The sequence below is a fragment of the Trachemys scripta genome, chromosome 2, assembly GCF_013100865.1.
Source record: "Trachemys scripta elegans isolate TJP31775 chromosome 2, CAS_Tse_1.0, whole genome shotgun sequence".
NCBI classification, from domain to species: domain Eukaryota; kingdom Metazoa; phylum Chordata; order Testudines; family Emydidae; genus Trachemys; species Trachemys scripta.
The window spans coordinates 199,346,764-199,402,168 of record NC_048299.1 but is presented as its reverse complement, the minus strand read 5'-3'; the positions used below and the strand labels follow the sequence as shown (position 1 = coordinate 199,402,168).

At 43.4% G+C, this 55,405-nt stretch overlaps 1 protein-coding gene across 1 annotated transcript; it reads right to left on the bottom strand.

Annotated features, from left to right (window-relative positions):
- Positions 1–2,001: 2,001 nt before the first annotated feature.
- On the bottom strand, positions 2,002–34,749 carry AKAIN1 (A-kinase anchor inhibitor 1; the record flags this gene model as incomplete). Its single annotated transcript, XM_034759436.1, is given in 2 exon segments — positions 2,002–2,686; positions 34,511–34,749. Coding segments are annotated over 2 exon segments (429 nt in total). The 5' UTR covers position 34,749.
- Positions 34,750–55,405: the final 20,656 nt, after the last annotated feature.

Here is a 55,405-nt window from a genome sequence, read left to right as displayed (position 1 = left end):
CTTGCATCTGAAGAAGTGAGGTTCTTACCCACGAAAGCTTATGCTCCCAATACTTCTGTTAGTCTCAAAGGTGCCACAGGACCCTCTGTTGCTTTTTACAGATTCAGACTAACACGGCTACCCCTCTGATACCTTATACTATTTAGATAACTATTGTTTTCAATGCTTCCTCCATGCCCCATCTGTAGTTTCAATCTAGTGTGATTAGGCCTGAATAGTTTCAATCTGAAAATTAAGCAGCTAGATCAAAGAATGAATTATTTTCCCTTTTCCCCAGAACTCAGACTTCTGTCATGACAATGGAATTGGTGAACATGACTTACCTGTGGAAAAGAGTGTTAAGAATAGCTAAGGCACTGAACTTAATGAAATGTGATCTAGAATTCAGAGAGGCCATATTGCCACTAAGCTAAGGAGGAACATGACACACACTGCACTTTAGTTTTGAAACTGCACTGAAGGTTTTTATGTATTTAAGCAAAGACTGTTTGGGTTAAAAAGACAATTTAGAAGCATCTTTGGGAAGGAAAAGGATAATCTGGGATGTTTTCTGTGAACTGAAAGAATATCCATGAAGGGATGATGGGTGTCTCCTTTCCTTTGCTCCCCAAGTGAGAATTTCAGTGGCTGAAAAGCATCCTCAGTCTCCAACTATGGAGTCACTCCAAACTAACATCATATTCTAAATTGACCTTTCCTGCCCGCCAGACTCAGAATTGGACCTTGCTCTTGATCTACTTTTCTAGACCTCCAGAGAAACTAGCAATATGCTGGTTATTTAGACAGGAGCCATCTCTCCGCTCAAGGTTGATACCTCCTATCAGCCATCTGTCATAGGACCATAAAAGACAACAACCCAACAGCTTCTTCCTTCTCTTAGTTTTTGTCTGTCCTTGATTTATTTAATGAATTTCACTAAAACTAAGAACTATGTGAGTAAACGGAGGATGTTTCATTGCAGTTCAGCTTTCCATCATTTAAGGGTTAAGAAAAACTGGTTTTATTATTTGGATTTGGACTGGGCCAGATCATTATCTGGTGTAAATCAGCATTGATCAATTGGAGCTAATAGAACAAAGCAGAACATTAGAGGATGGGTAGTTATTACAGAGTTAAACCTCAGCCCATGAGAAAGAACCCTGAAGTTTAGCACTGGCGGTAGTTTAGTACTAGCAATAGGATGCACCAAGTAATAGCCAATTAATCTATAAACCAAAAGAATACTCTGAGAAATGTCTCATTGAGAAGCAAATGCATTTAGGAAAGTTTGTCTCCCTCTTCAGACTCCTGATGCTGCATCTGCTTTCCCCTAGTGAAATATTTCTAGATGTGCTACAGCTTGTGCTCATTGTGGCCAGTATTACAGAAATTCATTTGAGGCAAAGGCAAGATCATTTCTTGCCTGGTGTACATGGATCTTCACTCCACTGGGATCAGAATGCAACCTACAATTCAACAGCTGAACATAAAGTGAAAAAGTTCACATTGAATTAGTTTGGCTTTCATGTAGACATCATGCACCTTCTATTATTAGCATTTAAGGGCATTTTTAAGTGTTACTTTAGTGTACATGTATATAATGTCAATCTATATTAAAACTGCAAATAGTTGAAGTAATTTTAGACCCAGCAATTGGGAAACAAATGTCTTCTATCCCAAAATTAATTCATAGTGTATTTTCAACCTCCTGAATTTTCATAAATTCAAAAGCTTTACATATTTTAGCTATTTGAATTCTATTAGTTATTATAAATCTAAGCATACATGAATTTGCAGAACTGGAGGAAGAATTAGGCAGCAGTATAATACCCTGGGTTCTTTTCTTTTATTATTGGCAAAATTAAAGGAATCTTTGAGGCTCACAAATGATTTTTGTGCAAAAGATTAGAAATGTACCGGACATTTACATCATCTGCAGCATAAGGAGTGAACTATATAGTCATAGATAATGTACTTTGTAAAGAGACTGTAAAAGAACGAAAAGAGATTTGTGCATGAAACTATTTTGTACATCCCACATTCTATCCAAATAAAACACAAACTCGTGTTTCAAGGAGCCTGAAAGCGCATCTCCTACACGCTACAATATATTGTTTCATTGACATAGCCAATCCCTAGTAAAATCTGTAACTCAGTGGAGATATCTGCCAATTGAACAAACACAAATGATGCACATAAGATTCATACAGAAGTGCACTAGCAATAAGCTTTTGCATATAAAACCATCCCTTAAGAAGAGATTGTGCTTGAAACTATTTTATAGCTATAGTATTTTTGTTCATTATGTTTAAGAGGCACTGCATAAATATGAAGTTAGTCACCTAATGCACTTAATATTTCTCAATTGAGGACTATTGCAGCTTTACTCTATGTCTAGGTGCTGATTATACTTTGGTTTGCTTTACGTAGTAACATTGCACTGGCAACACAGCTCATACTAAGAGGAAAGCTGGAGATACTGCCAACTGGAGGACCAAAACAAGTAGTTCACTCTTTTACTTCTTTTCATGCTTCTTGGTTAATTCCCCTCTTTCTAACTGCAGACTCACACTGCTGTTTACTCTCTTCTCCTTTTGTTGGCTCTCCTGAGAGACTTGCTGAACGGCCTGCAGGATGGCAGTTTGCACAATCTGTTTGCTGGCATTCTGCAGCGCAACTTCTTCTTGTTCATTTCCAGATTTCTCACCTACAAAAAAAAAGTTTGTAAAAAAGGAATTTAAGTATTTTTGCTATTTAAAACACATTAAATGTAATACAGAAAAATTCTGTTAGTAAATTGTAAAGGTAAAGATTAAATAAGACACATGCTATAACAGGAGGTGATCTAGAAAGGTGGATCTGTCTACAACATTATCAGAGTCAACACAGCCTTCGGCAAGAATGAAGAGGGATGGCTTGTTCCTGCATAAATCCACCACCTGAATGGAGGAGGGGGTGTGGGTCAGATAGAAGCGCTACTCAGATATGGAATGGCTACCTGTTTACTTGGTAGGTTGAGAGGAGAGAAGCCTTCCACCAACCCTCCTGGGCAACAATTTACTTGGGCTATGCTCTTGGATGAGGATATAAGACTTAGCATATCGGACACTTTCTCCTTTACTGCTATATAAAGAAAGACTATGCGTCTAACAGTTTGTTTACCTTTAATAATAATAAAAAAAAAGCATCAAACCCAAGTCCTGCTGACATCTGTGTCAAAATTTCCATTGGCTTCAGAATCTGAATGATTTTAAGTGTAAATTGATTAATCTGTAACACTCTACACCTGCAAATATATTTGCATAAAAAAGTTACTTACCTGTTCTGTAAGTGCTGCTCATGAGGGTGCAGATGTGTATTCCACTCAGGTGTGTTTGTGGCCAGTGCACCAAGAGTTGGAGACTTTTTTCCCCTGCAGCAGTACCTGTCACTGTCGGGACAGTGTATACACCCCAGGTCTCCGCGTGGCCCCTTCTGAGTCTATGTAAGGGTGCTGCTACCCTAATCCCCACTCCAGGGAACAGGGGATGGAGGGTGGGTCATGGAATACACATCTGCACCCACATCTAAAAAAGAACAACAGTTACAGAACGGGCAAGTAATTATTTTTTCTTCGAATGTTTGCAGATGTTCATTCCACTCAGGTGACTCCCCCCCAGGACATGCTTGGAGTCTAGTTAAACAATGACTATAATATTAATTTGCCAAAATTTTCATCTGGTCCTGATGCAGCTATGACAGCATAGTGATGCATGAATGTGTATAGTGAGGACCACATGGTAGTCCTACAAATGTCCAATATAGGAACAGCTCTTAGGAAATCAACTGATGAAGGTGGAGCCCCTGTAGAATGGGCTGAGAGTTTGGAGAAGGAGTGTCAGCTATCCAATATGCTGTCATGATCCAGGATCTATCTTGAAATCATCTGCATTGAGATTACTTGCCCTTTCATACAATCTGGAGAGGACACAAAAAGACAAAGTGATTGTCTGAAAGTTTTGGTCCTGTCCAATTAGAAGGCAAACACTCACCTAACATCTAAGATATTTGGAAATTCCTCATCATTATTAGAATGTGGCTTAGGAAAGAAAACCAGAAGTTCTAATGTCTGATTTAAATAAAAAATGGACATGAGTTTGGTTAAAAACTTTGGATGTGGCCTCAAGACTATCTTGTCCTTGAAAAATATTGTGTAAGCATGGCTCATTGTCAAAGCTTGCAGTTCAGATACTCATTTGGCTGATGTAATGGCTATGAGGGATATGGTCTTCTGTTTGGGCCAAAAGTAAGCAAATACTCAAAAGCAGGCTCCTAAGAGCTGCCAACACAAAGTTAAGGTCCCAGGTCAGCATCACATTCCTAATAGGTGGAAAAAGGCACATCACTCCCTTGTGAAATCTAGTCCTGGCAACCTGGAGAATACCAAGCCCCTGGGACAGGGGGATAGATAGCTAAGATTGCTGCAAGGTGAACTCTCAGGGAACTCATGGAAAGGGCTGAAGATTTCAAATTAAGATGGTACTCTAAGATGCTCTGGATCCTTGCCTCTGAAGGTTGTAGCTCATAACTAGGGGGCCATATGGAAGACCTTTTCTACTTAGCCATGTAAGTTGTCCTTGTTGACTGCTTTCTACTGTTAAGCAGGACCTCTTGAACTGCCAAGGAACATGACTTCTCCTCTTTGTCTAGTCACTCACAAGCCATGCAGTGAGGTGAAGGCTCTTGAGGTCTGGATGCAGTTTGTGATCGTACTGCTGTGGCACTAGGTCCTGGAGGAGAGGCCGAGGGTGAGGAAATTAAATGGAGAGACCGAAGTCTGAGAATCAGCATGGCCTGAGCCATGCCAAGTCTACGAGGATTAACCTGACTTGTTTCTTTGTGAATGACTGGAGGATCAGGGAAAAGCATACATTAGATCCAGTTTCCATACCAACAAGAAGGCGTCGGTGAGAAAGTCTGGACTGTGGCCCACTTGAGAACAAAATGGATGATTCTTCCTATTGTCTTTTGCAGTGAACAGATTGACTAAGGGAACACCCCATGTTCAGAAGATGGACTTCAGCATGCTGTTCTTGAGAGACTACTTGTAGTTGTGGAAGAATCATCTGTGGAGGAAATCAGCCAACTGATTCTGAATGTCAGGTAAATATGCCACTACAGGAGTGATGTCCTCTGTGTTGCAAAACTCCCAAAAGCTCATGTCTTCTTGACAAAGCTGAGTGGAGCAAGCCCTACCCCCTCTTATTCAGATAGTACAATGCAAAGGTATTGTTGGTCCAAGTTTGGCCCAACAAGCCCCCTAATATGAGAAAGGCAGACTCAAGATGCTCTGCGAATAACTCAGAGCCCAAGGACAATCTGATATGCAGATTGGACTCTTCCTCCAACCAAAGCACTTGAGTTTGTGAGCACCCCAGCCTATTAGAGAGGTATTGATTACAGTTGTCACATCTGAGGTTGGGTGAGAAAAGGGAATGCCTACACATGCATTGTCTGGGGTCATTCACCACTCCAGGGAACATATTAATGCAGGCGGGAGCTTTTTAAGCCAGAAGAACACATTATTTAAGCCAGAAGGCGGCACAGGAAGTAGTCTGAGCAACTAGGTAAATCCATGGCTGACTGCTATGTTGGATTCTCTCACTTCACTCCTGAGCCCTACCTTATTCCTGATTTCTGCCTTCCTGTCCTATTCCCCTGATTCCTGCCTTGTTCCAGATCCCTACTTCTCTGCCCTACCTATTGACTTTGGCTCTGACCCTTGGCTTGATTCCTGACTCCAGCTCTGACCCTTGGTTTGACCTCTGGCTCTGACTACACCTCTGATTCCTGGCTCCTGACTCTTGCAGCAATCATTAGGCCTGACCACCACTGGTCTGACCACCTACATCCCAGCCTATGACACCGACCTGTTCAGGTTGTGTCTGGGTGATAGACAGACTTCAACCATGAGGCTATGTGGCCAAGCAATCTCAGGCAAGTCCGAGCTGTGGTCAACAGATGAGATCTGAGGGACTTGCACAAGTCACGAATCATTTAAAATCTGTGAGGAAGAAAAGTAGTCAAATTCATAGAATTCAGTAGGGTCCCAATGAACTTGAGCCTCTGAGTTGGAATAAATATAGAGTTTTCCTTGTTCAGAAGGAGTCCTAGATGACTGAAAAAGCAGATGATTAACCTGATGTGGCCCCAAACCTGATCCTGTGAAGAACCTTGTACCAGCCAATCATCCAGGTAAGGGAAGATGTGCATACCATTCTTCCTTAAGAAGGCCGCCACTACCACCGAACATGTGGTGAATACACGAGAAACCGAAGACAGGCAAAATGGAATTACCATGTCCTGGCAATGGCGGTTCCCCCCACCCCTCACCAGAAAGCTGAGGAATTTCCAGTGATTGGGTAAGACCACCACAGAGAAAATATGTATTTCAAAGATCAAAAGCAGTAAACCAACTGTTGCTATCTAGCGAGGGGAGGATAAAAGCAAGGGTAAACATGTGGTATCTCAGTTGCTTGAGGAACTTGTTGAGAATCTTAAGGTCCAAAATAGGTCTCAGTCCTCTTTTGGACTTGGCAATAAGGAAATAATGGGAATAGAAGCCCTGTCCTTGAAACTGCAGGGAAACTTTCTCTATAGCCCTTACAGTGAGTGGAGACTGAACTTCTTGAAGGAGCACAGACTTGTGAAATTGGTCCCTGAAAGGGGATTGGGGAAGGGGGATGAATAAGAACTGGATCAAATATCCCAGTCCCTTAGTACTTAGGATCCACTTGTCCAAGATTATGGTCTCCGAAGTGAGGAAAATCTGTTCCAAATGGGTGGTTGGGGGCAGGGAGAAGGGATGGGTAGATCACTGGTGGTTGCATGGCTGGTCTTGAAGAATTCATGAAAAAAGTTGTTTCCCTACAGCAGGTTGAGGGCAATACAATTGGTTAGACTGGAACTGGATGTTCTCCTCTTCTGAGGCGTCTGTCTCTTCCTAGGAGAGCCATAATGCTTTGGGGGATAAAAGGGTTGCCTCTGATATCATTGAGAATATTATTGAGGAGGCTTATATTGGCGTTTCTTGGTGGCCAGGTGTAGGACACACACTGCCTCCCACCCCCAGAATGTGTGAGTCTTAAGAGTGCAACACCTCATTTGTGTTGTCTGAAAACAAATATTGACAGTCAAAATGGAAGTCCTCAATAGACTGCTGAATGTCCAGCACTATCCAGGATTTACATAACCTTTCTCATTATAATTGCAGAGGCCACAGCCCTGGAGGAAGCATCTGAAATGTCTAGGGCAGACTAGGGTGAAGTCTTTGCTATCATTAAGACGGCCCTGAACTCTTCCTTTGTATTGTCCAGCAATTTGTCCAGGAACTTTGACATCACCTGCTAATTAGAAAATCATGTTTCACCAGGAGGGCTTGCTGGTTTACTATTCTCATCTGGAGGGAGGCAGTAGTATAAATCTCTCCTCCTAATGCATCTAGTCTCTTACACTCTTTATTTGGGCCGGGGGAGAGGGGGGCAATTGCAATTTCCCCTGCAGCGATCTCTTATTAACAACTGTGACAACTAGGGAGTTCAATGCTGGGTGGAAGTAAAAACACAAGAACCCCTGAGAAGGGACATCATTGTCAGAGTTAGAGATGCTGATGTGAGTCACAAGGTTTTTTCCAGATGCAGAAAGGCATCATTAATCAGGAGAACTACCTTTCCCAGTGTAAATGCTTGGAGGATGTCCAATAACTTGTGGGTATTTTTCCTATATCAGTTCAGGTTCAATGCCCAGGGCTATAGCCATTCTCCTAAGTAAGTCTTGGTAGAATTTAAAATTCTCTGGGACTGGAGAAGAGGAAGTCAGTACCACTGAGTCATTCAGAGAGGGCAAAGCCAGAATTGTGGGGGCCAATGTTGCCTCTTGAGGCAAAGGTTGATCATCTGGCAAGGGCTCACCCACAAGAAGTGGTTCAGGAGGATGGGTATCCTTCTGTATCTGCATCAAAGGTGGCTCAGGAGATTGGTCTGCCTCACAACTGGACGGGAGGGGGAATCTATCCTTGGACAAGTGCTGAGGTCCTGACCTGAGGTAGACAGTCCACCCCATCCGTCCCCTGAAGGCCATTGTGGGAAGGGCTATAGCACAGTAGGCCAGTACATATTGGACCAGGATGGTCTGCCCTTCCTATAAGAGTGGCTGTGCTCTCGGTACCAATTTTTGTCCCCTACCTAATGCTTGGATGATTTGCCTGACCCCTTTCATTGAGACTGAGATGAATGAGAGCTGGACTCCAACTCAGAATTTGATGAGTCCTCAGAGTAGTTCATGGGCATTGGTGGAGCCCACCTCAGTGGGACCACTGGATATCCCAATTTGTGTATTGACCAATGAAGGGGAGGTACCATCAGTTACTGTAAGGGTGTCCTGGGATGGCTGTATGAATGGGTCCAGGACCAGGAAGGAGCATACTGCTGGTACTGATGAGCCTGATGGAGCTAGTCCCCACTCCAAAAAGCAACTAGGTACCAAGTAAGTAAGCAAATAGGTATCAAGGTCAGAAGTGTAGCAGGCACCGAGGACAGAGGGGGCAATTGTACCAGCCCCACAGGCACAAAGACCATAGATAGTGCCTGTTTCTTCATCGGTACTGGGGCCATAAGCATTTGTAAAGTGGGTCCCGAAGTCAAAGGATGTGATGGACATAGAATCACTATGGGTACCAGTGTAGAACTCACCTCTTGTGTAAACAGAGATGCAGGCACAGAGAGACACAGCAGATCTGCTGCTGCCATAAAGGATTGCAGGGCAAAAGGTTACTGAAAGGGATGGCACTGCCACAGTGTTCCTAGGTACCGAACTCAATGGCTGTCTCTCGGATGGTTCTGGAGTCAATATTATAGTACCAGGATCCTCCTGCCTCACTACTGGGGAGACACAAGTTGATGGCCCTGGGTACCTGGGTCTTGATGTCGCTTAGTGCCTGTTATGGATGAAAAGGATGATGAATTTCTCTTCAAGGTCTATTGACTCTGATCTATTTTATGGGTCCTCTTATGGGGAACCCCAGGAGAAGGTGAACGACCCCTTTCCCTTCTAGGGGTCTTCCAGAATTACCGCAGAGGTAGAGGATGCCTGAGGATTGCTGGCCAAATGATCTGACGAAGGCCCTGGTGCTGAGGCAGGCCTCATAGTTAGGGCCCTACCAAATTCACAGCTGAAAAATGTGTCACGGACCTGTGAAATCTGGTCTCCCACTGTGAAATCTGGTCTTTTGTGTGCTTTTACCCTATACCAGGGATCGGCAACCTTTGGCGGGCCGGGCCGGTTTGTTTATCTTCCACGTCGGCAGGTTCGGCCGATCACGGTTCCCACTGGCCGCGGTTCGCCGCTCCAGGCCAATGGGGGCTGCGGGAAGCAGCGCGAGACGAGGGATGTGTTCCCTCTAATTTTTCCCACACATGTGTGGAATGAATTTTGTTATGTGCACCAATATAGAAGTGATGTGTCACACATCACCTCCATATTGGTGCATATAAAAAAATTCACGTGGCGGGGGTGGGGCTGAGGGGTTCGGAGTGTGGTTGGGGGCTCAGGGCTGGGGCAGAGGGTTGGGTTGTGAAGGTTCTGGCTGGGGGTGAGGGCTCTGGGGTGGGGCCAGGGATGAGGGGCTCTGGGGCGGGGCAGAGGGTTGGGGTACAGGGGGTGAGGGCTCCGGCTGGGGGTGTGGGGTCTGGGGTGGGGCCAAGGATGAGAGGTTTAGGGTGCAGGATGGTGCTCCAGGGCTACAGTGGGGAGAGAGGACTCCCCTCCCCAGCTCTCGCTCCCCACAGCAGCACCTGGGCTGGGGGGGAAGAGGCGCCTCTCCCACTGTGTCAGCTCTGGGGCTGGGGCTGCGGGATAGGCGCCCCTCCCCTGGCCGTGGCAGGTCTGGGCTGGGTTCGAGCCAGGCGAGGGATGCCCTGGCTGCAGCAGGTCCATGGCTGAGTTGTGGCCAGGGGCCAGGCGCCACGGCCACAGCAGGTCCAGCCATGACTGCGTTTGGGCCACCCCTCCCCCAGCTGCGCAGCTTACAGGAACTTAGGTCATGGTATTGCCACCCTTACTTCTGCACTGACTTGGGAGCTGGGTGGCCAGAGAGCAGCGGCTGTTGGCTGGGCACCTGGCTCTGAAGGCAGCACTGCACCAGCAGTAGCACAGTAGTAAGGGTGGGAATACCATACCATGCCACTCTTATTTCTGTGCAGCTGCCTTCAGAGCAGGGTGGCCGAAGAGCGGTAGCTGCTGACTGAGGGCCCTGCCCTTATATGGCCTTGGGAAAGTCCATGGAGAGGAACAGGGTGTGCGCCATGCCCCGATGAGTAATGCTGTGGGGGGAAGTCTCTGGCTTTCAGTGCACCAGGCATGAACACATCTGAGTGGAATACCACTTGAAGAACTACCCAGATACTGAAAAAACAACAACTAGAGGTGCATATTGCTTACTTAAGAAAAGTTGTCTTATTGATTCTTGTTTCAACAGTGTTACAGTCAAGAGAAGAATTGGAGTAATGTAGCAACAGAGGGTCAGGATCCTCAACTGGTGTAAACTTGGTGCAGCACCACTGAAGTCAATGGAACTACAAGGATTTACATGAGCAGAGAAGCTGGCCAAAAGTTTGCAGTGAAGTAAATGTAGATGGGCTACGGTCAGGAATAATCATTCAACAGGAAAAGCATTGTATCATGTTAAGGATTTGTCTTGATCCAAGGAAAGAAATTTCAGAGTTAAGGACACAGGGCCAGATATTTTTAGGCATGTAGAAATGCAGATGGGGTTTTCAACAGCAAGAGATAGATGCTTGGACCCAGACACTTGATTTCAATGGGAGTCAGGTGCCTAAATACCTTTTGAGGATTGGGGCCCTAGGCGCTTTTGAAAATCCCATTAGCCACCTATCTGCACCTTTAGGCACCTAAATGCTTTTGAAAATCTGTCTGAGAGTGCTCATAAGGCTGCGAGTTTGCCACGGAAGTCACAGATTCCATGACCTCCGTGACTTCTGCAGCGGTCACTGCCCCTCCCCCCCAGCAGCTGCAGGAGATTGGGTGGGGCGCTGGTGGTTGGGGTGCGGGAGGGGGTGAGGGCTCTGGGTGGCGCTAACCTTGGGGGGGGCTCCCCAGAAGCAGCAACATCCCTCATCTCCTCGGGGAAGATGTGCCCAGGGGACCTTGCACGCTGCCTCTGCCTGCAGGCACCGCCCTCGCAGCTCCCATTGGCCACAGTTGCTGGCCAATGGGAGCTGCGGAGCCAGCGCTCAGGGAGGCAGTGCACAGAGCTGCATGGCCACACCTCTGCCTAGGAATGTTGCCACTTCCAGGGAGGCACAGAGCTGGGTAAGGAGCCTGCCAGCCCAACCAATGCCCATCCCTCAAGTACCAGTGCAAGTTCCAGGCCATGTGCCTCCCATCCCCAGCACCTGCAGCACCCCCCGGGCCACCCCTCTCCCCAAGATGTAGTCAGGAGTATATAGTACAAGTCATGGACAGGTCACGGGCTATGAATGTTTGTTTACTGCCATGACCTGTCCATGACTTTTACTAAAAATACCTGTGACTAAAACGTAGCCTTACTCATAATGCAAACTCTGCATAATGAGAGAGCTCATTTCATTCTTAATTGGCCTTGTTGTGCCTCGGTATCAGGATATGTAATTGGCTTTCTGTTCTGAAGCCACATGAGAGGAGCTCTTTACATAATAACTAGGGTAAATCAGAGTCCACTGAAGATTAAGTTCTGTGTGAAGTATTCTGAGCTGTGAGAAATTCCCAGTCTTTACTTTACAAATCTTTCAAGATAAAATTTAAGATTCTTATGACAGGGTAAATAGCAAAATGCTGTTCTCACCTGATGGAAAACAATGCAAAGTCTTGGTGTTATATGTCCAAATCAAAAGCACGACACCACCCAAACTACTAACCTTATGAGAAAGAGGGAATTTGTGAACTCTAATACTTTGCAAGGACAGATGTTGTTTAGTTTTAGCAAGGTCATTTTGAAATGTAATGATTAACTTAATGTAATTTTATTTTTAAATTACCATACTTTAAGATAGATTTTAGCCAAAATATAAAATAGGAATGTGGTTTACAGTTTTGAAAGAATTTATACCTAGTATCGGAGCTGACAACATTTGGTCCCATGTTAAAGAAACTAAATCAAACTCCTAGAAAGCCAGATTTTAGATGAAAACATTGACACAATGGAACCACTTAAATTCTTGGCACTATCCGCTCCCTTCTATTCAGTTTCTTCCATTCCCAAGCATTTGAAACAGTAAGTGTTTTCTGGATGCAGTTCAATGTCATTTAACAATAAAATGCAAAATATTTCTCTATTATCCAAGAACTAATGTATCACAGAGCCAATTTGTTCTCCTGTAAGGCAGTCAGAGGTCATCCAACTTCAGCTGGTGTCCTAAAGGTGATATTTTATCAAGAAGAATGGATAAATATAAGATTGAAAACAAAGCAACATGTATTAAAGTAGGGTTTATGCAATCTCATATAAATTTCTAGAAGCTTGATGTACGTCCAAAAAAACTTCGCTTCATCCACCAAATCAGTTTTTATTCCTAACAAAACATACTGTTACCATGCATGATGCTGTTGAATGTTGTTCCTTCCCCCTCCCCCCTTTAACTAGGGGTACTTCCATGTTTATTTCACAAGTTCTTTCTGATTTTCTGCATTTAGATTATATTATATAAATCTAAACTTGAATTTATTTCTGAAGATGATGCATCAGGGTCTTGTCCACAATAATACCAGAGCTTCACAGACATTTTTCACACTGTGAATAGCCACATGTGAATTAATTTTCTTCCTGTGAAGTTTGTTCTCCCCACCCCCATGAACAATGGGCAAACAATTAAGTGTGGTATGTTTCCCAAATCCATGAAAATGTGACTTTTTTTTTTTTTTTTGCCTGTGATGATAGAATTTTTGCAGAACTCCGGACTGCAGCATGAATAATGCAATGTGATTAATTTGTTGTTTAGTGTTTTTAAAGTGTCCAGTAAATCACTGATTTACTATGCTGACATTACATAATGGATCAGCCTATGAAGTTTGGAAATGTGTAACAGTAAGCAATTGACTAAAACCCCACACGCTATTGCTGTGTGAGTATTTGCATGAATGTTTGATCTAATTATTTTACAAAGGGAAAATCCTGTCCCCTGCCACGTGTGTGTGTGTGTGGGGGGGAGCTGGGGGGGAAGGATACATTCTTAGAGTGGTGCTTGGTCCATGGCACCAGGCAGGGTGCTTTGAGGGCAGGAAAAGGCTGTGGCTGTGTGACATGATTGACATAATCTGGGACCATATAGAACATGGTTGCCACCAAAGTCCTATAGTGGCACCAAATCTTGTATAAAGGGGGTCAAATGAGGTGTCCAAGACAAGGTTATGGTTTGCTGGTTATGATTATGCTGTCTATATGTGTGTATCAATTTTGTAGTTGAAGTTATGAATATTGGCTCTATACTGTCTGTATTTCAAACTTATGCTATGCTTCTGGTAGACATCCCAGACAAGTTGGTGTTAGCTCTGCCTAGCCTGCTTGATGGCCCATTAAGGACCATCAGCTATACAATTGACCCATTGAGAGAAGGCAAATACGCCTTGCAACTCAGCAAAGTATGCAGGGGCTGGCCCATGTGACTCCAGACTCCATTTTGCTGTAATTTTCCACAGTAAGGACAAAGAGGTGTTCTTACACCTGGAAAAGACTATAAAAGGCTGATGCCTTTCCTCCATCTGGTCTTAAATCCTGCTTCATACCTCTGGAGGAACTTTGCTACAAACTGAAGCTCAGAACAAAGGACTGATGACCCATCCCAGCTGGGGACGTATTCCAGAGACTTGATTTTGAACCTGCAGTTTATTTCATCACTGCTACAAGCCTGAACCAAGAACTTTGCCATTACTGTATGTAATTGATTCCATTTAACCAATTCTAACTCTCATCTCTATCTTTTTCCTTTTATGAATAAACCTTTAGATTTTAGATTCTAAAGGATTGGCAACAGCGTGATTTGTGGGTAAGATCTGATTTGTATATTGACCTGAGTCTGGGGCTTGATCCTTTGGGATCAGGAGAACCTTTTTTTCATCTTTTAATGGGGTATTGGTTTTCATAACCATTTGTCCCCATAACGAGTGGTGCTGGTGGTGATACTGAGAAACTGGAGTGTCTAAGGGAATTGCTTGTGTGACTTGTGGTTAGCCAGTGGGGTGAGAGGTGGAAAAAACCCAGCCTTGGGCTGTAACTGCCCTGTTTTAAGCGATTTGTCCTGAATTGGCACTCTCAGTTGGGTCCCGCCAGAACCGCATCGTTATAGGCTGGTGCTGAGGAGTTTTGTTTTGCAGCAGGTCCACTTCCAAAAAACTAACTCTAATGCATTTTTCAGCAGAGGGACTATAGTAAGGTAACAGCATTGTGTCCAGAAACTAGCCTTGTTTAATTACTAAGATCCCGATCTGGGTATCAAAGAGTAGGAAGGGATGATTTGGTATCCATACATTTTAATCTAGGTTCTTATACTGGCACCCATCACTATAGTTCCTCTATCTGCGTAATAGAAATTTCTAAGTTATCTGACTATTAAGTAAAAAAACAACAAAAAAGTTTTTGCAGAGCAGGGAGTGGTTATATTATCACCAATAAATAGTACAGGCTTCCCTTTAGCTAGTTGTTCAATTCCTGATACTGCATTTAACTTAACTTTTACTCCAGCAAACGCAATACATTGAAAATGGTTTGCAGAGTGAGTAGTTTTGTACCCCACCCCCCAAAATAATTTGAGAGGTTCACAAAACCTCAAACTAATAAGGGTACATCTACATTGCTGTGGGACCGTGCTTCCCATCTGAAATAGACAGACATATGCTAGCTCCATTTGAGTAGTGTGGCTCAGGCTAGCCACCTGAGTACAGACACAGGGGGTCTGGATGGGTTTGTAGTCAGACAGCTGGCCAAGCTGCCAGTTGTTCTATCCCTGATGCACTGCTATTTTTAGCACACTATCTCAAGCAGACCTAGCCTGTCTTTCTACACAAGCTGCGAAGCATGTTTCCAACTGCAGTGCAAACGTACCCAAAGAGTCACCAATCTCAAACTTAGAGTTCCAGTTTCACCGAAAACTGGCACTGCACACCAACAGCTAAGCTTTTGAAGTACTCTTGGCTGGGATCAAAGCTGCTCTCCATGAAAGAAAAACTATTAATAATTTTGGGAAAATATAGTATTATAAATAGATTCCACGGCTTTTTATCCACAAATCAATGGAATGGTTGTTATTTAAAATCAAGAACCTCTTGTGTGGAAGATCTCACATGCTCTGTGGTGTTTCCTGGCTTCAGAGTACACATAGGAACTGCTTTCAGAGAAACTGAGTTATTAACTAGGATTATAAAAACAGATTAAGATTTGCAGAAAGGTGTCAACCCAGTGTGCATATAGTCACCTTCACACACACACACACACACACACACACACACACACCCCTCTGCACCTGCTCCACCCCCTCAGAAGCATCATGAGTCTTCTTGCATGACTGTAGTGAGGCGGTGGGATACCCCACAGCCCCGCTGAGGGCCGAACCTCCGCTAATACCAACGTGGGCCGAGCCACCAGGTCCGGCGCCCGCCCCTCCGAGGGCACGGCCCCGACCCAGAAGTATAAAAGCTCGCCTGCAGAGCTCAGTGGAGCCCAGGCTGGCAGAGAGAGCAGATGTCCGTGGCCAAGCTCCCGCTTGGGAAACAGCCACAGGCCGCGACCGATCTGCTGACTCTCCGGGCCGGTCGAGCCTACCTCTCGCCCGGAACCCCGAGGAGGACTGGCCAAGCCTGCCCCGTGCCGGTTACCTCGAGGAGGACTGGCCAAGCCTGCCCCGTGCCAGCTACCCTGAAGAGCAGCCAAGCCTGCCCCGTGCCAGCTACCCCGAGGAGGAGCTGAGCCTGCTCTTCGCTACCTACCCAGAGGAGCCAATGCTGGTGGAGAGCACCGACGACACTAAGATGGCCCAGGTACCCTACGAGGGGGAGTGTGGAAGTAGCCTGGGGGCAGCCGACCCCAGTCTGGCTGCTGCACTGCCAGAGCCGATGTCAGTGTGTTGCGGCCAGGATCCCCACTGACAGCAGCGAGTTTCTGCCGCTGCTAGGGCCCCGGGCTGGGACGCAGTGGAGTGGGAGGGCCTGCGTCCCCCCTGCCACCCACTCCTTGGGTGGCAGACTCCCCCTTTTCCCCCTGGCCTAGAGAGGCTGGGTACCTGCTTGACTATTGGCTTGCTGCCCCGCCCTGACCTAGGGCCTGGCCTGCTATAGACTTTGCCTCAGCCCTTGCTTAAGGGCCTGGGTTCCGACCTCTTGGCTCAGCCCCTGCTTATGGGCCTGAGCCCCTAATTGTGTGCCTGTTGTCCCAGACCGCCGCTGGACCCGGACGGACGGCGGACTGTAGCGAGGCGATGGGATACCCCACAGCCTCGCTGAGGGCCGAACCTCGGCCAACACTACTACAATGAACTTGAAATCAAATCCCTCTCTCACTCCCTATACTGTGGGCCTGCATTCAGACTTTCTGCCTTCAGCTTGCTACAGACCAGCTTTAATAATGTGTGTATGCCACAGGAAGTGAGTTTGCAACGGTCAGTCATGCTACAGTAAGTCTCTGAATCACTCATTTCCTCTCCACATATCCATGCGCAAAGTTGTGGGATATTATTGTGAAGTTAACCCATTAAAGACACGAGCCTGCTATTACTCAGGGGTAAATCAGAAGTAGCTCCATTAAGGTCAATGAAATTTCAAAGTTATAAAATTGGTTTAAGTGGCAGCCGAATCAGGTATTTAGCAGGAAACAGAAGCAGCATTTCTGGTGAATTAAAGGAGAGCAGTGGCAGGATGGTAAATGAGGAGTGATTGTGAGGGATCTTAGACTAGGAAAAATTGAGTAGACATCACTCCTCACTGCCAAGCAATGGGGTCTGTATTCACCCCATCATATCTTCTTACAGTATAGGGCTGCACTGAAGGCTCATAAAATGAATGGCACCTTTTCCTTTTCACCAAAAAAGTTGTGACTGCTCACTAACATTGAGGATCCCTAAAGCAGCTGTAGTAAGTAGAGCCAGGGGCTTCATCTTTAGTAGCACATATTATGCATGAACACACATGCATGTGAGGAGAATGGCTGAGCACATATAGCAGGTTACATAAATCCCAAGCGTTCAAAGAAGAAAGGAAGTTGGAGGCAAAAGCTTAAGTTCTGCTTTGTAGCAGCAATGAGTGTAGTTTCATTTCAGCAAACATACACTAGAAACTGTTCTTTATTCAAGATTCTTTTTGTGTAAACAGCTTTCAAGTTACCCATATTTAAAGCTAAAAATCACATTCTTTTTGGCAAATTTCTTGGTAGTAGTTTAGAACTTTTAATTGAAGGAATGGGGATTAATTTCTCTGACTTGGCTACAATTGTAATTTATGTAAATACGTCTAAGTCTGAGTGAATCTTGATCCAGATCTGCATTTTGAAACCGCCTATGCGTATATTCACCATCCTTAAAAATGTACCATTTAATTTATAACTATGCAGTTCTGGATTGGAAGACTAATGATTTACATAAACCTGTTTACGCATCTCCATTTTCATTGATGTTATATAATGTATTGTGCTATTTATTTGCAATATAGCAACACAATTATGATTTTATTTACACAATTACTCCGATAAAGTCTGGATACAGCAAATCGGAAAAATATTGCTATCTAGAAAATCAATCTCAATCATATATTAAGTTACTAAAATTAGATTTATAAGTTCACAACTAAAAAGCCCTAATGAAATTTCAAATTAGGATGGAAGTGTGAGAAAAGGAGACTATGATTAGCTAAGAACTACGACAACCTCTTTTTAGGCACACTTTTAATTGAGGCAGAGAGGAGAGAATACAGTTGAAGATAGAGATAAGTGGAGTAGATGTATTTCTTCTCTATGGAAGAAGTTACAGGATGTTGCTTCTAATATAAAGTAATTGTTAACAGTCACGATAGTCTAAGGCCAAAAGTCTAAGACTGTGTGCAGGTGGATCCCTGCATCTATATGGAGTTCACTGCAGAATTAGGACCTTAGTTTACAACCCATACATCTTCCTCTTGGTTTGTGCCAGTGGAAAAATTCTTCAGGGACATATTGTCTTCATTTTTGCTATATTAACACACTGTAGGCTTCTGGCGTTCTGAGACCACTGCCTATCATGCTGACCAATATTATTTTATTGTTTCCTTATACTCCTCTGTCCATCCGCTGTCTCTTGTCTTATACTTAGGCTATATCTACACGGTGAACTAGGAGTGTAATTCCCCTGCTTCCATACATGGAGCTCACACACAACTATAAATAGCAGTGTAGCCATAGTAGCATGGGAAATGGCAGCAGAGGCACAGTTTAGAGGTGCCAAGTACATCTGAAACTCCCCGGTTTCAGGCAGGTTTGTACTTGGCCTGGCTATCGAGGCCTCCACTGCCACTGTCTGTGCTACCACAGCGGCACTGGTATTTATAGTTGTGCTAGCTCAATGAGAACTAGCACAAGTATGTGTACTTGAGCAGGGGGATGACATCCTAACTCGTAAGATGAGAATGTAAAGTCTCTAGGGCAGGAACAGTCTTTTTGTTCTTTGTACAGTGCCTAGCACAATGGGGCTTGGTCCATGAATGGGGTTATGACAGGGTAGCTGGTCTCTAGGGATAGACTGAGCCCAGCACTCCTGGACTGGAGTAGGTGAGCCTAATCCAGCTAATTAGAGAGGTCCGGGCTACCCCTGGGCCTATAAAGGGCTGCTAGTAGGCAACTGGCGATGAAAGACTGAGACAGGCTGAACTCTGGGCAGCAAAGGCCATACTAGAGTAGCGCTAACTCGTGTGGCGAGTCCCTGGAACAAGGTGGATCCAGAGTATCAGGGAAGCAAGCCTGTGGCTGCTGCTCCAAGCTGAAAGCAGATCTGGCTGAGGGTAGGAAGCTGCTAGGAGCTGGAGTGGTAGAGATCCCTGGGAGGGGTGGCCCTGAAGCCTGGGGGCTAGATATTGACTTAAGATTGTGTTCTGTTTATTTAACCTTTGTTATAAAAGAATAGATGTCCTTGACTGGGAGTGGCAGCGCATGCTTGGAGATGGGGTGCAGCAGCAATGGCACCCCGGGACAGGGTTTCTGAGCACTATAATAATACAAATAATTAGAGTGGGTGGTATGTGGCAGTATAGTATATCAAAGTGGGAAGCTGAGGTCAGTTCCTCATGCTTAGGTTGGCAGTAGGAGTTGGGAGAGAGATCTTCTTCCATCTGATGATTCTTCTTTGGTTACATATTTTTGTGTATGTAATGTGTGTAGCATGATTTGTTTTTAGCATATAATTTAATATAAGATGATGAAAAGCTTATTTTCTAATTACTTTTATAAACTGGTTGAAGAGTTTCAGCCCTAGAAGCCCAACCAAAATAAGGAGGATTTCACAGAGAGATTTAAAGGGAGAGGTTGTTTGGTGTCCAAGATCAGGGAGTTAATTGGTCACATTGCTTGTATATTAAGAATGAATGAGTCAGTCACCAGGACCCCAACACTGCAAACACTTATGCAAATGCTTAACTTTATGCATGAATAGTTCCACTGAACTGTGTGCTGGATTAGGGGCCTGCTTTGGACACATTGGAATCTAGATGTATGACAAGAAACCTTGGCTGTACATTATAGGATTAAGTTGTAACCTTAACAGAAGTATATGTTTAAGTGACTGAAATGTCTCTTTCATGGTATTGGAGTTAGTGGTGTCTAATATTGCCTCTTATTCTTTATTCTGGAGTTATAGAGAGACATGACTGACTAGTGTGAAAAGTCTAAGGCCAATACCCTGCTGATTCTACAGCAGAAAGAGAAGGGGAATAAAAAATGCTTAAACAGTTGCACAATCAGATTCTTATGTGTATTTCAGCCTCTAAAGCTGTGAATGAATAAGGTTCATTCATTGGTTCCATATACTCCTGGGGGAATTCTGCTCCACTGCACAGGTGCAGAATTTGTCTGACACACCAATATTCACCACTTTCATGTAATTAGGATATGCTTTGTACAGAGAATGTCTTGTGAGGTATCATTCTAAAAGTTTTGATCTGCTAGACATTAATATCTCACTGGATTGTACATGTTATCTTTGTATATGAAGTTTCAGTATGTATGTTACACTGAAACACGTTAGGAGGTTGAAGACACCCACAAGCAGCCTTTCAGGTACAACAGTAAAAAGGACAAACAATGTTAATGGCTTATTGAGGAAATGAACACAAGCAGAAGGATTACCTCAGGAACTGTGTACAATAGAAACCTCTCAGAGATAGCACTACACAATGGGAACTGTTTGACCCAGGTCACAGCAAAAGAGCTTTCAAGCAAGTGGGAAGAGGATATAAAAGGGGGACAATGACATCGGGGGGACAATGACCTCAGTCTCCCTGCAACACCACAGCTGGAAACTCCTGATGGGCAAGGACTGAACTGTGGGAAGTGATGGTCCCAGGCTGGAAGGCTCATTAGCGTGTGTATGAAAACCGGGGAAAGTCAAGGCAACGTGTACCTTAGGAGTCAGCCAGCCAGTTTATCACAGTGTTCTAATTTATAAGTTATTATAACTTATAATTTGCTAATTTATAACCTACCTAGTGTGTTAAAACTGCAAATTGAGCTTATTTACTAAGGTAGTCTGCTTTGATCTGTTGGCTATCCCTTAAAATTAGGGTGACCAGACAGCAAGTGTGAAAAATTGGGATGGAGGGGGAGGGGGGGGTAATAGGAGCCTATATAAGAAAAAGACCCAAAAATCAGGACTGTCCCTATAAAATAGGGACATCTGGTCACTCTACTTAAAATCTACCTCTTGTACTTAATAAACTTTTTTGTTTTTAAACCAGTTTGTGTAATTCATAACGGGGGGGGCGGGGGGGCAAAAAGCTGTGCATATCTCTGTCCAGAGTGAAGGAGAGGGCAAATTTAAATTAGCTTACACTGTACAGTTGTCGGTGCAGCAGAAGACAATACAATTTTGGGTTTACTCTCCAGAAGGGGAGTGCACTTGAGTGCTGGGCAATTCCTTAGGTGAAAGCCTTCCCACGAAATACTGATTTTGGTGTCTGTCTTTCTGCAGGTGGGTGTGTCCCTACCTGTGTGTGTGCGTGCTAGAGGAGGCTTGAGGGCCTGGCTTGGCAAGGCAGGGCAAGGGAGCCCAGGCTGCTGGAACAGGTGGGCTCAGTGTTACCCCAATACATCAGGTGGCATCCCTGAAGTGGGGAGAGGGGAACCCATCACAATGTCCTCTGCAGATTTCTTTGCTTCCCAGCAGAAAAAGGACTTTCTGATGGGGAAGCAAAGGGAAGCCACAAGAGCAGTCATGCGACCCTCCCCAGCAGTATGTTTCACTTGCCCAGAGCAGCTGGCAGAGAGGTAAATCACTGTGGGGCAGGAGGCAAAGCTGGGGAAGACCCAGCTGGTGGCTCCTACCCTGTGCTGGGCTCTGCTGTTAGTCCTGGCCAGGCTGATGAGGGCAGGACTTCCTCTTCCCTGCATGGCATCCGGGGGAATGGGTCAAACCCGCCTCCAGATTTCTCCCCTGGCTACAGGAAGCTCTGCAAAGTCCCTCCTCCCCCTGCTTCCTGCACCCATTGCTCCTCAGCTGCAGGTGGAGGGATCCCTTTACAGGGAGCTGCTCCCCCATCCACCCAACCCCTGTGCGTACAGAAGCCTTCATACCCAGATCCTCCCACCAAGCCACACACCCAGAACCCACCTGATAAGCCCCAGTCCCCCTGGACCTGCACCACCCCAACAAACCATCCAGACCCCCCTGCCAAGCTCTATCCCCCCCCCCCAGCCCCAACCATCTTCACTGGACCCTGCAGAGTCCCATTACCATTGCACTCAGAACCCCCCCCTCCCCCACCAAGCACCTGTGTGTCCAGTTTCCCCTCCATACCCAGATCCCCCACTGAGCTGTCTGCACCCAGATTGTCCCACACAGAACCCTTTGAACCCACTCCTGGATCCCTCTACACTTGGATTTTGCCTTGCTAAGCCTACCTGCCCACCCCTGGTGCCCCTGGCATGAAGGGGCAGGGCCCCTCCTAGCACTGTGTCATGGTTTGGCTCGGCCTCACCTCTGAGGCTGTGTCCCCGGGGGAGGGAGGGAAGCTAGACTGGGATCTCCCACCTCAGTGCAGCCAGTGGCCTGTGCTCCTCAATACCATGCTGGAGTCTCCACATTTATTTGACAAATAAAATTTGCAGAATCTTATTTTTTGGTACAGATTGCCCTCAGGACTAGTTCCATATTAGTCTAACTTAGTTTTAGGGGATATTTTAGCATTCTCTCTTACTAGAACACTTAGAGCTCAGTCATCTTTTTTTAAAAGATATGCTCTACTTAAAACAATTTATGGACATCCTAAGGCTTGTATTATACAGGAGATCAGTGCTCTATTCTGGCTTTATAATAATCTATGAACCTAGCATAGCTCCTAGCACAACCTCCAGTCCCTCCAATACACCACCCAGGACACTGGAACCAGCACTGAGCTACTACAGATCACTTTGTCAGCAACAATCAGGAGCCGATGGATCACACTGAGTCACAATCTAATTCAGAAAGAACAGGGAGATGAGTATAACCTGTCCCATAAGCTCTGATTTAATGCTTAATTCATTGTTCACATCTTTAAGAAGTATCTAGATATAGTATCCAAGCAAGAATCTCGCAGCAGAGCTTTCATGACTTCTGTCTGGTGGTTTTTTGCTACTTTACAAGAAGCAGAGGAAAAAATCCCCAGGAATTTCAGTGGCTATGTTAGTTGTATCAACACTATACACCGCTACCTTGATATAACACCAATTTTGATATCATGCGGTAAAGCAGTGCTCCAGGGCGGTGGGGCTGCGCACTCTGGTGGATCAAAGCAAGTTCAATAAAACACAGTTTCACCTATAATGCAGTAAGATTTTTTGGCTCCTGAGGACAGCATTATATCGAGGTAGAGGTATATTAAAAAGACTGAATTTTCTTGTTCTGTTTGAAATATGCTCACTATAAATGAAGCATCAAACTAGCATTAGGGATTCACAAGTTCAAACAATATTTTTAAGCCAGTCTATTTGTTGCTATTCTTAAATTTGTCCCCACAACTATTTCAATAAGATTAACTAGAAGCAAATTAAGTTTTAGTTTAATACATTCTAGAAGAACGTTCAAGTTCTAAATAGGCCAACTATACAATTTACCAAAAATAAAGATTCAGAATTCTGTCATTATGGACTATTCAAATTAATCATCTATAATAAATATGTTCTGCAAGGAGCTATATTTATTCTTCACCTGCAGGGGCTGGATGCTGTTTTAGTTCTTTACTTTAAACAATTTTAACCATTAGAAAGCTTGTAGTACACAGACTATTCATATTTGTGCTATACATTTTATTGGAGATAATACATCAGGATAAAATATTTTGTTGCGACTTCAGAATATGGCTGATACACAAGTCTGGTAAGCAGACTCAGCTCCAAGAGAAAGCTTTATGGAACTAAATTTGAAGGCTAGTCTAAACAAAGGCTTCTTGCAGCCAGAGTTCAGAGAGAAGAAAAAAAAAAAAAGCACTGATTCTTACAGAACATCTGAGCCCCGTTTTTCTAAAGCTAAAGGGAGATTTTAATTTCCATTTTTACAGTTATTTCCTTTAATGGATAAATTAAAGCTGCAGGTGAACCTCTCTCTCTCTCTCTCTCTCTCTCTCTCAAAGAGCACAATCTCTGCAGCAAATTCAGAAATCTGCTGAAGGGAAGACCTGAGCAGAGTATACAGCTTCTCTAGAGTGGAAAAGCACTGTGGGCCCAATCCAATTCCTACTGAAAGACTACTGACTTCACTGTGATTGGATCAGGTCTTATATGCACCATTGTAAATTTAAATTATAAATGAATGGAAGGTCTCCAACAAAGAGCATAGTGGATAATATTAGATTTTGTCATTTGATGTAATGTGTTATACTCTTATAGTGATTTGCATCTGAAGATCTCTAAGAACTTTACAAACACTAATTAAGATTTATAACAACAACATCTGTGTTGGGTAGGAATTATCCTATCTTTATTTAGATGGAAAAAGAATCTGTGAGGTTAACTGACTTAACCAAAGCCAGTGACAGAACAGGAATAGAACTAAGATCTCCTGGTTCCCACTCCCCAATCTCTTACAAACTATATATGTGGCTTCCTGTCCAGTTAAAGATACCTGGCATCCAAATTACCAACATGATAACCGCAAACAGCAATTGCTTCTCATTTGAATACAGAGATATGGGTGGATTAATGTGAAAATATTCTTGACTGGCCTAGACCTCCCCTGGTCATCTTGCTTAGTGAACACAAACATGAGCTTTTTCTAAATGTGAATGGAAATGCTCTTATATATAAACTGCTTAATATCCCTAATTATTAAAGGGCAGTTCTACTCTGAAAATAGCATGTGTGTCTGTCAAATTGTTTATCAGATGTGCTCAGTCTAAAAGTGAAGAGACTTTTCTTTTCTCCTCTCAGCTGCCCGCACTGCAAGCTGCACCCTTAGGCTCCTTACTAATCTTTACTCTGACCCACTCACACACATTAAAACTACAAATTGTCTCATTTTACTTTACCACTTGGTAACTAACATGCTAAAAAACACATTTTTCCTAGTGCAGATTTACCTGGGGTCATTTTCCCTTATTGTATAACAAGGTAAATTCATATCTTATTTGTTGTCCATTATTCCGTTTAGGGGTCTTTCAAGCTGGGTCACTTTCAGATGATATATGCATAGTCTAATGAAAATTGCACAGTTGAATCCTGACTATAGGAGAGTTCTTCCCTCCCTCCAACCCCCAATCCATCCAGTAAAAGGAGGTTACCCTTTTGGCACACAAGGAAAAAAACAAACCACTGCACACTTTTGGGAAAGAGGCCTGGTTATTTTAGAAAGCCCACAGAAAATTAAGCCTCTTCAGGAGGTCTCTCAGTAATTCAGACTGATTATTTACAAGCAAGGTCACAACTGACAATAAAGCAAACAAGATTATGTACATGTGGAGTACTCCTTCAATCAGTGAAGAGTAGTTCTCTGAACAACAGCAGCTCCCCTTTAGGAGACTGTCCTCTTTACAAGTGCTGTTGGAAATTGGGTGCAGCTGTCCTGCTTCCTTTCTGTGAACTCCTTTGGGTCCTACTTGTCACTCTCCAGACAAAGGCAGGAAACCTCAGTTTTCAGGGCATTGGGGGAGGAAATCATAACCAGGAAGCCTTTTTTTGGGCTAACAGATGCATACCCCCTTCACACTGACAAGTTATGAATGGATGCAATAATCAATAGCAACCATTTCATGTTTTCAGCAGCTACTCTGAATTAGGGTACATCTACACTACAGCGGGGAGTCGATTTAAGATACGCAAATTCAGCTACGTGAATAGCGTAGCTGAATTCGATGTATTGCAGCAGACTTACCCCGTTGTGAGGACGGCGGCAAAATCGACTTCTGCTGCTTTTTGTTGGCGGCGCTTACTACCACCTCCGCTGGTGGAGTTAGAGCGCTGATTTGGGGATCGATTGTCGCGTCCCGTTGGGACGCGATAAATCGATCCCCGAGAGGTCGATTTCTACCCGCCGATTCAGGCGGGTAGTATAGACCAGACCTTAGAAAAGCAAGGTAGAGTTTGTTGTATTGCTATGTTAAAGATGCATCTCACAAAGAGCACCACTGTAAGTAGCCTACAGTGCACCACTTTCTGCCTCACACATTTGTGCATCCCTAGGAAAGAAATATGGGCTCATCTTATTCCTTCAGGCAGAAGACTCCAAGATCTCTTGTAGACAGAGGTAGAAAAAAAAAAAAAATCTTCTGATAATGCTACTTCACAGATTAATGAGGTTGGATGGGAGCAATACAGAGCTCACCTGCCTGGACTTCATAGACTGAAGAAACCAAAAGCAGTGTACTGTTAAGGTCAAACTAGTCATTTCTGCCAGCACTGACACAGATACTGCTCCAATGACAATCTTTTTAAAACGTAATGCATGCTATTCTGTACAAGTGTACAAACTACTAGAGTATGTGTATCAAGGCTGATCCCCCACTCTGGCACTTCAAATGCAGAAGGTGGGGGCCTGCAAGGATTCTAAAAGTTAATACTGGCCACACCAGGCTTGTATTAAACTGTATTAAAGATTACAGTTTTTCTCTGACCTTGGATGGGTAGATCCTGCCACCACCCAAGTGCAAAACCCCCCTTTTTGGAACCCAGGAAGGTGCACTTGGGAATTTCTTCCTGTGGGGTACCCTCAAGCCCTTTTACACACACACACACACTCCTCCAGGGAAGAGCTGAGAAAGAAAAAGGAAATTAGCTGTTGCCCACAGATAATTAAACAACCTATATACAAACCTCTTAAGACACAAAAATCCAATCCTGTTCAAAAAAAAAAAAAAAAAAAAAAAAGTAAATTTTATTAAAAACAAAAAGGAAAAAACACATCTGAAACTTAGGCTTTTTGCTGGGTCTTAAAAAACAACAACAAAAGTTAAGCATCAAGCTAGCTCTCTTGAGGTTCATCTTAAAAGTTTCAAACAAAACCAAAGCATTTGGGGGTTAGTACAAGCCAATAAGAAAAATAAAAGATAAATCTAATCACATCTTTCAAGACATTCCCTGACCTACTTAAATATTTGGAGGTTTCAAATAAGTAATCTCTAGGTATTGTGACAAAGTTCCTCCTCTATCTTGGTGGGTCCTGCACTTATTGGCAGATTTTCTTGCTGCAGAGATTCACCATGTGGGTTGGGGAATAGCCCAGAGACCTTCCCCTCTGGAAGAACCCACAGTCTAGGTCAAATAGGAGGCTTGGGGGGAACCCAGGCCTGCTCTTTACTCCAGGTTCCAGCCCAGGGCCCCATGGACTGCAGATGTCTATAGTGCCTCCTGTAACAGCTGCATGACAGCTACAACTCCTTGGGCTACTTCCCCATGGCCTCCTCCAAACACCTTCCTTATTCTCACCACAGGACCTTCCTCCTGGTGTCTGATAATGCTTGTGCTCTTCAGTCCTCCAACAGCAAGCACACTCACTCAGCTCCTTATGTCTCTTGCTCCCAGCTCCTCCCACTCACACCACAAACTGAAGTGAGCTGCTTTTAAAACCCAGGTGCCCTGATTAGCCTGCCTTAATTGATTCTAGCAGCTTCTTAATTGGCTCCAGGTATCCTAATTAGCCTGCCTGCCTTAACTGGTTCTAGCAGGTTCCTGATTACTCTACTGCAGCCCCTTCTCTGGTCACTCAGGGAACAGAAAACTATTCATCTAGTAACCAGTATATTTGCCTTCTACCAGACTCCTGTATCCCACTGGTCTGGGTCTGTCACAGTATGATCTGATGTTTTTTCATACCTGGCTTAAAGCTTCCTTCAGCATAGTTCAGCCCCATTCCTGCTCTGCATTTCCTCTCTCCGGAGAACAACAACAGCAGACAAAGGGGAAGTTTTTTCCCAATTTTAAAAAGTTCTAGCCCTCCCATTGGCTCTTTTGGTCAGGTGCCTACTCCCTTCTTTTTACCTATGGGCTTTTTTTTAAAAACCCTTTAGAGGTAAAGCAAGTAGAGAACAGCTATTAAGAAGGGTTTTATAGCTAACTGGCTGGCTGGGTGTCCATAAAAGGGAGCTACTCTCCGCTTCATTTATCACAGAGTGTGTACCCTGATCATAGACTGGCCACTTTGAGGCAACTTATTTCAGCCAGTCAATATATAGATAAATAAAAGTTCTTTTCAAACTAAAAATTAAACTTCTTATTTGTATCCTTAATACAAGGGAGCCCAGGTCAACAAGAGTATATGAATAAATCCAGCTTTCACTATAGTTGATAGTACATTTAGATGACTTTATTTCCCATTAATGTTGCTAGACTGAAAGCACTGGAAAACAAGGTATCATTTATCCATAGAGCAAGTACAGCAGATATTAGCAGAGCAATTTTCTCTAGAAGAAGAATTCTCATTCCTGACCTGGAGGGACAAACTGTAGAGGTAAGAGTAACTCATTCTTTTTTCCCCCATTTACTGCTTTACTTGTCTGCTTAGTAGATGCAGATTATTCCCAAGGCCAGTAGTTGATATGTCTGGAACAAAAAACCCACCAAAACCAACACTAAGACCATCTCATTTAACATGACCACTGCACAGAAACCTAATTTCCATTATTTCTGGTGGTCACTAATGATCTACTTCGGATTAAACCCATTTATCTGGAAGTGAAATGTGCCTTCAACTATTTATCTGAAGTTGTCTTAACATATGTTCAGGATAATTTAAGAAAATAAATTGTATTTCAACTCTCACTATATTAACACATTTAAGATTTTTTTTGACAAATTAGATCCAGCTCTTAAATTAATACTAGAACTAATTCTGACCACACCTTAATCTTTTTGATTTCATTGTATATTTTAAGTACCTGAATAATTCATGCATAACTTAACCACTCAGCCACACCAAACTCATTGCAATACAACCTTTATATCATACTGTGCCAAGCTCGTAGGGTTTGCAAAACCTTATCTTATGATCAGTAGAAATGTTGCTATACAATGAGTTCTGTCAGTCCCGAGCTAAGGAGCAATAATCCTACACTGTGCATGCTTTTAAATCTTACATTGATCTTCAGGAATTGGCTTCTCTTTCTACTTTTGTAAGAACAGACTAGAATACTGGAGGGCAACATTTACAGCCATCAGGGATATTGCATGATCACCAGTAGGCACCTAGCCCATGCTCTACTCTGCTACTGCTATTTTCAAGGGTCAAACTTCCTTTGGAGGTAAGGCAGGTCATGCTAAGGAACTCTGAGACTCTTACAATAGGGTATCTTCAGAGAAGCAAAGTTACTGGTATGTAATTCTCTCTTCGTTTTTTACTCCCCTAAGGGCTTGGGTGGTGCACTGGAGACAGAGTTTAGGATTGAGAGCAACCACTGCAATCATAAGTAACAAGCAAAAAACATGATGTAGTATCATGTGGTCCCATCAGACTAAACACCAGACCCCAACCTCTGCAGCTTTTAAATTTGACAGGATTATGACTAATCAGACCAGTAAAAACATCTGTTTAAGTATGCAGCTGCTATCCCTTCAATTGCATTTTAATGTGACTTCTAAAATTCCTTTGGTACAGGATGCACTCACAATCTGCAGTGTCGTCGTGCAAGTTGGCAATACTATTAGCTTTAAACATTTTATGAACAGCTGTGCCAGTGACAGAGTTATTGTTGCAGGAAAACGGTGCTGAGCAGTGAATACCCTGAAGTAAAAGTCCAAGCTAGTTAGAAGTTATAGAAACGTGCTTGCTCAATGATCCTCATATATAAATACTGCCAGGTTTAACTAACCCCTACCTTTTCTTCCCTCTTTCATGACTGTAATCACCTTTACAGGTAGAAAATACTAGGTATTAAAGGGTTATAATCTAGCAGAGAAAGGTGTAACAAGAACCAATGGCTGGAAGCTGAAGCCCAATAAATTCAAATTAGAAATTAGGCACAATTTTTTTTAACGGTGAGGATGATTAACCCCACTGGAACAAGCTACCAAGGGGAGTGGTGGATTCTTTAGCTCTTGAGGTCTTCAGCTCAAGATTGGAGGACTTTCTGGAATATATGCTTTAGCCAAACACAATTTCTGGTTTACTGAGATAAATTATTGGGCTCAATACAAGGGTAACTGGGTGAAATTTAATGACCTGGGATTACAGGAGGTTAGACTAGATGATCTAATGGTCCCTTCTTGCTTTAAACTCTAGGACACTACCATTCTTGGCAGCTAATAAAGATGGAATAAAATTTATGCAAACTTACTATTATCCCAGCATTAGATCATTAGCAAAATAAATACATTTTTATGTGTTTAACATTTTCAGACTCCCTTCTGAAAACAAAAGCATTCCTTATGCAGGAATATAGGTTTAAAACAAAATGGATCTGAGTGCAAAAGAATGTCAGAAAATTGCCTTAAAGTATGAAAGACACATTCTTTTTGCTCATGCCCAGACAAATCAAAATGACTGGTTTTGATTCAATATTTCCACATGCGGGGGGGAGGGGGGAATCACATTTGGGTTGAGAATAAGCATATATGGCTACAACTTGAAAGATACATTTTGATAAGTTACTAAAAATACGATATTGGAAAGTAATTCTTAGTGATACTGTAATGTACTTTCTAAATTGTTATAGAATGTGTTAGAAACATTTGTAAGAGACGTAATTAAATGTTACCTTTATTTTGAAATATGCCTATATAAAATTAATGTTTATAGATGAACATTTTATAGGGACAGTCCCAATTTTTGGGTCTTTTTCTTATATAGGCTCCTATTACCCCGCACCTCCTGTCCCGATTTTTCACATTTGCTGTCTGGTCACCCTACTTTATAGAATCATCTTTTCCTAGTTTGTGCCAACTATTGAATGCTTTAATAATTTGGTGTTCATTACACTATGAAAACAAAGTGGTAGGTAGTGGAATTATTTATAATAATTGGCTTTATATGGCATATAGTTTTGCAAGCTTTTTTTTTTTAATATCTGGAATTCATTGTAAGACAGACTGCAGTTTGGGCAGTGCAGAGTTCATTTTCTTGTGATCTGACCCTGATCCATTGCAGTCAGGGTCTAGGCAGCAGGTTTAAATTAATAGGCAGCAGGTTTAAAACAAGGAAGTTCTTCACGCAGTGCACAGTCAACTTGCAGAACTCCTTACCTGAGGAGGTTGTGAAGGCTAGGACTATAACAGCGTTTAAAAGAGAACTGGATAAATTCATAGTGGTTAAGTCCATTAATGGCTATTAGCCAGGATGGGTAAGGAATGGTGTCCCTAGCCTGTGTTTGTCAGAGGATGGAGATGGATGGCAGGAGAAAGATCACTTGATCATTGCCTGTTGGTCCACTCCCTCTGGGGCACCTGGAATTGGCCACTGTTGGTAGACAGGATACTGGGCTAGATGGACCTTTGGTCTGACCCGGTACGGCCGTTCTTATGTTCAGTCTCCCATCCACACAATGACACAAAGAAGTGTGTGTGGGGGGGGAGGAACTAGTCCACTCTGTAGGCTGCCTGAAATACTGTTGCTGAATTCAGCAAGCAGACAAAACTTCAAGGCATAGACCCCAAGGTTTGGTTCTGGCTTAACTGAACTGTACTGCAACCATGGCTTCGGGGAGGGGGGAGATGATGCAAAAAGGATTTCACACCTCTTCTACAGCCTTCTAATTTGGGCCTACAAAAGGCCAATTCACTCATTGGCATGTGTTAAAGCAGTCACAACTGGGGTTAGCCAGAACACAAGGGTACTTTTGTCCATGCCACCTATCTCATAGAGCACACACCTGCCACTGTGAGGAGAAGGGCATAGAGGTGTCCTCTACAACGTAGGACTTCCAGGTACCTGTCTAAAATGGCTTTACAGTCCCTGTACATTGGCAAAGAGCCTGGCCCATAGTGTCTAAGTCCATAGATTTTTTTGCCCCATCCCTAAATGGCCCTCTCAAGGATTGAACTCACAACCCTGGGTTTAGGAGGCCAATGCTCAAACCACTGAGCTATCCCTCCAGTCCTGATGAGCAACTCAACCAATACAGTGAACCATAGTTAACCCCCCCCCCACCCCCCCCAAAAAACCTCTTCTCTTTGGATTAGCTTCTCCATTCCTTGGCACCTATCTTCAGTGAATTAAAAGTGGGTGTAAAACATGATCACATCAAAGCGGTAGCATCTTATGCCCTTTTGCACATGTGTAAACAAGACACATGGTGGAAATCAGTGAAGGATTAGGCCCATTTTCTTTTGAACACTGAAAGATGCCTCTCATTTACTGGCTTTGGTCCATCAGGTCCAATGATTTAGAGTTACCTGTATATTGGTAGCAATGGGTGTGAGAATTTAAGGAAATAGGTATAGGTAGCAGGAATTTAAAGGAAAATATCTATTTTGTCAAGAGTCAGTTGGGTTAGCCTTTTAAAAGTTCTATTTAAGTCAGAAGGTTTACTTCTATTTCACAATTTATAATCTCGTATAAATTAGTGCTGTGGAGTATTTTATTCATTATTATTTCAGGAGTTGATAGATTTTTGAATATGAACAAAATGAAGCTATAGCTGCCTACAGCTAAATAAGATGCATTATCCTAAATCCTATTTATTTTCTGGAACCAATGGCTACTGGATGTTTATCACTGTAGACACTAAGCTTAAGGAAATCACTGTATAACCATTTCCAGTTATACAAACAATCTTTATGTGCTGTGAAAGGCACATAAATGAAACAGAGTACCAGCTCATACATCATAATAAGATAAGAGCAGAAAATTTAAGACAGAATGAAACTCCTATTCCAAAGCAAACATGGAAATTGTTTTGTAGCACAGCTACTATAAGAAAGATAAAGGTTTACCCCAAAATATTTCCCCAAACTTCTTATATAATTGTAAACTTCTTGTATCTAATAGTAGAAATAATACCCAGACTGATTTGTAATAAGAAAACTGACTAAAAATGCAATCCATTCAAGCTTTTTCCTCTCATTTTAGGATAATGTCAGACTCCCATGATTGATTTCTAACCGCCCAGATATCCCTGTTTATTACCTTATCTATGATATGGCACCAATTGTTGTAAGGGAACAAGAGCAAGGGAATTACTGACTTTTCTTGTTGACTGAAACAGAATTGTTGCATAAAACAATTTCCTATTTATGGATTAGGCATGTGAAAAGAAAGTTCTGTGTAGCACAAGATATCAATGGAAGATTTGTTGTCAGTTTATTGCCATCCTTGGGGGGGTGGAATTGTTTTCATTATTTTATCTCTTGCTGCAGTACTCCAGTCCCATGGTGCTTTTTTACAATGCTATGCTTAATGGTGAGAGACATCTGGACTGTCAGATAAAAGGTGTATGAAGGGATGCTACAATAAACAGAATCTGGTTCAGCTAAGACAAACAACTTGTTTCCTTGGTTTTCTTTCCAATCCAAAACAGTCTGTGGGGGGAAATGTATCTAATTAGCAAGCAACTGGGCAACTTGAAATACAAGACTAATATTTTGATTGTTGAAAACAGCTAATTTCTCAAAATGCTATGTCTTTCAATTGTCAGGCTGACCGATTCAATCCAAACAGGCTTTTTGAGGCTATTATATCCTTCCAGCATTTCAGACTCCTGTCTCTTTAACTGACAGGATACAGACTCTCAAAGCAAAAGAAACTTGAAATTAGGAAAATGAAAACTTTAAAAATTAAACCCTCTCAAGTCCCTCTTATCTCTCTTCTGCTACACTGGTCAGGACCAGTTATACTAGTACCCTAAGTTTTAGGGAAGAAGAGAGTTCCCCCTTACAAATGCCATCTTACACAAGTTACGTTTATGCACACCAGCCTGATTTTTTTCAGTTTCTCCCCACCCCACCAAACTACACTGAGTCCAATGCAACTCCGGTGATGATCTTTTCAGCAATGATTCTGCATCTTAAGCCTCCAGGGCCAGATCCTACAAGGCGCCCAGTGGAGTTTGAATAAGGATTGCAGGAGGGCCCTGAGTGAACTCTCCCATTCAGATACTAGATCTCTTTAGTCGGCAAGTAACATTTTCAAAAGGACCTGAGTGACCTAGAAGCCTAACCCTGAGGGAAAGCCTGTGGAACTTCCCTTTTGAAAAGGAGAGGTAGGCTCCCCCCTCACTGGGGCACCATGCTGTGCCCTCTGCTCTCTTGCCTGCCCCCAAAGATCTTTCTCCTGACAGCAGCCACCTAGGTGACCTTTTGTTTCTAACTTACCCAAGTTTAGCCCTAGGCAGCCTCCCCTCCTCCGTCTGGAGACCACCAACCCAGCTAGCAAGACTGTGCGTTCTCCTTCTCTTTCTCTCTCCCCACCCACCCTAAAAGAGCCTTTCCAGCCTCCCTCCCTCCCTCAGCCCCCGGGCTGGAGGCTGATCTGTCTCGCTGCCCCACAAGCAGCTGTAACCAGGCGCACTCGGCAGCAGAGCCTGAGCCCCAGCCCCACCGCCAACAGAGCATCCCATGCCCCTGCCAAACTTAGCCCTGCCACGGCGGCGGCACGGGGTGCCAGGTGGCCCCGAGAGCTGCGGCTCCTGGGGGCGGAGGGTCTGGGGCTCCAAGGGGACCGCAGCCTCCGCGAAGCCAGGCGCGTTCCGCCCCCTTCCCCCTCCTTCCCAGCCAGCCCAGCCTGCAGGGGCCGGGCGCGGGGAGCCGCTGGTGGGCGCGTGGCGCTCCCAGGTGAGTAGCGAGGGATGCTCAGCCCCTTCCCCAGCCCAGGAGAGCAGGGCCCGGCCCGCCTGCACCCCTCACTCGCCGGCCAATGGGCGCGGGAGAAGGGGAGCGCGTTACCTGGAGCAAACACCATGCTCGTCTCCGGCCGGGCGCCGCGGACAGGGCGGGAGGAGGCGAGAGGGCCGGGGCGCAGGAGCGGGCGGGGGTGTCGCAGGGGCCCCGACACCTTGGACAGCTCCCAGCTGAGGCGCTTCCCGAGGGCAGGAGGCTTCCTCAGCGGCGGCGGGACGCGGGCTCCCTCCACAATGCACCGCTCCAGCGGCAAGGGGAGGAGGGGGACCGGGACTCGGCGCATTCCTCGGTCCTTTGCCTGCTGCACACGCCAGTCCTGCGCAAGGAGCCAGCACAAGCCACCCCTTAGCCTGGCGCAGCAGCGGGAGGAAGGGGAAGGCGGGAGAGGGAATAGCAGCGCTTCCCAGCGGGGACAAGCTAATTGCTCCTAATTAACTCCTGTCAGCGGCCCCACTGGAAGCTGCCTGACATTTAGGGGTTTGCCTTTCAACCGTCGTCTGCAACCCTGGCTAATGGGCTCAGGCTTCGTGAGGCTGGGTTTAGTTCCCCAGGGTTAAGATTTGAAAGACTTCACAAGTTGATCTCCTGGGCTGGCCGCCGTCTACCTAGGTGCTGAGGCGTTTAGGCCACGCGAATAAGGAGAGAAGAAATGTGAAAGCTGGAAAGAGGATGGGAGAAATAAAGAAGAGGTTGCTGATGCCCCAAAGAGCAAATAAAGGGTAGAAGGAGACACTGGTGGAGGAGAAAACAGCTCACTAACTTTTGGACCCCCTAATCTCTGTGGTTGTTCTGAGGGATACAATTTAGCACCCACATTTCTCACAGAGCAATTTCTTCACCTCCACGGTGGAATTTTAGAACAACCCCTGATCAGACAGAGATCGAACACAAATGTAGGGGAGCTACTTGTACACTGACCCCTACTTGTACACTGACCCCTAGTCCTGCGTGGCATGTTCCCATGCAGGCTGTTCAAGCAATACAAATTAAGCAAAGTAGAAAGCAAGTGGCAAAAGTGCATTTCTACAGTGCACAATACATTTTTGCACTCAGTCTTCATAATTCACACAGACTCCTACAACCCCACCTTCAAATCCGCCTTTTCTACTCAAGGATCTTTCTCCCTAATCCGCTCCCCTCCGTCTCCAAAAAGAATAAATATGGTGAAATTCAGGACTCTGCCTGTGAGTTATGGAAATCAAATCAACTTCTAGTTCTTAACATTTTTTTTAATAAGTCATTCACACCTAATAGTAAATTATCTCAAATGTGGCATCACCAAACTCAAGATACTGCTCTTTTAGTGATAACTCCCACTACTTCTTACTGCTCTTTTTCAGAAACTACATTTCCCCTGGTTATGGAGCTATCATTACTGCCCTCCAGGCTCCTTTTCATCCACCGTCTCAGATTTTGCCTCCTGGCTGCCCTCATCCTCAGCAACTTCAATTTTCCTATGGCCATCCTGTTCATCCCATTAGCCATCTGCCTCCTTGATCTTATGTCTTTGCCTGCGCTTCAACTCTGGATCACCTCTCCCAAAGAGCCACTCACTTGACATAGTCTTCTCTAAACCCTGTCCCATTTGATCTCTCCATAGCTGAGCTCCCTCTCTTGGACCACAACCTCTTCACCTTTAGCCTAACCAACCTTCCATTGGTTCATATTCACCCCAGTTCTGAAAATTGTTACGGAAGTGAGTTAGTCTTAGTCCAATTCCTAGTAGATAGGGCCTGGATCCACAATGGTACTTAAGTGATTAAGTATCAGGTTTAGGCACTCTGATCCACAAAACTCCCACTTGGCTGGTGCCTAACCATATAGGCACTTAAACTCACTCAGCACCTAAGCACTCAGCAATAGAAGTTCTGTAGGCAGAAACATAGGTGCCTCTGGGCACGTGCACTGCTGCCCCACTCTAGGTGTCTGGACACCTATCTCTGGCCTAAGCCCTAAAGCAATCCATTAACCAGGGGAAGCTAGATGCTCAGTGTCATAATGCCTAAATTTCTTTGTGGATCTGGGCCTAAAGTGGCTATGTCATACATAGAAAGCATGATGTTAGCACCTGTATTGGTAGTCTTAGCAGGAAGGTCAGGGATTGAGTAGGTATGCTATCATTTCTGAGAAGTTCAGTGGTCTAGGTCAAGGCTGGGACACAGTTTTAGGATAGCATAGGAAAATTTGCAAAACTGCTTTAGTTTATGATGTACACTTATGTGGATTCTTCGAGTTTCAAGTATTTAGTGGAGATTTGACTTCAGCAGGAAGAAATGAATTCAAAATCTGCTTATTCTAAAATAAAATCTATTAATTTCCATTGCTATTAACTAGCCTATTGATGGGGTTACTGATTTGTCATAAGATAATGGGTTCCTGGGAGGAGAGCAAAGGTGGTTGGGAGCGGTGGCGAGGGATGGAAGACAAATATCTCTTGCTTAATGAAGCCTGTTTCCAAAAAAAGACTTCCAAAAAATTGTGTATTATCTTGTGACATGAACTTCCATAGTGCCCCATTGTAACTCTGGGTAGATGTTTTGGATTTATTGAGAAACTGAAGTGTTTTGTTGTTGTTGAAGGACAGATGATTGCTATCCACTGTTTATATATGAAGTTGTTTAATCATTTATTTGATTATTGGAATTCTATATTTAACCTCAAATTATCCAATGAGTAAGGCACAGTGGACATTTTATTTCAGAATCTTAGCATTTCTGGCTCATGTTTAATGCCAACACAAATCAATGCTTTCTAGACTACGATAAATATAAAAGGCATCTTATGGGTTTTTTTCCTATCTAATGGAAAAATTTTAAAATACAAGATTGTGTCACAGCCTTGAATATTTTAAAAAAATGAGAAAAATGAGCTGTAATACAATTCAGGACACATCATCATAGACGTGGAATCAATACGTACTTACTGAAATAATTGGAAAGGGCATAGTTCTGTACTGAATGGTTATACTCAAGAACTGAAGTATTAATGGAGAGAAGATTTTCCTTCCACGTAGGCAGCTTTTTAGCTGCTGATAGACACAGTAGGCAAGAATTATAATTAATACAGTACACTCTTATCCAGAGAAAATGCTGTAATAATGATTGATCTCTCATTCAACTGCAAGTCAATGGAAAAAAATATCATGTATGGTCAGGTTACTGAAAAAGGTCCTTAACATTTTAGGGCCATATATTATGCCAGATATACTGTTATGTAGCAAGATATTTGTACTTGCTCATTTAAAGGGTATTATCAATGGGGGAAGGGAAGGGGACACCGTATATCTGTGTGAAAGTTTTGTACCTGCTACTGTTGCAACACCTAAGATTACTAAAACTGACCCATAAATTTTTGTTTAGTCAGTTTCATTGTTTCCCTTGTATATCAGTCAGGTTCTCCCTGGCTGAAGAGACCCTTATAAACATCAATAAGAGAGCTGAAAATCCCTTATCAAATATTGTAAAGGATTGTTTTAAAAAGTTTTGACCTATTTAAAGGGTGCTCCATCAGGAACTGTATTTTTGTAAAACGAGTCAGTAAAAAAAAAAAAAAAAAAAAGTTGATAGTGTCCCTTTAAATCACATAAATATTTCATTAGATCTGCTGTTATTTAAGCTTCTTGTCTGTCCATTGTAATGCTATGGATTTACTTCTAATCCCTTCATTTTAACCCTGATAAATGCCATTATTTGGTCATACAAATTCATAAGCTTAACAATAAAAATCTGATTCCCCCCCAGCACAAATAGGTATTATTATTAATACATTTTTGACCAAGAAAACCATTTTAGATTAAGAAACTCAAGATAATTTAAGTTATGTATGATAGCTCTTTAAATGCTATTTTTTCCAATTGGAATTTTGATTCCCAGCTTTCGGGAAGGATGAAACTCTTTCCTATCAGTCTCTCTAGAAACTCTTGAATGCTTGCATCTGAATTGCTACTAGCTCTAAATTCCAGTTAGCATGATCTAGCAAAGATGTTCAAACATATTTTTACTTTTTTAAGAGTTTCCATTCCTTTCTCCTTCTGTATTAAGTGTCCTCCAGAGTTGCTTGTCTGTTACCAAGCACAGCAAACCATATGTAAGAGGTTGATGGAATCAGTCAGACAGCAAATGAAAACATTTTATGCTATCAGAAAGGTAGACCAGATATTTTACATTATTTTATAAAAGCTTCCATCCCAACACTGAGAATGAAGCAGACTGGTAGACATTGTCTTGTGTAGGCGAATGCCCCTTTTTACCCCAACCCACCAAAAACCCGAAGCATAATCAGATTGCTAATCTAATCAGTAAATTAGTTGAACTATTTTAGATACTTTATAGTGTTGGGTATTATTGTTATAATAAACTTTAACCTCTTTTTGGAATTTAGTGAATGACTGTCAGAATGAAAGCCCTAATCAATCAACGCATAGTTCATAGCATGTGAAACTAAAAGGAGGCTGTTGTGAAGATGTCATTGGAACTCAGTGTAGGTTTGAAAGATCAGATCAATTAACAACATGTTAATGAAGTGATTTACATTAATGGTATAAGTAGTCATTTTAGTACTGGCCTAGATTAATGTCTCAGTAATTAACAATAAGCACAGAAATATACAGAGGTGGGGGAAAAGAACAAAGGAGAAAATGAAATCCAGAAACAACTTTAAAATAAAATAATAGAATAATGGCCATACTGGTGAGACCAATAGTCCATCTAGTCCAGTATTCTATCTTCCAGCAGTGGCTGGTATCAGATGCTTCAGTGGGAATGAATAGAGCAGGGCAGACCCTGTCATCAGGCTCAACTTCTAGCAGTCAGAAGTTTAGGGTCACCCAGAGTATAGGATTGTGTCCCTGACCATCTTGGCTAAGAACCTTTGATTGACCTATTTTCCATGAACGTATCTAATTCTTTTTTTAACCCAGCCTTCACAACATTCCCAGGCAACCAGTTTCATAGGTTGATTAAGCATTGTGGGAAGAAGTACTTCCTTATATTTGTTTTAAGCTTACTGCCTATTAATTTCATTGGGTGATCCCTAGTTCTTGTGTTATGTGAGCGGATAAATAATACCTTCTTAGTCATTTTCTCCACACCATTCATGATTTTATAGATCTCTATCTTATCCCTCTTTAGCTGTCTCTTTTCTAAGCTGAACAGTCCCAGTCTTTTTAATCTCTCCTCATATGGAAGTTGTTCCATACCTCTAACCATTTTTGTTGCCCTTCTCTGTACTTTTTCCAACTCTAGTATACGGTTTTTGAGATGGGGAGACCAGAACAGCATGCAGTATTCAAGGTGTGGTGCAGCATGGTTTTATATATTGGCAATATGATATTTTGTCTTATTATCTATTCCTGTCCTTATGGTTCCTAACATTGTTAGCTTTTTTGACTGCTACTGCACCTTGAGCAGCTGTTTTCAGAGAACTACCCACAATGACTCAGGTACATTCTTGATGTAATCTTGTTTATTTGCAAAAAAAAGTACACGAAGTCCTGTTTCCATGAACACCATGGAAAATGAATAACAGCAGACAGTTTCCTTGCTCAGAAATCCCCAAATGTGTCACTGCTGTGAGTTCTGTGTCTAAGTTGTGTCTCTTTGCTTCCTTTCAGGGTCACACTCAGAACTCTCTCTTCTGTCTTGCTCCTTCTAACACACAACCTGTAACCAATATCTTAGCCCTTGATTTGCAAACAGGGTAACCTCTTCTGATTTAGCTCTGCCCTGGCAATGAGCCACGTGTCTGTAGTTATTTTTACTACATAAAGGGTCTTGATTGATCCTTGTGTTGAGCCTATAAAGGAGCACTTGACACATCCATTGGCATTAATGAGGTCTGTTGATTGTCTTTGGATCCAAGACACACATCCTGCCAATGATAGCTATTTGCACCCATCTAAACACATATTGAATTATAACTTTTTTGAGACCCACTAGTCAGGGAGTGAAGAGTTGTTTCCAGTGCTCAAAGTGGTCTGAAAAGAGTGTGTGTGTGCGAGAGCGGGTGTCTATCATCACTCCCACATCTGCCCTTCTTCCTGCCCAGCAATCAATTATGTTCCCCAACCCCCAAATCAATTCTTCCCCCTTGTCAGTTCTGTCCTTCTCCCTACCCTCACCTCTGCTCCTCCTGGGGTACTTCAAACCTCTCTCCCAGGCCTGGGGGCTGCAGCAGAGATCCCTCTCCCTCTTCTCAGGCTGGGTGTTGCAATGAGACAGGGAAGGAGTGGAGTCATACTGAGCATTGGGCTATTTATCTTCTTCCGCCCCACTCCCTCCTGTAAGAAGGGAGGGTGAGGGTAGAGCTCTGCAGAAACCCTGATTGACCTCTCTTCCCCAGGAGGTAGGCAAGTGGGGAAAGCAGCCAATCAGAGAAGGTCTCCCCTATATGATACTAAAGTTGTGCACCTCTCAGTGACCCAGCTCACTGCTTAGAAATTTTATTTCCCAGGTCTGTGATCTAGTTCCACCTGGCGCACTTTAAGCACTACAGCAGCAGCCACACACCCACTTTGCTGCCTCATATTTGCACCTATTAATTGGATCCGGTTTCCCCAGCCTCTGCTCCCTGGAGCATGAGTAAAATATTCCTCTGGGTCCCAGGGCCAAAGATTAGCTGTTTCATAAGAGAAACTGGGAAATGGGGGAATCATAAGAAACATGTTTTGGTACCCAAAGGTCCTGTACTGCCCAGAACAGAAGTTGTTAATGGGAAACAGTCATATATTTCTATGAGGCAGTCAAAATATAGGAATATAGACTGGATGTAGATTTAAGATACAGATTAGATTAAATTTAGCATTTAGATTTAGGATATAGTTTACAGCAGTTGTCTTCAAACTTTTTTTCTGGTGACCCAGTTGAAAATTGTTGATGCCCATGACCCAAAGGAGCTGGGGATGAGGGGTTTGGGAGGGTCTCAGGGCTGGGGCAGAGGGTTGGGATGCAGAGGTGAGGGCCAGGAATGAGGGGTTCAGGGTGTGGAAGGGGGCTCTGGGCTAGGGCAGGGGGTTGGGGTGCAGGAGGGGGTCAGGGCTCTGGAGTGGGGGGGTAGGTTCTGGGCTGGGGCAAGGGTTGAGGGGTTTAGGGTGCAGGAAGGGGCTCCAGGTTTGGGGGGGCGCAGGGCTGGGGCAGGGGATTGGGGCACAGGCTTCTCAGGCGGCTCCCAGTCAGTGGCGCAGCAGGGGTGCTAAGACAGGCTTCTTGGCTGTCTTGGCACTGCGGACCGCGCTGCGCCCCGGAAGCAGCCAGCAGCAGGTCCAGCTCCTAGGTGGAGGCGCGCAAGCGGCTTCTTGCGGCTCTCGCCTGCAGGCACCACCTCCCCCCCCCCCAGCTCTCATTGGCTGGGAACCGGCCAATGGGAGTGCGGAGCTGTGCTTGGGGCAGGGGCAGTGTGCAGAGGCCCGTGGCCCCCACCGCCTAGGAGCCAGACCTGCTGCTGGCCGCTTCCAGGGTGCAGCATGGTGTCAGAACAGATAGGGACTAACCTACCTTAGCTGAGCAGCACTGCCAATGGGACTTTTAACAGCCCGGGCGGCAGTGCTGATTACAGCTGCTGCGACCCAGTACAGGGTCTCGACCCACAGTTTGAAAACCACTGGTTTACAGGTAGTAAAAACATGTCAACCGATTGTGGTAAACCATAGCTTCTCAGCATTAAGCATCCCCTAAGGTTGCCCACAACCAGCTAACCTGTTTTTCAATACAGCTTGTCCTGTCTAGAGGTACAAAGTTGTGTGTAAAATTGTGTCAGTTAAAATGTGTAGCTAATGTGTTTTAAAACACAACCATTTTTCCTAGTCTAGACGTGCCCTCACACTATTTTAAGTAGCCTTTCAAGTCTCTTATCCACTCCATCACTCCTGCCTTACTTTGCTCCCTTGACCTTAAATATAATAAATAACAAACATGATTTGTTATTATACAAAACGAACCAAACAAGGTCCATATAAACAATAGCATAATGGACTAGATTTTCAAGTCTTCAAAGCAAACTTATACTGTAAGCAGTGCTCCATAGCCTTAAATCAACAGGAAATAGTGGAGAATTTCCCCGGTGCCGGGAACTTTCTGCCACAGGAAAGTTAGTGCAGGTGCTCCACCATGCCTGTGCCAGCTTCCCCATCAACTTGGGGCATAGAGAAAAGGAGAGCACATTGGGGAGCTGGCATGTTGGAGCAGAGCTCTGCTATAACCAGACCTTTACGGGGAATAAGGTCGCTGAGGGACCTTACAGCAGTGGTGTAAGTCAGGGCTGTCCCCGTGAAGCCCTAACTTGTCTTAGGGCAAAAGGGGTCTTAAAAGAAGGAGCTGCAACTGGCCCCCTATGCCTGCCCCATTCTACTTGCTTTGACAGTGGAGAATGAAGGCCATTGTGCTTCTCATAATGCTTCTTCCTTTGCATTTACCATCCCTTGTTAATCTCTGTTTTATTTAAGGCCCAATTATATAAATTGTTGTTCATGTGAGTAAATGTTACTCAAAAGAATAATCCCACTGATTCTGAGAATACAAATAAATGCTATTAATGTTGACCTTGTACACCTCTACCCCGATATAACACTATCCTTGAGAGCCAAAAAATCTTACCGTGTTATAGGTGAAACCGCATTATATTGAACTTGCTGTGATCCGCCGGAGTGCACAGCCATGCAACGCTGTTTTACTGCGTTGTATCTGAATTCGTGTTATATCGGGTCGTGTAATATCAGGGTAGAGGTGTATTTCAACCAGCTGCTTTCAACCTATGCACAGATTACCCATATTAAACTTATGAATGAGTCAAGGAGGAAGGATTCATAGTAGTAATCAAATTGGAAGGTTGGCGATATAATATGTAGCCTGTACTACTTACTAGAGGTGGTTAAGTTTTTTCAATGGGAAAAAGACTAAATGAATAATTTAATCTTTCTCATTTCATTTTGTCAAAATAAAAATGTTTCATTTCAACTTTATTTTTTCAATTAATATAATTGACTTTTACATTAAAATATTTATTAATTATATTTAATATATTTTATATTATTTTGACCTGAAACAAAATGTTTTTACCTTACCAAACTGAAATGTTTTGCATTATCAATAAAAATGTGCGTGAGAAAGTTTGACTTTTGGTTCTGATTTGGAACAAAAACAAGTTTTGAACTGTCAAAGTTTCCCATGGAATGGAAATTCTGTTTTCTGACTGGCTCTACTATTGACCTGTGAGCATCACTCTGGAATTCTCGCTGAGGTTCTATCTGGAGAGGCCACACAGCATCAACTCCATGTTTTTGAAGGGAGGGCAGGACAGGGGCATAACAGTTGCATTGTGGTGCTAATCTTAGCTGTACCTTTTCAGGCACATGCATAGCACAACACCAGAATTTGGTCCACATAATTATTTCTTATGCCCTAAAATTTTCAAACATCAGTGCAAATTAGATACCCAAATACATATATAGGCACCTAAGCAAGGTGGCCTAATTTTCAGAGGTAAAAATCTCCCTGATTGAAATCAATATGAGATTTTGGAAGGACAGCACCTCCAAAAATCAGACTTATTTTGATGCCTAAATATGAATGTAGATGCCCTTCTTTAAGCATTTGAAGATAAGCACCATTTCTATTCTTATAGAGTTCACCATGTGCTAGGCACTGTTCACACATGCAGGAAGTAGCAGTCTGTGTTCTTAAACGTCTACAATCTAAAGTCCTACGTGCATGTTTAGCTTTATGCACCTGAAGAGCACCACTGAAGTCAATAGGATTACTCACATACAAAAAGTTACACGGTTGCGTAAATATTTGATGGATTAAGGCCTAAAAAGCACAACTAATTAAAAAAAGGTCAGAGGAGAAGAATGCATTGAAAATATCTAAAATTACTGTATACACCATCTATCTCCAACTGTTCCATAACCTATCCATTGTTAAATGATTTCTTGTGGGCATCACATTAAGAAGAGACAAATGACAGATCAGATGGTGTAATGGATTTTTAAACACAAGTTATGCACTATATTGTACATATTACTGCAAGATATAGAACTGTTAGAAAATGATAAACTTAGTTCTTTAGTTTCCTTTTTTGCAGAATCATTCTATCCCATATAGATTTTTAAAATGTACACTTTGACTGGATTATAAAGTGTTGTAAATTAGACAACCCATTCACTGATATACACCCTCCCACAAGTCAGTAGAGTGTATAAGTTGATATGAGAACATTTAGGGGCAGATGGTCAGTTAGCTCAGGGGTGGGCAAACTTTTTGGCCTGAGGGCCACATCTGGGTGGGGCAATTGTATGCAGGGCCATGAATGTAGGGCTGGGGCAGGGAGTTGGAGTGCGGGAGGGAGTGTGAGGTGTGGGAGGGGGTGCAGTGTGCAAGAAGAGGCTCAGGGCAAGGGGCTGGGGCAGAGGAGGGGTGCGAGGTGTACAAGAGGGCTCAGGGAAGGGGGTTGGGGTGCAGGAGGGGGTGCTGAGTGTGGGAGGGGGCTCAGGGCAGGGGTGCAGGGAGGAGTGCGGGAGAGGGCTCAGGGCAGGGGTTGGGGTGCAGGGGGGGCTCAGGACAGGGGGTTAGGGTGCAGGAGGGTGTGGGGTGTGGAAGGGGGTTGGGGTGCAGGCAGGGTGCAGCAGGGGGCTCAGGGCAGGGCATTGGGGTGCAGGTGGGGTGCAGGCTCTGGCCCAGGCTGCTTACCTGCAGCAGCTCTGGGGTGGCAGCGGTGCTCACCGGGGCTAGGGCAGGCTCCGTGCCTGCCCTAGCCCAGTGCCACTGCCGGAAGTGGCCAGCACCACAGTCCTGCGGCCCCTGCGGGATGGGGAGCAGAGGGCTCCGTGCACTGCCCTCACCTGTGGGTACCTCCCCCAAAGCTCCCATTGGCCGCGGTTCCCTGTTCCCGGCCAATGGGAGCTGCAGGGGGTGGTGCCCGCAGGTGAGGGCAGCACACAGAGCCCTCTGCCCTCCCACCCCTAGGGGCCACAGGGATATGGTGCCAGCCGCTTCTGGAAGCGGCATGGGATCCGCGGCGCCACAGGGGTGGCAATCCCACGGGCCAGATCCAACCCACTGGCCGTAGTTTGTCCACCCCTGTCCTAGCTTCGTTGAAGTCAATGGAGGTAGGACAATTTACACCAGTTGCCCTCTGCCCCTTAAGGGGTAAACTAAGATACAGGCAGGTTTACTTTCATTTACACCTTCCTTCAGATCCTACCCATGTATATCAATTTAAAGTCCCCTACTCACTGCTAGAGTAAACAGAAGTAGGTCTAACAGAGTCTAAAAAATGTAAAAAACACAGGGCACATTTTCAAAACAGCTCCAATTTGGGCACCTAAAAAAGTAGCCAGATTTTCACCTGTGCTCAGCACCCAGTATCTCCCATGTGCAATTGGGAGCTGTTCTTTTGAAAACCTGGCATTTGACGTCAGTATAAGGTGCTCTTCTTTACACATTACAAATCAGTCCTGAATTTGGCCCACTGTCTCTATATCTCAAACCTTTAACAAAGTTAACATTTAAAACTGAAAAAAATACAATACTCACCCAAAAATATCTGACTGAACATGGAATGACTCAATATTTTCAAAAGATTGTTTACAATCTGTGGACTTTTTGTGGCAGTGGGAGAATCCTTTTGTTCCCCATCTATATGTGTTTTATTTTCAAAGAAACAGGTACAAGATTCTAAACACCAGAAAATAAGGCAAATATTCTTAAATGCCCTTAGAAAGAGTAGAATGATTTAACTTGAAAATGAATTACATTAATCCTGTTAAATCATCATCAGGCTAACATCTCTTAACATAACTTGGATCAGAGACAGAGCAGATTCCGAAATTCAATCCAGAATTTATAGTTTGGTTTTTCCAATGTAGAATATATAATGTACCTTTTAATAGCAGAAGTAGTTAATAGTTTAGAATACTGAACAAGTAAGGCTCTAATATTCAAATATTTTTTTAATTCTAGCCTCTTCAATCTAAATTGTTTAAAATTAACCAAGTCTTTTAATTAAATACCTGTTTTTCCTTAATAGGACTAGATGACATCTCAACTTCCCCTTCTAGCCTTACATTTCTATGATTCTATATTCTTTTATCGAGAAGCCTTTAGGCTAGAGCCTCAGCTGATGTAAATCAGCATAGTTCCATTGAAGCAACGTTGAAAATGTAGTCATTTTACAGGAGCTGAGGATCTGGCTCATTATGTATAAAAGCCTTGATCCTTCAAATATCTATGCAGATGTTCAACCTTACACATGTGGGTAGTTGCAATAAAACCACAGACCTACTCCCATGTGTTTTCAGGATATAGGCCAAAAGCTTTCAGGTTTAGCTATCCTGCATACATAACAGACAGGCTTTGATCCCCAAAACACTTATGTGGTGAAGTAATTTTACACATAGGACTAAATGTGAGAAAGTTATTCATCTTGTGCAGTAACGTAGGTTCTTTGAGATGTGTCCCCCTGTGGGTGCTCCACTTCAGGTGTTCGTGCACCCCTGCACTTGTATTCGGAGATTTTTGGCAGCAGTGCCCAGTTGGGTTGCACGTGTGTGGTCCCTGTCTCGTGTGCTTCAGGCAGTTAACTGATGCTGTGCGACCAACCCCCACTCTGTTCCTTCTCTACTGCACAGACTGAGTAAGAAACTCTGAAGTAGAGGGGCAGAGGGAGGGTAGTGGAGCACCCACAGGGACACATCTCTAAGAACCTACGTTACTGCACAGGGTCAGTAACTTTCTCTTCTTCTTCCAGTGCTGTCCCTGTGGTGCTCCACTTTAGATGACTTCCGGTGGAAGGAAGGGGCTTCAGAGTTGAAGTCGTGACAGATGACGAATGAGGTATCAGATGTTGACTGTTGCTCTAATGCGTAATGCTGTGTAAAGATATGGGCTGAGGCCAAGGTAGCACCTCTATAAATGTCCATGATGGGTACATTGTTCAGGAAAGCAGTGGAGGCCGATAGGGCTCTCGTGTAATCTGTGCAAAGCCCCTTGGGGGTTGGCGGTTGAACTGATTATAGCATAGTTTTATGCAATTGGAGGTCCACTTGGAGAGTCTTTGTTTAGATAGGATACTCCCTTTGGAACATTCAGTGATGGATACGAACAGTTTGGGTGATTTACAAAATGGCCGTGTTCTGTCTATGTAAAAAGCCAATGCCCTCCGTACATCGAGAGTGTGAAGCGTAGACTATGCGTTCTATCTGTGTGGGGTTTGGGATAGAATGTCGATAGGTATATGGGTTGGTTAAGGTGGAAAACTGAGACAACTTCCGGTAAAAACTTGGGGTGTGGTCTCAGGGATACTTTATCTTTAAAGAAGGCCGTGTATGGGGGATCTGCCATGAGTGCCCCCAGTTCTCCTACACATCTGGCAGATGTAATTGCCATAAGGAATGCCACTTTTGTGGAAAGGTGTAGTAATGAGCACATCGCCATGGGTTCAAATGGGGAACGAGTGAGGGCCTGAAGGACCAGGTTGAGGTCCCATGGCATAATAGGCTCGTGCAGTTCTGGGTAAACATTGTTGAGTCCTTTGAGGAAACGTTTGGTTAGCAGGCAAGCAAAGATAGACTGTTGATTCACCTTAGGGTGAAAGGCTGTGATGGCGGATAGGTGAACTTTTATTGAACTCATGGAAAGGCCTGACCTTTTAAGCGCTAATAGATAACTTAATATTCAGGGTAATGAGACTGAGATGGATGTCATCTGTTTTTGTTGGCACCATGCTTCAAATTGCCACCACTTGAGCATATACGTGTGACGGGTAGTTGCTCTATGACTATTTAATATGTTTTGTACTTCTTCCGAGCAGGTCATCTCAGATCCCGTGAGCCATGGAGGAGCCATGCTCTGAGATGGAGTTTTTGTGGGTCCGGATGCAGTACACGACCTGAGTCCTGGGACAGCAGATGAGGCTGAAGTGGGAGTGTGATTGATGGACGCACAGCCATCCTGAGGATGTAAGGCTACCAGGTTTGACAAGACCATGAAGGGGCTATTAGGATTACCGTGGCCCCTTCCTGCCTGATCTTGTGGATCACTCAGGTCAGGAGAGGGATGGGAGGGAAGACATATAGGAGGGGAGTGTTCCACTTGAGGAGGAATGCGTCGCCTGCATGCCAAGACTGCCCTGGAGCAGAACCAGGGATATTTGTTATTTTGTGCGGTTGCAAAGCGGTCTATTGTTTATGCTGTGTCTGTGTGGGACATAATTCATAGGAGCCATCCTTGTAGGCAATGCATTCGTAATCTGGTGTGTCTGACAACAAAGGCTGGTGAGAGTGAGAAACTGTTGCCTTGGTAGAGAGGCTATGGCCTTGGTAGAATTGAGATGGGCCCCAATGAACTCCAACTCCTGCACTGGTGTTAGGGTGGACTTTTCAGTATTTATTTGGAGGCCCTATCTCATGGGTGGCCGTCTGTTCGGTGGCTTGTATTGCTGCCTGCCACGATGACAGTTTTAGCAGGCAATCGTCCAAGTATGGGAATATCATAATTGCCTTTCTGCACAGGTAAGCTGCAACCATGGCCAGTACCTTCGAAAACACTCAAGGGGCAGTAGATAGGCCGAAGGGAAGGACCTTGTATTGGAAGTAGTCCTGTCCAATGGTAAAACGGAGAAATCTGCTATGAGAGGGATGTATTGTTACATGAAAATATGCATCCAGGAGGTCGAGGGCTGAAAACAAATCCCCTCTTTCTAGAGCTGGGATTATGGTGCCTAGTGTGACCATCTTGAATCACTGTGTTTTGACAAACTTGTTGAATCATCGTATTGGTCTCCATCCACCGGACTTTTTCTTCATGATAAAATAGTGGGAATAAAATCCTCTCCATGTTCTGTTGGAATGGGTTCTACTGCGAATACATGGTCTGGCAGTAGCACTGGGGTACGTAATAATTCCTCTGTTTTTTCTTGGGTTTGGGTGTATAGATTCCTAAGGATCAGAGTGTCGCTCGTGAATCCTTGAGTGAGTGGAGAGAGTCATCTGTCTTCTCAGTGAAGAGTTTGGGACCCTCGAATGGCAAATCCTCAACTGTGGATTGCACCTCCTTAGAGAAGCCAGAGAGATGGAGCCATTAGGCCCTTCTCATCACAACAGCCGTCGCCACTGATCTTGCAGCTGTGTCCGCAGAATCAAGTGCAGCTTGCAGAGCTGTTCTGGAGATGAGTTATCCCTCTGATACAAGTGCTGTGAATTGTTCTCTCTTGTCCTCAGAAATAAAATAAAATCAGACATTTTTGTGTAGTTAATATAGTCATATTTCGCCAGTAATGCCTCGTAGTTGGCTATGCAGAGATGTAATGTAGCCAAGGAATAAGCCTTGTGGCCGAACAGATCAAGTCTTTTCCACTCTTTGTCGTGAGGTGTATTTTGGGCTGTTGTTGCCTACCACGTTCCTGGACTGTGGCCACCACTAGGGAATTGGGTGCTGGATGTGAAAAGAGGAACTCTGTGTCCTTGGCTGGTACATAATATTTTTTGTCAGACCTCTTGCAGGTTGGAGGACTAGTTGCACGGGTCTGCCAAATGGTTTTGACAGGGTCCATCAGCGCATCATTCATGGGCAGAGCGATTCTGGATGAAGCAAAATGTTCACTAGTTTGTGTTGTGTCACTTGGACCTCCTCAAGGAAGATGTCCAGAGAGCTAGCCACCCTTTTAAATAGATCCGGAATAGTCTGAAATCATCCCCTATATTAGGGGAGGAGGTGTAACAGTGTCATCTGTGGATAATGGTGACAAGTAGGTAGATGGTGTCCCATTCCAGGATCGGGGGTTCTTCCTCCTCTTCCCCCGCCACCAACAAAGGTCCAGGCACCGAAGTTGCAGATGACTGTTGTGTGCTGGATCTGGCTGTGGTGGGCAGTCCCTGTTATGTGGGGTGTGTCACCCACAGGCTCCAGTATGCCCCGAGGGCTGGCATACCACTGGAAATTACTTGGGATCAGTGTAATATGTATCCTGAGGGGATCCTGAGTTAGTCAGCTCATGGTAGAGAGGAGATTGTGGAGGGAGATCTCGTCCTTCCTCGCTCTCATGCTCCTCACTCGAATAGGGAGGAGCGGATTGTATAGGAGAGAGGAGAGGAGACTCGGTGCCGAGCGTGACATGTTTGCGTCCGTGCCAATGATAGGGGAGTCAGGGGCAGAGCTGAGATCCTTTTGTCTTAGAAACCGCTGCATTGCCTGTTTGATTGGCCGCTGAGGCTATATCATTGTTGGTGCCAGGAGCTGCTGTATATAAACCAGCACTGAAGGCTGCGCCGCTGTGTGCACTGAGCGTGCCTTTGAAGGAGTCGCCGTCTGTCCCGGTGCTGTGCCGCTGTGTTCGGTCACGGCTTTGGTATTGGCGGTGCGGAGACGTGGGGTTTAGATTTCCCCTTAGTGCCTCTGTCAGAGCCGGCTCTTTTAGAGTCCCTGGTTCTAGAGGTACCGGCAGTGCTGGATGGTCCCGCTGTGTGGGCTACCGGTGCTGACAATGCAGTTGGTGCCGGTGCTGATTGTCCGCTCATGGAATGGCTCTTCTTGGCCGATTCCTGCATTGGGGAAAGAGGTGCCTGCCTGTTTGACAGTTTTTTGGCAGGTTGCTCAGATGCATGGGTTGAGGAGTGACCCCTGTCAGAAGCCGTGGTAGGCGAAGTTTGACCAGGAGCGGTCGTAGACTTCTCCATAAGGCGGAGCTTTAGCTGCAAATCTCTAGCCCTTCTTGTCCTGGCAGTGAGCTTGAGGCAGTGCTGGCACTATTCTGAGCTATGTGTGTATCGCCAAGGCAGCAAACACACTGATCGTGTCCATCTGAGACAGGTATAGCAAGCTTGCAGTTGAGACAGCATTTAAAGCTTGGGAAACCGGGCATTCCTGTCAGGGGGGGCTGTCACCCTCAAAGCGGCTGCGTATGCAGAGGTTCAACTGAAACTTCTCCTCAGACAGTAGTTCAAAAGGAAAGTAAAAGGAAAAAGGTTGTTTTTTTTAACTAGGTGACAAGGATAAAAGAAAAAGGGAACAATTTAACCAAGTGCTAACAATGAAACTAAATAACTAACTACTAAGTAGCGAGGCACTGCTGATTGCTCCAACTCATAGCCAAGAGCAGTAGAGAAGGTATTGAGTGGGGGTTGGTCGCACAGCATCAGTTAACTGCCTGAAGCAGCAGGGGACCACACATGTGTGACCCAACCGGGCACTGCTACCAAAAGTCTCTGAGTATGAGCGCAGGGGTGCATGAACATCTAAAGTGGAGCACCCACAGGGACAGCACTCAAAGAAGAAGTGTAACTGTTTACAGGATCAGATCCCTTTAGTGAGACTATTTTTACTTTTTTTTTTTTGGTATTCTGGAACCAAGGAAATAAATATTTTAGTTAAACAAGTTGTTTTTTTGAATCATGCACAATATTCTTGTATCTATAGTATCACTTTGTGATTTCATATATTTTATTAGGGCTGTCAATTAATTGCAGTTAACTCATGCGATTAACTCAAACAAATTAATCACGATTAAAAAAATTAATTGCAATTTTAATCGCACTGTCAAACAATAGAATCCCAATTAAAATGTATTAAATATTTGTGGATGTTTTTCTACATTTTCAAATATATTTACTTCAATTACACCACAGAATACAAAGTGTACAGTGCTCACTTTATATTATTTTTTATTACAAATATTTGCACTGTAAAATGATATAGTATTTTTCAATTCACCTCATACAAATACTGTAGAGCAATCTCTTTATCATGAAAGTGCAACTTACAAATCTAGATTTTTTTGTTACATAACTTCACTCAAAACAGTGTAAAACTTCAGAGCCTACAAGTCCACTCAGTCCTACTTCTTGTTCAGCCAACTGCTAAGACAAACAAGTTTGTTTACATTTAAGGGAGATAATGCTGCACGCTTCTTATTTACAATGTCAATTGAAAGCGAGAACAACCGTTCGCATGGCACTTCTGTAGCTGGCACTGCAAGGTATTTACGTGCCAGATATGCTAAACATTCGTGTGCCCCTTCATGCTTCAGCCACCATTCCAGAGGACATGATTCCATGCTGATGACACTCGTTAAAAAAGAAAAGCATTTATTAAATTTCTGACTGAACTCCTTGGGGGAGAATTGTATGTCTCTTGCTTTGTTTTACCCACATTCTGCCATATATTTCACGTTATAGCAGTCTCTGATGATGACCCAGCACATGTTGTTCATTTTAAGAAAACTTTCACTGAAGATTTGACAAAACACAAAGAAGGTATCAATGTGAGATTTCTAAGGATAGATACAGCACTCGACCAAAGGTTTAAGAATCTGAAGTGCCTTACAAAATCGGAGAGGGACGAGGTGTGGAGCATGCTTTCAGATGTCTTAAAAGAGCAATACTCCAATGCAGAAACTACAGAACCTGAACCACCAAAAAAGAAAATCATTTTTTTGCTGGTGGCATATGACTCAGATGATGAAAATGAACATGTGTTAGTCCGCACTTTTTGAATCATTATCGAGCATTATGGACACAAGTCTTCTGGAATGGTGGTTGAAGCATGAAGGAACATATGAATCTTCAGTGCATCTGGCACATAAATATCTTGCAACGCCTGCTACAACAGTGCCATGCGAATGCCTGTTCTCACTTTCAGGTGACACTGTAAACAAGAAGCGGGCGGCATTATCTCCTGCAAAGATAAACAAACTTGTATGAGAAGCGGACTGAGTAGACTTGTAGGCTCAAAAGTTTTACATTGTTTTATTTTTGAATGCAGATTTTTTTGTACATAATTCTACATTTGTAAGTTCAACTTTCATGATAAAGAGATTGCACTATAGTACTTGTAATGGGGGAATTGAACAATATAATTTCTTTTGTTTTTTACAGGGCAAATATTTGTAATAAAAAATAAATATAAAGTGAGCACTGTACATTTTGTATTCTGTGTTGTAATTGTAATCAATATATTTGAAAGTGTAGAAAGACATCCAAAATATTTAAATAAATGGTATTCTATTATTAACAGCACAATTAATCGTACGATTAATTTTTGTAATCGCATGATTAATCGTAATTAATTTTTTTAATCGCTTGACAATCCTATTTTTTATACATTATACCGTTTTTCTGGGTAACTTGTTGCATGTATTGACTGAAATCCTGGCCCCATTAAAGTCAATGGAAAAAATCTCTTCAATGGAACCAGGATTTCACTCTGTGAAACTGACACAGTGCCAGCTGTCTTTGGAAATGAGTAAGTATACAAACTTTTAATTTATTTGGAATATTAACTTCAGCTTATAGCTAACATCACCTATACATTTCCATTCTAAGACTCCTTCTAGGATTTTCACTTTTGGGCAGAAATTTTCCAAGCCTAGTCAATGTCTGAGATTGAAATATTTTGGAAACTGAGCAAACGTTGTTCAGGTCTTTTTTAGAAAGGAGAGGAGAAAGTATACAATTCCCAATAAAAAGAACAACCCCCCTATATATTTGAACAGGTATAGAATAGAAACTGTTGGGGACAGAAAGTTGAAATTTGGCAGAGAAAATAGTCCTCAGGGAAGATAAATGCCTCAGTGTTCTAGTACGTAGTGTTGTTGTAGCTGTGTTGGTCCCAGGATATTACAGAGACAAGATGGGTAAGGTAATATCTTTTACTGGATCAATGAAAGATTGTCTCTCTCACCAACACCCACCTTGTCTCACTGTTCTAGTGTAAATTGCTTTTGATTTTGCCAAATTATCAAGTTTGAAAAACATGCACGGGTTTTTCGTTTTGGTAAGAGATTGCACTTTTATCTCTCAACATCCTAAAGGAAATCAAGCATGAGTAAATTACTTGTATAAAGAAAAATGTAGTGCGCTGAGGTCCCCATTCAGCAAAGCTCTTAAGACAAAATCTGTGTCTAAATACTAGTTTTCTTGAAGAACCTCATCACTACTATTCTCTGGAATATATAGTGATTCTAGAAATTGTGGAGTGTAGGTAACTAAAATTTAGCAGAAAGGTCCTAGCTGTAGTCCCATTGCTTTCAATGGATGTACTGCTGTGACTGAGGGACTGCAGGATTGAGCCCCGAATTATTTATTTATGCAACTGTACAAATCATTGGGAACAAAAAGGTTTTGTCCTATGTAAATTGTAATTATTACAGTATGTATACTGTTGTTTTTTCCACTGCAATGCCTCATCATATTTTGAAATTATACCAAAACAACGAATATACAGGGGAAAATATTGCAGCTATTTTTAAAAAAGACTGAAAATAAAGCTTAAAACATTTTTATCTCACTATAGCTATTAAATTCTTGAAAACCTGAAACAAATCTGTTCCTCATTCCTTAATGGTGTACGCATTAGCTAATTATTTTATGGTGTTTTACAAGTGGTGAACTGTGTTTTAAAAAACAAACAAGATTAAAACTTTGCAAGCACCAGGGAAGAAAGGTGCAGCTCAAATTCTGAATCTACCATCTTTATCTATGCTTACATATAACAAACCGCAAAATACTTTTACACTATTAATTTAGTGTCTTCCTTTGTGGGAAGCTATAAAAAGAAATGAGTACTTACTATTTGACATTGCACAAATATAAAATGGATAGTTGGTTTACTAACTAAAACCGCTAAATGTAAAATGAAGAAACGTTTAAAAAAATATATAGGACAAAGTCCAAAATTTACATATTCTAAAATATTCAATTCATGTTTTATTTACAGAACAATTTTCAAACTATTGTTGGTATTTTAATATAATTGCTAAAACTGTTGATTACATGAAAGATACACAATGAAGTTGTAACAAAAATTATCAGTTACAAAAATGTTATTTTCAATTTCTATTTAGAAATGCAAGAGGTGATTTACCGCACAATAATTTATAAATACTTGTCTGACAACTTTTATATGTCATGGGTCTCTTAAGTGACCAATTTATTCCAACCTGATGTGCAAAAGAGTG